This window comes from Amia ocellicauda, chromosome 14 (assembly GCF_036373705.1).
Source record: "Amia ocellicauda isolate fAmiCal2 chromosome 14, fAmiCal2.hap1, whole genome shotgun sequence".
Classification (NCBI taxonomy): Eukaryota; Metazoa; Chordata; class Actinopteri; order Amiiformes; family Amiidae; genus Amia; species Amia ocellicauda.
The window spans coordinates 33,960,441-34,032,529 of NC_089863.1; the positions used below are offsets into that span (position 1 = coordinate 33,960,441).

The 72,089-nt window shown below is 42.2% G+C and overlaps 1 protein-coding gene across 1 annotated transcript; it reads left to right on the top strand.

Annotated features, from left to right (window-relative positions):
- Positions 1 to 26,711: 26,711 nt before the first annotated feature.
- LOC136767385 (zinc finger BED domain-containing protein 4) lies at positions 26,712 to 29,997 on the top strand. The gene is given in 4 exon segments (XM_077248931.1): positions 26,712 to 26,915; positions 26,917 to 27,955; positions 27,958 to 28,081; positions 29,853 to 29,997. Coding segments are annotated over 4 exon segments (1,512 nt in total).
- The last annotated feature ends 42,092 nt before the right edge of the window (positions 29,998 to 72,089 follow it).

The window sequence follows — 72,089 nt, forward strand, 5'->3', positions numbered from 1 at the left end:
CATCGGCTGCAGGTTTGCTCTGTCAGTGTGTGTGGGATTCTGGTAGGGTCTACACTTCTTTGTGGGTTTTGTTGACCTTGAGCATAATCTGCACAGTTGGTCCAATTGGTTTGCTCTCTGATCAGTTTTCACTCTTTCTCCCATGGTACAGATGGACTTTTCTTTCAATATTTTTTGTTAAGAATTATTTTTCTGTTAACATGATAGAGCCTTTCAAGTTTCTCAAAGCCTTTGAGGCTGTCAATGTCGAGTTAACTCACTACACCCGGCCTACTTATGGGAGATGATCTGCCAAGCTGCCAGTGTGGGACCCTCACAAGTTCTTTGTAGCGTGCTTTTGTCTTCTGCCAGCAATGGTATAATGATAGCTGGTGAATCCCCATCAATATATTGATTAATTTTAACTTTTGTTTTATTCATGAACATTTAAAAATCTATTTAATCATCTTCACGCCACAGTGATCTGCTGTTGCACATGGTGGTCTTTTATGAGCAGTATACAAATAAGTGTTGCATGGCATTTCACTAAAAAAATCACCACCATAATTAGATCAAATTCTGTGTTTGCATTAGTATATGGACCTGGCTGGGCTGTATAAGGGTGAACTACAGGTTGTAGACCTTTCTGTAAGGCTGTTGCTCATTACTTTCTCTCACTCTCTATGTACTTCTTCCTCTACCGCTTACTGTGCCTGTACCTCTACCTCTCACTCTCCCTCTCCCTCTGACATGAAGATCTAGCAAGAGTGTATGGTCCTCAACTGAACATTCACTGTCACCGCTACTCTCACTCTGATATGAGGCATCTGAATCTGACACCTGTGGACAATAATTGACATTGCTATGTGCACTTCCTGTAAGTTCAACTGGTTTCAGATTGATCTACATCATGTTATTTTTCATAATGTATCCACAAAGAGGCACTGTTGTAATTTTATGTACAGAATTGAATGCTGAATTCATTATATTTATATATTACACATAATAAATACTAAAAATTGGGAAAATATATAAATGTTCTTAAATGTTAATATTATTTGGTGCAAAATATGTCTTTGCCACTTACTGTATATTCCTAGGCTACACTGAATTCTGATTCCAATCTGAATATTGAATACTACAATATTGTTAATACAAAACGGACATATTAATAGCTGAATAGACCAATTAAACGTTTAGGAAGAACTTGTTCTTGTGATTTAAATATATAAATAAATACATAAATATATATGAACATGTATTACACTAAGTAGTTTATACATTTTTACTAAAGACTAAAGCTGCTTAACCAAAACCACACTAGGCACCAAAACAATAAACCTGTGCCATACACTTGAGGCAACCAGGTTATTAACTACAAGCACCCAGCCCATGTAAGACATATGAGGAAGCAGCCACAGCTATCGCTGCAACTTGGCTTTAATCTTCTGCACCAGCCCTTCCCAATTCTTCTGAGTGGTGTCATCATCACCCAAATAGACTCCCAAGTACTAGAACCCTCCCCCTGTCCCACTGCAGTCCTGCTGGCAGGTTTGGCATAGCATAGCCCCTCCAGTCGCCCACCAGCCAGCACTGCATTACTTTTTGCCCAGTTGATTTTTGCACTGGAGAGCCTCTCAAACTTTCTCTGGCAGGCCTCAAACTGCTCTGTATTCCCAGCTTCAACCACAAGTACTGCTATGTCATCAGCATATGCAGTGACCTTGAAAGACATATCCGGACACTGAGAAAAAGTCACCCCTGTCGGCACTCTCCATAATTCATTCACCAGGGGCTCTATAGCCAAGGAGTACAGCATGCCAGAGAGAGGACCGCCTTGCCAAATGCCCTGCTGTACCAAAAAAGGGGCACTTAAAATGCCATTTATCTTCAGTACTCCAAAAATGTCACCATAAAGCAGCTCAATAAAGCCAACACTAAACCCAAAGGCATTGAGGACCTTCCACAAATATGAGTCCTCAAGGAAATGCTGGGAATCCCCTGTCCCCTCCATGGCCTCAGCCATGAACAAGTCCCTGTAGAACCCCACTTACTCTGTGGCCTCTTTTTCTCTAGCCCGGAAAAAATTATGAGTGGGAGCATCCATCTCCGCACAACTCTGAAACTGTGCTGTCACCAGGGCTCCCTGCACTTTAATTCCAAACAGATCTGACAACCCCATCCTTCTCTGTGATTTTCATCCAAGTATACTGTCTGGTGTTGTGTTTCCAAACATCAGCCAATTGAAAATCCTTAAAAGCTCTTTACTGGACTGAGGATGAGGTTCTAAATGATTCCTATCCTTCAGAGGATCCTCAGGTGTGCACTCCAAAAGCAGTGCTTCCAACACTTCGAGGAAATTACTAAAGATAATGTCTCCTGTTCACTCTATCTATGTGGGTCTCCTGTAAGAAAGTAACACTGAGGCCTTTCTGAATGATATAAGAGAGAACCGTGGCTCTTTAAAGCATTCCTACTGCGTTTTCAACCCTTTACGCAGTTTGCTGGAGATATTCTTTAAGCGAACAAACTCCTGTGTACAGCTGCATTGCTTTTCACAGAATGTACCGAGCTCATGGTTGGCTCCCCTCCAGGCAGTATAGTTGTTACAGCAGCAAAGAGATCAGAAAGTTCTTGATCGGTGCTGCTGGCTTTTGTTTTTCCTCTGGTGGGGGGCTCTCGCCATCCCTCAGGGGAGGGGGGGGGTTGGACTAACAACAGCCCTCCAGTGGTGATGGCTCATCAGACCTTGTGGTGTGCATGCCCCGTTATCCCTCCGTGGTGGGGTGCTTCTGAGGTGGGTTGTGCCTCATCGGGCTTCCACGGTGGGGGTACCCTTTATTGAACTACAGATCACAGATGACGATCGGTTCATTTGTATATTGCCTTGCTGATATCTCGAGGACTGCAGCCCTTTCAAATAGTTCAATGCATCTGCAATACCACACATTGGAGCACTATAACATGTATCAAGCACTTTGAAACAGTGAACCTTTTGTTGGTATAATAGCTTCAAATGGTTCAATGCTTTTGAAAGCTTAGTCTCCCCCATTACTACATTTCAGCCCTGCAAGGAGATCCCATGCTCAGTTCTATTGCAGATTAGCCGAGCACGTGTCATTAGCTGTGTCTTTGGTATCCTGCTGCAGTATCTCCCTGCATCCCGCTTCCTCCTCACTCATCCTAGTCTGTCATGTGGTCCATCTATTTGTGATCAGAGGTTGAATCTACTTTATTGTGCTCCAGCCCTCTCTTTATAGAGCTAGAAACTTTCTCATTTAGTGTCAGGGAACAGGTGTGTAAAACAGGTAGACCGTGAGGCAGGTGATGCCCTAATTGGTACAGGTGCAGGTACTCAGGTGATTTTGCCCAAAATGAAAATACACACACGAGCAATAAAATAATTAGTGAAACACACAGTAAAAGAAAATACTCACCATGAAAATAATAATAATAATTAAAAAAACGCAACAATCGAATAAGCCAAAAAATAGAAAAGGGATAAATAGCAATTAAGCAATAAAGTGAAGCAAGTAAGCAATAACTGATTAAGTGAGCCTTGTCACCACTGTGACACTAACCCCCTACAAAACAAAACAAATACTCTGTCCACTACAAAGTATTTACCAAATGTAATTGGGGATGGAGTGGGAGGAGTTCAATGATTTTCAATAATGCCTCAGCATGTGGAATTCCTTGAAGCATGGAATTTTAAAAATATTTATTTTTTGCTCAAAATGTTTTTCCGGTATGTGGACATGTTGAAGGCTCTGTCTTGAGGAATTAGATTATTTTGCATTAGTATCAGCCTATTATTGTTAGAAGTACATTAAAAAAAAAAAAACTACAATAAATAAATAAATAAATAATAAAGGTAGCATCCCTGTTTCTTATTTTGGAGAAGTATTACAAATCAACCCAAACCTAATTATGATGAAAGCAGTTTGCTTTTAAAATTCATATATGACCAATTTCTTGTATGGCATGGTTGACAAGTGAATTTTATCCATAACAGGTTTCTTATACTGTAGTAATATGTTTTTTTCTCCCGTGGTCACTTCTAGCCAACAGAGAGCACATCATACAAAGGAATATTTGGGGAAGGAGCTAGATGAATGAAGTACTCTGGCTGTGGAGTTAAATATGTCGAAAGGGCTATGTATATTATTTCAGTTCACTGTCTACACCCATTAAAATTAATTTCCATGATTTTAACTATTTTAGATTAAGAAAGTGTCATGGTTGCAACAACAGTCATAAATATACTTGTTGCACACCAGTTGCACACAAGGTCTATAGTGAAATATACCAAACAAGCGATAACACTTTATAGTATGGTATCATTAACAGATGTTTAGTAAATAGATAAAATATATTAATAAATATAAAACAGGTAGGAACCATTAATAATTCAATGTATACATTATCAATACACTTTATAATATATGATTGATCATTTACCTTATTTTTTAATAGTGATTTGGGAGCTGCCAAAATACATTTGTTTAGATTTGTCCAATTTAACCCTAAATATAGTGGGTGCACAACATCAGCATTCTTCATTGGCCATCAAAATCTCCATACTTATATTTCAATAGAACATTTGCAGAATGAAAAAAACAGTCCAACACACACAAGCTACACAACCAGCAGGAGTGAAGAGATTCTGCAGGGATGTGTGGTGGAATGTGCCTTCTGTAAAATGTATTAACTTATTAAAAGGAAATGATTATTAAATCCTAAGGAGGATTCCCAAAGTAATGACTGGTTGAATTATGAGACATTATGAGGATACAACTGCAGTGTCTGCTAAATCAACCACTAGTTCAGGTATACAACTGAAGTATAATAACATCTGGAGGTTATTGTATAATACATTATTAAAATGTTATGTCATTTAATTATGCTGGATACCTTTAATTAGGTATCACTGTTAAAAACAATGCATTAACTGTTCTGATAATATCTGTGTAACAACTGGAATAAGGGAGGGCTTTTCTATATGAATCTATAAAAGCTATTTTATAAAGTCATGAGCTATTTCATCATTTCCTCAGTAGACACCCACAGACTGCATACAACACTAAACATTCATCAGCTGCTTTCCAGTCTGAAGAGAAAATGTGCCCAATAATTTTCATCTGTATGCTGGTATTTTACTTTGGTAAATATTTATTTAAAGTATTTTATAATTTCTTATAACATATCAGCTAATCTTCATATTCCATTTAAATGGTGATATTATCTTCTATAGTTTTATCAAAAACACTTGAATTTACAGTAAAATGTATATTTCCTGCAAATATTTTCTATTTGCTTTCAGGGCTGAATCTTGGAGAGGATGTGAACCCATGGAAGCTTGTTCAAACATCTGAGGAGACCCATGAGACCAGAATCTACTGTAATTATTCTCTGTCAAACAGTGCATACACTGAATATCTATACTGGTACCAGCAAAAAGCACCGAGCAATCCAAGATATATTCTCCAACGGTACAAAACAGGCAGTACAACCAGCTTTCAAAGATCTGAAGAATTTGATGGACGATTTACAGGATATTTGAATACTTCATTAAAGATCACTTATTTGTCAATCTCAAACACACAGCTGACTGACTCTGCAGTTTACTACTGTGCCTTGAGTACCACAGTGATGCAAAACAGAGTGCAGCTGCTCGCAATAAACTCTGTAATGTAAAATATCATGTCACAGATTCAGGCAGATATTACACTACATATTTTAGCAAAATGGAGCAAATATACCTTACTGAAGGTGGTCTGAAAATATGTCATCTGTACAGTATGTACAAACTGTTGTTTGTAATTAAAATGTTACTGTTCTAGTAGAAGTACTAGTTATATTAATATTTATAATAATCATAATATTCTATGAATAACTAAAAACAATCCCATTGTACATTCAATTACATCAGGAATTATATTAATAATTAACATAACTGTATAAACAATGACTATGTCTAGTAATAGATGCTTCAAAACAAATTACTGAGATTTACATCTCCTTTTTATACACCAACTGAAGAAATGATCCTAAAAACCTCTATGTGTTATTGTAGACACTACACTATGATATTCTTCTGACAGTAATGCTTCCTCTTGAATAACTTAAGTTCAATGTGGTGCAGCACAAGGACAGGTGGAAAATGACTCCAAAAAACATGAAAATTCTCCAAAAGCCCTGGGCGATGAATCAGCAGTCAGGAATATGTGACACGCAGCTCTCCCATGATTGACCCAGCTACAACATAATGGAAAGGAAGCTGTAACACTTCTGTGTTGGGGAATTTAAGGTGGTTGAAATTAGAGAGAGTGAGTGAGAAAGAGTTTTTTAGATTTACACAAACTGATCAAAACTGAATTCAATTGAACCCAAGGAAATATGAAGACAATCAACAAATGCAAAAACAACCTGACATGAACACCAGACAGAACAAAAAACATAGCAACTTATCTCAAATTAAGGAAGAGCTCTCCCTCACAGTCTCAGAAAATATGTAAGGTCCTTATCAAGTAAATAAAACCTGTAGTTTATCAACATTCTGGCATTAATAAAATGTTTGAAGAGCATCACAATATTCTGCCACACCTTGATATTAAGTTTTGCTTTCCTGGTAAATGGCCATTTAAGCCTGCCCCAGGGTGAAATCTGCCAGCTGCTGTCTCCCACGCAGCTCCTTCCCACCCTGAACACCATATATAAAAACAGAATAGTTGAAAACCATTTAAAGACCATTACAAACTCTACTTACCACACGCAAGATAGGCTTCAGTTGTGTGCAATAAAACAATGATACACAGTCTGCCTCTCCTCACAACATGGACACCTGTCTGAGTGTGCAGCGTTAATAAGCAAGGTTGACAGCAATGATGGCATGGAGCACTCTCTACTGCAGATCCGCAGCTCTCTTATTCAGCAGTGGCTGATACACACTGTGCCATACTGGCTGTGAGGCCCTCAGCACACTGTGGTAGAACCCTGGCAGGTTGCCTGCTGCCAGCCCACTGGTGTCCATCAAGAACAATGTCTTGTCCACCTGAAGCATCCCTACCTGACGGAGCAGGTCACCAGGACAGGAGGCTCGGCCTGTACAGCAGCTTTTGCAGGAATTGCAGATGGAAAGCAGCCATTCTGCTCTCCACATCCACCAGCCCTTTCCCCCACTCATCCCGGGGGAAAGGTACAGCACCCCCTGTCATAGACATTAAAACCCAGTCCAGAAGTAGTCCAACAGCTCACTCTGCAGGATAGATAGTAGCCCTGCCGTAGAGATCTTCACGGGTCCACCTGATCGTGGCCGTGGCACTGAACGAGCAGTCGTTATTATAGTTCAAAAGGGCAAACAGTGGAAGTTGTTGTATTATGCGATACAAAAAACTGCAAAGCTGCAAAGTCGCATTTGTCATCCGTCACCGTGACAGCAAGTGGGCTTTTGAACTGAAATAATGAGTGGATTATACTGGCGCTTTCAATCATCAAGAGGAGCAACATGGATTTTATTTTACCAGCTTTCCTGGCAAGGAGGATGGACTATGCGCGTCACGGTCCGGTACAGGAGAGAAGCTACTAACGTTACATTAGGTAAGACACAAAGTTTTATTTTCACAACTTGTAAATTAACTTGTTAATCGCAATTAGCTGTGGGATCTGTGCCGATCGGGTTCAATCGGGTCTGTGTGTCCCGGCTGGGTCCGGGTCCAGATTTCAAATAATAGACGGGTCCAAGTCGGGTCCAGGTAGCACATTTACGGGCATTTCTCAGTTCTGCACGGGTCCGGGTCCAAACATTCAAATAATAGACAGGTCTGGGTCGGTTCCGGATAGCACATTTTCGGGTCTGTTCGGGTTTGAGCACACATTTTTGGACTTGTGAAGACCTCTACCCTGCCGGTGGCTCCAGGCAGGCCAGCCAGCCGAAAATTTGACGAGTGTGCAGGTGCGCTGTACTGCAGGGCTCTACTCTCAGAAGTACTGCACCTTGTGATATCCAGCAAAACTTTGTACTTTTATTGCCTCTTAGCTGACAGTAAATTACTAATATAGCATAGTTTTCAAAACAAATGAAAATTGCGTTGAGTGATATTAAAATTATGTATTTTGTGGTGATCACTGTTCAGATTCAGATGATGATAATCACATTACAATAAAAGCATATCACAATGCCATGTCCACAGCTGGGATTCAATCAGAACTTCCTACACACGCAATAGAATAGTAACCACTATGATGTACAGTTTTTTAGTTTGCTGTATAGCCGGTGGGTCAGATTGTTTATTTAATCCACCGCGCTATATACACATAAGTGGACGATTAATAAAATATTAGCATTTACCTGTTATTCACATAAGCAAACACATCAGCATTGATCCACCAGCTAATATATAAGGATAAGGGCATCTGCCAATAAATTGATAAATTATTATTATTATTATTATTAATAATAATAATAATAATAATAATAATAACTACACAGCTGTTATCAATGGCGGGTTTGGTTTTTATGCATTAATTTTTTCTTCTACTCATATTTGCAACTACTACAATCAGATAAAGTTTTAGATTTCCAGTACGGATTTCCAGTACAGCCAGATTGCTTTTGAAGTGTTTATATCCAGTGCATAAGCTGGCTCTGGCCCTGCTTCCTCTCCAGGTTGATACAATTCTGGGTAGGGGCATCACTTGAATATCACCATGTCCCCCTGTGCCAGCAGGTCAACCAGAGCGGCCTTTTTGTCTATGACTGCATCAATCAGCTCCCTTTTTCTAGAGGAGTCCAGAACGCGCTGGATCTCCACAATCTCAGTCTCCAGCAAACATGCAAATGATGCCCCGCCCCTCTGGTGCCGGTGAGCCTCTCACAGCAGTGGGTGGGTCTTCAGTAACCTGTGTAATGGGAGTTGCGTTTCTGTGCATCATCAGGGCATCAAATTGTCTGATTGTGTTTCCGTGATGCGGTCATTGGAGCTAGTGGTCACTGATCCACTGATTGGACAGTGGCTCCCAGTAAAAATGAATAAAAAACAATCACCGAACTACAGATGTGGTGGAGAGGTCAGGGCAGGGCTTAAATACAGTGAGAGGGCCAGCGGAGCATTGGCCTAGGGTGTGTAGTCTAAACTTGCAGAGAATAGTTTCCCCCTTTAAGACACTGGCCCACGATCACACCAGCACATTGGATTGAAATAACACACAGTCCTGGTCATCAGTGGTCCACTTACTGAACCAGCGCACTGTGAGAGATACCAGATCCCAGGATGTGTAAATGAGGCCTTCCTATCAGCCATGAGACCTCAGAATATCATCTCCGGATTCAGGTCCACAGGGAGTTTCCCATACAATAGAGATATTTTCTCTGATGCAGACTTGGAGCCAACTATGCTGTCTGACAGGCCGAACCCAGAGCTACCGTCTGCTGCTGAAGCAGATCCACCAGCTCCTGAAACACTGCCATATTCAAGCCCCTCAAGCTTTGGATGTGCTTCACCCAGGGATGCAGATGAGCAGCCCAGCTGCAGTGGATACACACCTCCTGCTGACATCATTCCACTGCCTACAAGTCAGCATCCCAGGGTGCAAAAGAAACGCAATCATGTAAAAAACAGAATACTAACAGAAACACCTGAAAAGCAAGCCATGGAAAAAGCTCATGAAGAAAAGAAAATGAAAGAGCAGAACAAAAAGGAACGTGCCAACAAAAAGCAAGAAAAGTCCAAGACAAGAAAAAGGAAGGTATTTGTTTACAGCAGCTCTGAGGAGAGTGATGTTACAATCCCACTTACTGACACTTCAGAGTCTGAGAGCTCTGAAGATGACAGAGGTGAGCCAGAGACCTCAGCCCTCTCAGTTGTAGTGGTCAACTTCGCGACCAAGTGCAAGAACTACCATTACATTGGCTTGATTGAAACTCTGGAGGGTGATGAAGTGGGGGCAAGATTCCTCCGAAAAATCAGTGGGACTACTAGAACTGAGAAACCAACCTTTGCATTTAAGGAACATGATGAAGGATACTTCCCACGGAGTGATATCCTAAAAAGCTACCTCAACCTCAAAAACCAGGAGGAACTGCAAGGAGGGAGCAACACTTCATATTTCCCTGCAACCTAGAGGCATGGAATGTTGAATAATTACTATAATTTTCTACGTTTCACTGTTGTTAATTTTTGTTCAACTCCGATCCCTGCATACAATTTTTCGATAGTCATGTGCTTGTAGCTCTAGTTTTTGTTTACAGATATTCAGAACATTATGTGACATGTTGGTGTTTATGTTATGTTATGTTTATAGGCTAAAAAGTTCACTATTGTAGCGTAAGAAGTGAATTTATAGTATCACCTTATCACGATTCCTGGAATCTTGTAGAACTCAATTTCCGTAATAATTGGACGCAGACACCAATTCCAAAGATATAAATTGTCAAATTTATTAAAAACAAAGACTAAATGTAGCACTATACTAATTATACAAAAGGGAAAAACTAATTAAAATTCAACTCTAGATCAACAAATCAAAGACAAATCACTTCCGTGACCAAATCAAAGACCATGGGATCGCATATGATAACACACAAATCGTAAAAAACAAATGGTTATAAACACATTGACTACAATACCAGTTAGTAAGACGAGGGTGAGTCTCTCATTAGTATTGTTAGTCGGACATCAAATAAATACGCAGGTTAGTATTTATGTCTGGTTATTCTTGTTATATATATATCAGTCTCATTTACGTTTAGGTGCCGAGAAAGATCCTATCATTACTTGTTACCACAATTTCCCTTAACTGATTATTATTCAATTATTAAGGATAGGCAGGGCCACCAATAATCTAATGTCTATTAACGTGTGTTAATTTCAGACTAAAACAGTTAAACAGGAATGAGAAGATATTTCTCGGCATTGACAGGTTTTATTTCTAAAATTGTCAACAAAACAGTTTAATGCAACACACATTTATATTTAAGCAAAACTAAATGATATTACACATTCTAGAGTTATGAATCACAGATTAACATTTCTAATTGATTTCTCAAATGTCATGAATGATTAACTCCAAACTGTTAAACTTATCTGAACTTCGTCGCAGAGAGGCCTCTCTGTCTTTGGGCTCAGATAACAGCACGCGGCACGAGGTCTGTGTGGTTTGGAACAAAGGCAGTCCGGTTCGGCTTTGTCCAAGAACTTCCACTCAGTCGATGCACCTGGAAGTTGGGGTTTCGCGAAACAGAGTCTTTTCCAAACAGATTTTCCACTGGTTTGAAGGCTCCAAGGTTGTGCACAAAATCTTCTTTGTAAGCAGGGTTTCCACCGTAGTTACTTGAAGACAAAGTCTTTGAGGAAAGCAGGGCCCTGTTTGGTTCCAAGGGTCAAGTTTCTTAAGACTCAAATAGCTATTTAAATGACTTAACACTTGCGTATTCAGTCGACTTAGTCAATTGTCCAGCTGTAAAAATCCACTGATCAGATGGGTACAGGTAGGCATGCGCAGTCTGTAAAGTTCCTTATTTAATAAAGTCCTTTAAAAGAATTCTTCGTACGGCTCAATCTCCTTCTCCCAGTTTAACTCTTCTGTTGCCGGCAAAGACTTAGATGGTTCCGGTTCAGGCAACAGAGCTACAGGTTGAGCTGTGGCAGCAAGTTACTGGTTCAGGTGAGAGAGAGAGAGAGAAAGAGGCCATGCGCTGTTCTTTATACGTCTGTCAGATCAATAGGTGATTGGTTCTTGAGTTTGTGAGATTGGATTTCGGTTTCAGCCCCCAGTGTCCTATTGGAAGGGGGCTTGATTTATGACTGATGTCAATCCATGCCATCTTTTGGAAATGCCGGTTGGCCCGGGTTCGTAGCTCTGTGTCGGGATTTCGGTTCTTGTCCATTTCAAAGAGTTTTTATTAACTACAGGCCCCCTTCCCCAGACATCTCACAACAGGGAATCCAAGCTATTTGGCCTATTCTCAGTGCCATCCTCCCAAAACTGTCACTTTGATGTAAACCAGTCCCAGGCTGATGAGTTAAGGAAATCTGATAACTTTGGGGGGGAGAGGTCTTCTTTAGATCAGTGCTTCAGCTCAGAGCTAAAATGTTCTTATCAAAATACACCCAACATAACGCTACACTATTATGCCAAATATACAGTTGAGAGTCTACACAAAGTGGATATTCCTCAAAATAATAAAAGTTTCATTCATTTTAAGACTTCTATGTCTATTTCGTAATCCTAGAGACTTGGGAAACCATCTTCAGGTTTCAGAACTGTAGACAAATTAGTTATAATATTTATTTCATGAACACCAATAATATCAGCAGAATGGGGGATTGAATTATTAATAATTATATTTAGAGTTATACTTTAAAATCTGGTTACTACAATAGTTAGTAATAGTTAGTACACCTAACTGTTTTCTCAGATGGTTCAACTTACCCTCTTAGCTGTATCAACTTACCCCTAACATGAGGCAAGTTGAGCCACAAGACGACTTTTTTTTGGGACCCCATATTTTGTTGTCTATTTGAGTTAGGCACACTGCTAAGGTTTCAATTGATGGCACACTTCCTGAAATTGTGGTGTATGCATTAGTTTTATTCCTGTCTCATATTCCCTTGGCTATAGGTTGACTTAAGTTAAAAACGTCTCATCTTACCCCACTCTCCCCTACACCTCCTAATGATTGTTGTTGAATCTGCTATAGCGAATACAGTGTGTATCTTTCTACTGAAGAAAATCAATGTTTTTGGGCTAAGTCTTCTGTGATTCCAACCAGGAACAGAAGGTAAGAACCCAAGCGCAGATCAGAACAGGGCAGTCTTTAAGAGTACCACTCGCAACCTGGTCTGGACACCCACCACATCTGAAGACCCTCTTCACCACGGCACCCATCATAAAACACACAGACCCCTCGCTGCCCTTTGTTGTGGAGGTGGACGCTTCAGAATCTGGAGTTGGGGCATTGTTCTCACAACGCCAAGGCCAACCTCAGAAACTCTTTCCATGTGCTTTTTTTCTCCAGAAAATTGTTCCCCGCCGAGAGGACATTATGACATCAGGAACCGAGAATTGCTGGCCATCAAACTGGCGTTCGAGGAGTGGCGTCACTGGCTGGAGGGCGCTCACCACCCCTTCCTTGTTCTCACAGACCACTGCAACCTGGAGTACATACGATCTGCTAATCCTGCTTCATCCCATTGAAAGGACTTCCCACCACCCTGGAGACAGCAGAGTTCCCTTTCAATCACTTGTTTCTCACATACGGCATTCCAGAGGACCACGGTCCTCAGTTCACCTCGTAGGTGCAGACAGCCTTCTTCAAATCCCTGCAGGTGAACATCAGCCTTAATTCAGGTTGCCATCCGCAATCCAATGGCGAGACTGAGAGACTCAATCAAGAAATCTGCAGGTTCTTGGGGTCATACTGCAAATGGATTGGAGTTGCTATTTGCCATGGGCTGAATCTGCACAGAAATCCCTCACCAGCTCCTCTACTGGTCTCATGCCCTACCAGTGCGTACTTCGGTACCAGCCTCCTCTCTTCCCTGGGTCAGCCGAGTCGCTTCATATTCCAGCTGTGACGGACTTGTTTAACAAGAGTGAGGATGTCTGGCAAGCTGCACATGTCTGTCTCCAACAGGTGGTGCACCATCAAAAGCTGAAAGCGGATCATTGGCGTCACAAGGCTCCTACTATCTTCCTGGAGAGGAAGTTTGGCTCTCCACTAAGACATCCATCTCCGTCTCTCCTGTCACAAACTCAGCCCACAGTTCATCGTCCCCTTCAAAATCCTCGGTCAAATCAACCCCGGTGCCCACCGCTTACAGCTGCCTTCCTCATCGCATTTCCCCAACTTTTCATGTCTCCCTGCTCAAACCTGTGGCGCCCGGTCCTAATCCCACCTCTGACCCATTGACAGATCCTCAACCATCCTCCTCATCGGCTCCTCCTCCTTTACTGATCGATGATAGTTCTGTGTATATGGTTCAGAATCTCCTTGCCTCCCATCGTCACCAGACTGGTCTGCAATACCTCATGGATTGGGAAGGCTATGATCCCGAGGAATGGTCATGGGTTCCTGCTTCCAATGTCCCGGACCCGTCCCTGATCAGTGATTTTTCACTGAGCTTACCCCTTGGCTCTGGCACCCTGACCATAGGGTCGTCCGCATCACCATCTTTCTGTCGCGTCTGGTGCCGCGCATGAGGGGCGGGTTCTGTCACGGTTTTCCCCTGCACTTCTCCAACTCACCACCAGAGGTCATCATCACCAGAGTTCTAACCATGTCATTCCACATTCCTCAAACCTCAGCGCACTCTCTCTCTCATCTCCCTCAGCTCCCATTCGCTTACCACAGCCCAGCACCTATTACCTTCCAGCTTCTGCCCTGTATATAAAACCCTTGGTCACTTCACTTGCTAAGTCTAGTCTTCTCTTGAGTTGTTATTCTCAGTGTTCCCTCTTGCTTAGTGATTGCCTGTTACTTGACCTTCTTATATACCTTGACCTACGATTCCCGGATTCTAAATACCAGCCTGTTCGCCTCATCATTGACCCTTGCATGCGTTATCGACCTCACCTTGGGATCCTCCTGGATATTGCTTCTGCCAGAATTGATCATCGCCTGTCCCCGGACTCCCTTATCTCTGCACCTGGGTTCCTCATACCTGACTCAATATGTAATTACAAAGTATTGGTGTGGTAGAATATTAACAGTTGGTTTGTGTGCAGGTATTGTAGGTATAAAATTCATACTTTTGAAATTTAACACTGAAATGTTGGTAGACATTTCCTATAGTATGCTATTTTGATAACAGTATGAGCTATGAAGGCCATATTGAACTTTGGATTTCTTTTTGCATGAAGGGAAAAAAAATATTAAAGATATAATTATCCAGAAGACATTTTATATTTCTTGCATACAGACAAATACATTAACTAATACTAAAATTGTCCTTAGGGACAAAAGCTTCCAGATGGAGTGAACTCCCACCCTATACAGTTTGGACAACACATTGTGTGGTGTTTGTTTGTAAGATAGATACAGTAGGAATACTATATCAGTTTTATATTACTATTCAGCCACAGGGTTTCTTGAAGTAATATGAAAATCCTATGCACATGTGTTTATTGTGGTCTGTGAAAAATGCACCTACATTGTACAAGACTTAATTTAAATACCTACATTAATTGTTATGTTCTCTTTTTTTTAATTAGCAGATTGCCCCTTACCCGGGGCAACTTAAAAAAAAAATGTATTTTACAGTAAGACTAAAGCAGATAAAATTCACAACTTCAGTACTAAGAAGTGCAACTTTAACTATGTATATAAAGTTTGATAACCTATAGTAAGAGTACTTATGTGAAGGGCCTGATATTATCGGCCGATATTTGCCTTTTACAGAAATATTGGTATCGGCACATATTCCACCGATAATGCACCAATAAAGATTTGTGTTTCATGGACGCATCCTATATTTTTGTTCATCAAGTGCTGATGCTGCAGCCCTCGCTCATTGATTGGTTGTTGTAAGTCTACCTCGTTTTGGGTTTGTTGCAACCCTATCATGCAGCATGTACATTCAAGCAGAACGGAAAAGCAGAGGATCCAGGGTGCTGAAGAGACTACTGACTTTACGGTAAATTGCTTATCAGTTCGTGAATTGCAATGTTGAAAAGTTAACAATTATAAATAAAATTATAACTGAGAGTCATGAAAGAAGGCAAATTGGTAGTTTAACCCTTTGAGTAGATGTTGTAAAAAATGCCCCACAGTATCAATTGTTATTAGTACATTAAGAAAGTTTACAAACTAGAGGAGGCCATTCGACCCATCGAACAATGAGACTGTTATTTATTTTCCAAATTACCATAAAATCCATCGTTAGACTTCAAACAAAAAATAAATGCATGTTTATGTGGTTTTACAGTAGCTATTATGTGTATTTACCACCATTTAGTTTTTTTAAACTGTTTTAATTTTCTACTGGTAGCTAAAGTGATTCTCATGCACAGCGGCGCCAAGGACACTATAAACCATTAAAAATGTTTTTCTAAAACCCTCTAACCTAATAGAACATTTTTGAAAGCTGTGCTGCATTTGAGTATCCATGGATTTCGTTAGTGTTTATTCTCGTCAAGACTGAAGATTACCGTATATTATGGCTTTGAAGCACATTTCTATTGACAAGTAAATTAAACCACTTTTCAAAATTAACATTAGGAACTAAAATAAAGAAATTAAGGCATTAAAGGCTAAAATAAAGAAATCAAGTATTTGCTGAAGACTGATGTTTGTTGACTGGACATCACATTTTCCACTCAAATACTGCCTTATAAGTATTATACATCCCTGGATAAGGACGTCTGCTAAGAAATAAATACTATACATGCATGCGTGTAACCTGACTCCTGTATTCTTGTCCCTGTTTCAGAAAGCAGGTTTAGTGAAAACTCAGAGTTAGTTGACTCAGAGTTGAAGAAAACTCTGGGTTGTCGGTTTCACAAAGCCAGTTCAGCTTAACTCTGAGTCACTTACTATGGCAACATACTCTGTGAAGCTGACCTGCTCGCTGGCAGGTTTTCTTCAACTAACCCGGAGTTTCTCCTCCTCTCTAGCTGCAGCCTGCAGACTGAAGGATGTGTCAGACATGACGTGTCCTTTTCTTGAAGAGCCAGTTGATATTGATTCACAAATACTCTGCAGAAATCTCTGCTGGGAGAAGGTGATCAGACCCCGCCTGGATGTTTCATCATTCCCTGATGATTATCTGTTTGAGAATTACCGTTTTTCTGCACAATTGATCATTTATCTGAACAATATTCTCAGCCCTCATATAGTTCATATGACACATCGTGGACATGCTCTCAGTTCGGAAAAGATTATTTGTGTTGCACGTTTTTTTTGCCAACAGGAGTTTTCTATATAACAACTTCTATAATAACAGCTGAGCATATTCCCAAGGCCACCATCTGTCGGGCTGTCAGAAATGCACTGAAACGTTTACTGTACACGTTTGTGGTGTTCCCAAGTCACAGACCCACAAGACTCGTCAAAGAAGAATTCCACAGAATTGTAGATATCAGTCTAAGCAATAATTAATGTATTAAGTATGAAGCTTTGAGACTTGTAGCACTAATCAGTTAATTTGATGTATTTTAGGGTTTCCAGGTATGATTGGCTGCATAGATGGCACTATCACAGCTCCTTCAGTAAATGAAGGAGATTATGTGAATAGAAAGTCTTTCCACAGCATTAATGTGCAGGTAGGCCTAATAATAGCCTTTAGCATTCCAGATGAAAGATACTTCACAACACAGCTACTGCAGGTAATTACTGTTCTGCACTGTGAAGATCATATGTGATGCAGCCACATCATCAGCAACGTGGAAGCAAAGTGGCCTGGGTCTGTGCATGATTCGCGAATATTTTGTGAGTGTACACTGAGCGCTAGATTTGCCCATGTATCCTCGTATTATCATAGGAGAGTTCGATGGTTACCTGCTCGGTGACAGAGGGTACCCCTTCCAGCCCTATTTGCTGACCCCTTACCCTGATCCTGAGCCCGGCTCGCACCAACGTTAGAATTTGGCTCACTGCAGGACACAAGCCAAGGTAGAGATGACCATTGGCATGCTCAAGGCCCGGTTCCAATGCCTTTGTAGGCTCAGGGTCACCCCAGAAAGGGCATGTGACATTATTGTGGCATGTGTGATTCTCCACAACGTTGCCACAATTAGAGGAGAACAATGTCCTACTCAACCAGTGAACGATCCTGATAACGATCCTGACCACCCCGCAGACGCACGAGATGGAAGAGCTGTCAGAGACACAATATGCTACCATCATTTCTGATTGCCCCCTCACCTCCCCAGTGTCAAATAAAGACAATATGCCTTTCTTTTTATGAAGTCTTCTTTATTTCCTGCAAGTACAAATGCAGTACAGTAGTTAATATTTTTTATGATGTTCAAACAAGTAAAATCATCCACCTGTGTGCACCTCACCACCTTTAACTGATGTTCCAGCAGTTGTATTTCTATTCTTGTCTTTTGCTTCTGCAGCCTTGTGTGGTCCATTTCTAAATAACATTTTTCATTTTTGTTTTCCTCTAAGTACACCTTGTACAGCTGTTTCACAGGGAGCTATAGGAACACAAAAATATGACACTGAAGTGCCAGGTCTACTTAGTTTCATTGTAAGTCATGGGCCAATGCTGACTAACATCTTACTGAAGTAAGTTGTGCTGTGGAGGTGGATGGACCCTCTTCCCCATTGTAATTTCCAGCATTGCTCTGTTAGAGAAAAAGAAGGTGAAGTTTTATTATGGAAAAACACTATCATTAATTGTTAGATGTTATTTTTAAGGTGTGAAATTCAATAGTCTTCTCTGTATCTTCCCTCTCTGTGGCAGCTGACAAGGTGTCTTCATCATCCTCCTGTAATGAAAATTGAAAAAATGTGTGTTCTACTCTAACCCATTATGAAAAATCTGTGGAGTATTAAGAGTACTTACAACTGCATGGAGGTCTGTTATGGCAGAAGGCTCCACCAGACAGATTACACCATCAGTAACTGGTAGAAGATTTAGAAGATTAGACAGTTAAATTATAACTTTACCCAGAAAAGTGCTCCACCTAATTTGAATTTTGTTTTTACAACAGTGTGCAGACCACATCTACATTTTTCAAATATATAACTCAGTCACCTCAGTCACGTAACAGCAGTCACTTACAAAGAATTGCACCGCTAAAAGAAAATTAGTGTGCCTAGTTGTGTCTAAGATAACTAACCTCTTATATAGGCCCTTGTTTCCTGGGGGGTGGTTGGGTCAGATGAGCTTCATCTAGAGATGCCTTCAGCAATACGTCGCCCACTGTTTTGACTGAGGGCCATCTCTTCAGCCTCTGTGAGTGATGGTGGTGGTGGACCCCCACCTGTTTTTAGTCCCTCAGCCTTTTTCTATTGGCTATAATGGAGGTCAAATTTGAACATGTCCAGTAAGCACACATTTGGTGACTTGTATGTATAAAGGCAATTAGGTGTTACTTTCAAATAGACAATATTAAATACTGGCAGTGTTGGGATGGCTGAAAAAATTGTAAAAATGTATGAATGTAGCCACTGAATGCTGTTTAATTAGGTAGCGTGGGCTAAACAACATCACAATTGCTTGTAATGAAATTATACCTTACCTGTTTGAAGTATATTTTTATATTTCATCTCCAGTTGCTGCAAAGTACGTTTTGTGCCTGTTGGGTTGCACCTGCATAAATATTAAACACACGCACACACACACACACACACACACACACACACACATACATACATACACACACATATATATATATATATAAATGTTGAATAAGTGGAACACTCGAGATAAAACAACCCCAGTTATCTGAAAAAGGAAGCACTGCCCAAGGGGGAGGGGTTTCTGCGCACTTCCATAGGAACCTGATCAAAACATCACTCTATCAAAGCTGCCATTGGCCCCTGCGCTCGTCACTCAGAACAGGTCCCTTCCCACTTCCTCTTCTATAAAATGTGACATCGTCCTCTTTTGCTGGGAGCTAGGACTCCCGCGCGATCTTGAAACCCTTGGGAAGTGCTTCCTTTTTCAGTTAGCCGGGGTTGCATATGCAACCTATTGTTATCTTTCAAGTCGGAAGCACTGCCCAAGGGGGAGGGGTTACTGTATAACAAAACCGTTGCAAAGGAGGAGGCAGTGAGCTGATAAGGGAGCCTGCCCTGAGGTGCACCGCTAGAGGACAGTAACCTCAGGGGTCCCGTAGGGCCACACCTGAGCCATCCAGGAGCGAGGACTGTAGTCATGCTCTACCGGGAAATCAACTCAACTCTTACGCCCTCCGCTTACAAGAGCAAGGCCGGCTGCTCTACTAGTGCAGCTAGGAGCGAGGCCGTAATCTACTTGCACAATGTCTGGCGAGGGCAATCAAGCACTTGTGTGTCCTCCATGCAATATCATGGCAGTGGACCCCTGATCCAATAGGAGCGGGGCCACAGACCCAATGAGAAAAATACAATATAATACATAGTTGGCTAGTCAACAGAGTAGCCGAGCTGAACAATACACAATACATACAGTGAGGGAAAAAAGTATTTGATCCCCTGCTGATTTTGTACGTTTGCCCACCGACAAAGAAATGATCAGTCTATAATTTTAATGGTAGGTGTATTTTAACACTGAGAGACTGAATAACAACAAAAAAATCCAGAAAAACGCATTTCAAAAAAGTTATACATTGATTTGCATGTTAATGAGGGAAATAAGTATTTGATCCCCTATCAATCAGCAAGATTTCTGGCTCCCAGGTGTCTTTTATACAGGTAACGAGCTGAGATTAGGAGCACTCTCTTAAAGGGAGTGCTCCTAATCTCAGCTCGTTACCTGTATAAAAGACACCTGTCCACAGAAGCAATCAATCAATCAGATTCCAAACTCTCCACCATGGCCAAGAGCAAAGAGCTGTCCAAGGATGTCAGGGACAAGATTGTAGACCTACACAAGGCTGGAATGGGCTACAAGACCATCACCAAGCAGCTTGGTGAGAAGGTGACAACAGTTGGTGCGATTATTCGCAAATGGAAGAAACACAAAATAACTGTCAGTCTCCCTCGGTCTGGGACTCCATGCAAGATCTCACCTCGTGGAGTTTCAATGATCATGAGAACGGTGAGGAATCAGCCCAGAACTGCACAGGAGGATCTTGTTAATGATCTCAAGGCAGCTGGGACCATAGTCACCAAGAAAACAATTGGTAACACACTACGCCGTGAAGGACTGAAATCCTGCAGCGCCCGCAAGGTCCCCCTGCTCAAGAAAGCACATGTACAGGCCCGTCTGAAGTTCCCCAATGAACATCTGAATGATTCAGAGTAGAACTGGGTGAGAGTGTTGTGGTCAGATGAGACCAAAATCGAGCTCTTTGGCATCAACTCAACTCGCTGTGTTTGGAGGAGGAGGAATGACCCCAAGAACACCATCCCCACCGTCAAACATGGAGGTGGAAACATTATGTTTTGGGGATGTTTTTCTGCTAAGGGGACAGGACAACTGCACCGCATCAAAGGGACGATGGACGGGGCCATGTACCGTCAAATCTTGGGTGAGAACCTCCTTCCCTCAGCCAGGGCATTGAAAATGGGTCGTGGATGGGTATTCCAGCATGACAATGACCCAAAACACACAGCCAAGGCAACAAAGGAGTGGCTCAAGAAGAAGCACATTAAGGTCCTGGAGTGGCCTAGCCAGTCTCCAGACCTTAATCCCATAGAAAATCTGTGGAGGGAGCTGAAGGTTCGAGTTGCCAAACGTCAGCCTCGAAACCTTAATGACTTGGAGAGGATCTGCAAAGAGGAGTGGGACAAAATCCCTCCTGAGATGTGTGCAAACCTGGTGGCCAACTACAAGAAACATCTGACCTCTGTGATTGCCAACAAGGGTTTTGCCACCAAGTACTAAGTCGAAGGGGTCAAATACCCATGGAACACAGGAGCAGTTGACACCTGGTGGTTAGACTGGCTTAACACAAGGCAACATTAGCTCTACTGTGTTAACAACTATATACACAGCAGAACATGAGTGCCTGCTCACGTACTACCGCTGAGGGCAGCAGCAGCGGACTCTTACTCTATGGCACACAGACCAATGAACTATGTACACAGCGAGGCAGCGTAACTCAAGCGCCATCAGCTGGGAACAGCAGCAGTGAACTCCATTCTACAATTTTAGAATGGAGCCACAGTCCTGCTGTTTAACACATAATACATATATACACATATATACATCACGGGGTGCAGGAGCTGGCTCATGCGCCACACATGGAACACAGGAGCAGTTGACACCTGTCGAATAGCGCAGCTAACGCAGGGCAACTACAGCTCTTACCGTGTGAATAAATAAACTATAAACACAAACAGGGCACTGGAGAACTCAAGTGCCCTCCACTGGAGGACAACAGCAGCGGTCCCCTGCTCTATGGCATAATACAGCCAGACCTGACCTGCTGACCAATATACAGAGCGGGGTACAGGCCAACGCATGCACCACCGCAACACAAGTATAATGAACTAACTATATACAGGGTGGCCTCGTAAGGCAACATGCCTGTAGGCCGCATGACAAGCCCTGGGAACACATCGACAGGGCTGTCCGTACATCCAGGAGCAGCTCGCGTGGGTGCTTGACTGGAAGGTATAGTCCAGTGGAAGGGAAAAACACGGTTCACTAGCTCCCTCAGGATGCACTTACAGGGGCAGACTGGGAGAGGAAAGGCAGGAGCCAGAGCCCTTAGGCTACTGGGTCTCGACTGCAGCCAACACCGGCCCAAGCTGCAGCCGCACAAATGTCTGCCAAGGGGGTGCCTTTAAAAGGGCCCACAATGTGGCAATGCCTCGAGTCAAGTGGGCCATCAGATGTTCAGGCACCGGGGTCCCGGTGAACTCGTAGGCCATGGTAATAGTCCACAATCCAATGCGAGATGCACTGCTTTGAAAGCACCTGGCACTGTGTCCGCTCTCCATAAGACACAAACAATTGGTCTGAGTGCCGCTTGTCATTAGTGCGTTCCAAACAGCACCAGAGGTCCCACACAGGGCAAAGCAGGTGAAGCCGACTTTCCTGCTCAGAAGAGAAGGGAGGAGGATGAAAAGCCATCAACTCAATAGGCCTGTTGACATGAAATGGAGGGAGGAACACAGGGTTAGGCCGTAGTGTGACCCTGGAGCCATCTCCCGCAAAACGGACGGCGTGTAGAGGTGATTGCCAGCAACGCAGTCTTAAGTGACACCAGCTTCAGCTCAGCTGAGTTCAGTGGCTCAAATGGGGCTTGGGAAAGTGCATCCAAGTGCCCTGCACCTGGGACAACAAATCTGCTCTCACTGGGTGCTGCCAAGGATCTCCGTGGAGGAGGGCAATCAGGTCTGCAAACCAGAATCTGCAAGGCCACCATGGGGCTATCAGCAGAACTGTCGCTCGTTCTCTCCTGACTTTCTCCAGGACCACCGGGAAAGGGGGAATGGTGGGAACACGTAAAGGAGACAGCGCGGCCACGTGTGGGCTAGTACGTCGATCCCTAGGGTTCCTGAGCGGTCTCGGACGGAGAACCATAGTGGGCAGTGTGTGGACTCTGCCGAGGTAAAGAGATCCACGTCCGCCCTACTGAACCAGCTCCACAGTTGTTGTACCACAAGCGGGTGGAGGGGCCATTCCGAGACCGGGGGCCTCCCCGTGTTGGACAGGCCTGGGAGGTGAACAGCTCTGACGGAGTGGAACCGTGGCTGCGCCCACAGAAGCAGACGGCGTGCCAGACAGTCTGCGCAACCGGAGACGTCCTTGCCTGTTGATATAGGCAACCACCGCTGTGTTGTCCATCCGTGCAAGCACATGTCTGTTCCGCAGGACTGGCAGGAAATGAGACAGGAAGGAGTACTGCTTGTAACTCCAAGATGTTGATATGGAGGGCCTGTGTTGGCTCCGTCCACCTGCCTCGGACTCCACGTCCATCGCAGACTGCTCCCCAACCCTGCTTGGAGGCGTCTGTCGTCATGACTGCTCGGTGGTAAACTGGCCCCAGGGGCACACCGAGGGTCAAATTGTGGGGGCTCCGCCAACAATGGAGTGCCTTCCAGCATGCCGGAGTGATTGTGACTCGGCGTGCTCGATCGCGGCGAGGGTGCATCCTGAGAGACCTGAACCACCACTGCAACGGCCTCAACTGGAGGAGGCCGAGGGGGAGGGTCTGTGATGCAGCCGCTAGAAGGCCCAGCAGCCTCTGGCAAAGGGACACCCTGACACGAGCTCTCAGTCGGAAGAGGGAGAGACACGTGTGTATTGAGACAACTCTCTCTGGCGCCAGCGTGGCAAGCATGGCAATGGAATCGAGGCGCAGTCCGAGGAACTGTGCCTGCTGAGTTGGCGTCAGGCAGTTCTTCTCTCGATTGACCCGAAGGCCCAATTCGGAGAGGCGGCCTAAAATCAGGTCCGTGTGTATCTGAACCTGCTCCCTCGAGTGAGAACAAACTAGCCAGTCATCTAGATAATTGAGGACATGGAAGAACAGCAAACTCGAACGCTCGGCCCTCGAAGGCGAAGTGGAGAAACTTCCTGTGTGCCTGTGCAGTGAGGATGTGGACAAAAAAACAACACAGCAAGCAGTCGGAATACACTCACCTAAGGGATTATTAGGAACACCATACTAATACTGTGTTTGACCCCCTTTCGCCTTCAGAACTGCCTTAATTCTACGTGGCATTGATTCAACAAGGTGCTGAAAGCATTCTTTAGAAATCTTGGCCCATATTGATAGGATAGCATCTTGCAGTTGATGGAGATTTGTGGGATGCACATCCAGGGCCACATCCCAAAGATGCTCTATTGGGTTGAGATCTGGTAACTGTGGGGGCCAGTTTAGTACAGTGAACTCATTGTCATGTTCAAGAAACCAATTTGAAATGATTCGACCTTTGTGACATGGTGCATTATACTGCTGGAAGTAGCCATCAGAGGATGGGTACATGGTGGTCATAAAGGGATGGACATGGTCAGAAACAATGCTCAGGTAGGCCGTGGCATTTAAACGATGCCCAATTGGCACTAAGGGGCCTAAAGTGTGCCAAGAAAACATCCCCCACACCATTACACCACCACCACCAGCCTGCACAGTGGTAACAAGGCATGATGGATCCATGTTCTCATTCTGTTTACGCCAAATTCTGACTCTACCATCTGAATGTCTCAACAGAAATCAAGACTCATCAGACCAGGCAACATTTTTCCAGTCTTCAACTGTCCAATTTTGGTGAGCTTGTGCAAATTGTAGCCTCTTTTTCCTATTTGTAGTGGAGATGAGTGGTACCCGGTGGGGTCTTCTGCTGTTGTAGCCCATCCGCCTCAAGGTTGTACGTGTTGTGGCTTCACAAATGCTTTGCTGCATACCTCGGTTGTAATGAGTGGTTATTTCAGTCAAAGTTGCTCTTCTATCAGCTTGAATCAGTCGGCCCATTCTCCTCTGACCTCTAGCATCAACAAGGCATTTTCGCCCACAGGACTGCCGCATACTGGATGTTTTTCCCTTTTCACACCATTCTTTGTAAACCCTGGAAATGGTTGTGCGTGAAAATCCCAGTAACTGAGCAGATTGTGAAATACTCAGACCGGCCCGTCTGGCACCAACAACCATGCCAAGCTCAAAATTGCTTAAATCACCTTTCTTTCCCATTCAGACATTCAGTTTGGAGTTCAGGAGATTGTCATGACCAGGACCACACCCCTAAATGCATTGAAGTAACTGCCATGTGATTGGTTGGTTAGATAATTGCATTAATGAGAAATTGAACAGGTGTTCCTAATAATCCTTTAGGTGAGTGTATATATAGCACTATATAAACATGACTGTAATGAAGATTGATGGGAGAGTGGGAGTTGTTATTTCTTGTACGTGATTCGCTAAACTAGAACTTAATAATGATCCCATTCGTGTAGCGCAGATTTCGCAGGTCTGTGCAGATCTGCGCGGCTCCACCAATGGGATCAGTGGAATTCTGCAGATCTGCGTATATCAGAGGAAATCTGTGCAACAAGAACGCAACAGAGAAGTTCTGCATGGAAATACGTAAATGAAAACACTAAGTGTATAATATGTGCAGTGCAATTAAACTACCACAAATCTAAGGCTGGTATGTTAACCCACCTAAAACCGTCACTTCTGTGATGCTAGCAATGACAGGAAAGGAAAGAGGAGCAACAAACACATTAATATTATTAAGATACACACACAGCCCTCTATTGATATTTATTTATTAATCACTAGAACTCGAGCGCACAGGTATGTCTATATGTTGAGTGTGATTTGGAAACGTGGAAATGTAAATCGTTTAGTAAATCAGTCTAATACATTTTGTATATCGCTGTTATGACCGGAAACATTTCCACAATGGCATTAAAGTTAAGCCATTTTCATTGCAGCTCAAATTGCTAAACTATTATTGAATTAATTTAATTATTAAAAAAAAAAAAACATTTTGGTCGGTCTGCTGTAATTGCAAAATATTCCTTTATAAACAAATTATCACAACCTTTATAGTTAATTTGAAATTGTGACAAAAAAGTTGTGACAATATCGGGAAAGAATAATAATACAAGATAAGTGAGAGTTGACAGGTTTGCTTATTGCTGTGGTTATACCATTTCTATGTGTCTTCTAATAGGAAGGTATTTTTACATAGACTCATGTTTAACAAAGTTGTATTAAAAAGTATTTTAAAATAAAGTTCAGAACTTTATGCAATTGCATTATTACAATGCATTATTTTGCAATAAATGTATGTCGCATTTTGAATGGGATGGAGTGGGGGCGACTATTCGAATATTCGTGGAAAACAGCTGTGGAATTATCGATAGTCAATATATTTGTCATGCACATCCCTACTTAAAACAGAATTATGACCGTCTGAAAGGGTTAAAGTAGTATTTATTAATTTTTTTGGTGCTGTGCGCAAGGTAATATATTTTCCATAAGTATAGTGTAGGATCAAGCAGACAATCTATTTGAAAAGACAAGAAATTGTGGTGCTTCTTGTGTAAATATATCTGACTATTTACTGCCTATTTATCTCTCTGTGTGTTTTTACAATCTACAATCACGATAGTTGACTTCCATACAGCTCTAAAAAATATTGTATTAATCTCTCTCTCTCATTTCTATTTTTACAGATGGCTGAGGCTAGCAACAAAAGCAAGGTGTGGGACTTTTTTACCAAAGACCCTTCTGGTGCAGTGGTTTGCAATATCTGCACAGTGAAAGTCAGCCAGGGATCAAACAAAGCTAGCCTAAAAAATATGAGTAATTTGTGGACACACCTGTGCGTGAAACATAAAGAAGAATATGATAAGACTCAAAAAGACAGCTACTTAGTCAACGCAACACACTCTTTTTCAAGTTTTTGACAGGACAGCAAAATGGTCCCCAACTGACCCAAGATCAAAAGAGATGGACAAGTTGATAATGGAGATGATCGCTACAAACATCCAACCATATGCCATGGTAGAGGGTACTGGATTTAAAAGGCTCATTTAAAAGGCAGAGCCCAGGTACACTTTGAGGAGTGAAATGTTTTTCCATACAGAGATGATGGGCCACCTTTACAACAAAGTTGTTGCAAAGGTAAAGCAACTTGCAGGAAGCAGCATTGCATTCACAACCGATTGTTGGTCAGGCTCAACTGAAGCCCTGATGAGCTTGACTGCTCATTTTATTAACCAGAATTGGAAGAGACTTCAAGTTGTCCTGAATGTAAAGGCCATGTCTGGGTCCCACACAGGAGAGTACATTGGGCAGATGTTCATGAACATGCTCGAAGAATGGCATATTGAAAAGGAACGTGTGTTGCTGGTGCTACGAGACAGTGGCACCAACATGGCTAAAGGGATGAGACTGCTGGAGATGCCCGACTTGAGCTGCAGTGCACACATTCTGCAACTCATCATTAATGATGGCCTTAGCTCTCAGAGAGTAGTGGGGGACATACTGGCAAAACTCAGGAGATGTGCCACACACTTTAAGCATTCAGTTGTTGCACAGCAATGACTCTCTGCCATTCAGGAGGAGGATGGTGTCCCTCAACACTCCATTATTCAAGCTGTGCCAACCAGTTGGAACTCAACACTGCACATGCTCCAGAGGATGCTGGAGCAGAAAAGAGCTCTCACTGTGTACTCCAGTGACCATGGGCATTTTACATGTCTAAGTGCAGAAGAGTGGGATGTAACCTCAAACATGGTGGACACCCTGACCTCAATCGAGGAGGTAACGCTTGAAATGAGCAAAGCGGACTCCTCTGCCTCATGCATTGTACTCTGTGTGTTAGTGCTGAAGCATCTGCTGGAGTCACAGGGACCCACCAGTAGAGGAATCCAGACCTTAAGGAAGACCATGCTGGAGAGCCTGGAGAAAAGGTTTCCAAGATGAAGGACTCAAAAGAGGTGGTCCTGGCATGCATACTTGACCCACGCTACAAAGAGCGCCCCCTGTCAAACGAGACCGTAAATGAAGCCAAAAACTGGATTAGGGAAGAAGCATTTATGTGTGAAATTGTTCATATAAAGTGTTCTATGTTCTAATTTATAAAACATGCAAGTTTTCCTTTATATTACATTCTAATTTATATTTATTTTTGCAATGTTTGATTTTGTGGTTATTTATGATAATTAATGTTAAGTTAATAAAGTTCTGTTTATTGTTCAAATGTAAAAATCCTGCCTTCAGTGCATATCTTTGAGAGCAAAATTTGAGGAATCCATGCTAGAAAATGTCTATATCGGTTATCGGATAATGTTGTTCCCTAATTATCGGTATCGGTATCGGACCCCAAAAACCTGTATCGGTCGGGCTCTACTCATAATGTTAATATTTTGAGCAAAGAACATGTGTTTGTACCAGTGTTCTTAGAAGTTCATCAGTGTGGGCTTCCAGTGCACAGTAATACATATTAATACATTTGTTGTATTCCAGAGGCACACCTAGAGATGATTCAAACTGCCAATCTACTTTCTGTCTGTCTGCAGTGGACAAAAATCGCTTGATTGCATTGTAACTATGTGTCCCATTAAAGAGTATATACTGAGGTGTTGTCCTAAAATCCTGACAATACCAGTCAAGGTGAATCTAAAGGTGTATTCCACTTTTGAAAGAACAGTCTAGATGATCTGTTTTTTCAAGAAAGCATTTGCATCACTGTAGATAATGGAAATTAGAAGTTTAGGAGTTCTGGGTTTTGGAATATTTGAATGAAGGTGCAAACAGTTTGTAAACTGGGTATTTTAATGGAATAGCAAATAATATTATAAAAGGGTTTGCAGTTATGTCTCTACACATTTACAGAAGTTTAATTAGCTGCTAAATTCCACTTTTCTCTTACTTTAACTAAAAGGGTCCCAAACCACATGCTCTGAAAATATACAACAAGCATGTTAAATATGACCTTATTAAAATTAAATCAAATTCAGGCTGTTCATTCAAATAATGTATATATTTGATGTGAAACACAACTAACTCCTACTGAAGTGAACTGGAATATTAATGAAGATAGATTTTAATTTTATTTTAGCCCCATTTGCCCTCAGCTTTAGAAATTACACTTCCAATTCCAAATCAGATGCAGTTGTTTTATACAATTTCCTACAAATATACTCAAATGTATAAATGTAACCTGAATGCTCAAATCTGGTTAGTGCGTTTTTCAGAGGAAATTGAAATTAGAGATGACAGATGACACCATGGCTCTCAAGGACCAGGATTACCAACACATGCTACACTCAATAACTAGATTCAACATTTGTTATTACTTAATTTTAATTTGTTATTATTTAATTTTAGCATTACTGAGGAAAGCAGAAATAGAGATGATGTGGAGAAATGGTTCTCAGTGTAGGTCTTGGTATTTCCCTGTGTCTGCTGTGAGCTCTTAGTTGCCCAATGAAATCCTTAATTGAACTAATAATTGGTTTATTTTTACCTTTTCAGTTGTTTTCAGCTCCGAAACTAACAACACAGTTGGACTGAAACCATCAGACACAGGGGTACACAAGAACCAGGGTTGTAAAGCACTGATGTGTAACAAGGCTCTCAAACTCAGGTTCTAGAGGGCCACAGTGTCTGTTGGTTTTCATTCCTGCCAAGTCCTCAGTGGCTAATTTGGTGTAATTATTTAATTAGATGGATACATTTAGTTTTTTTTTTTTCATGAACTGTAAAATACTTTGCAAACTTTTTTTTAACAATGTCAAATTCAGTAGATAAATAGACCAATACTTAAAGCTCTGACTTTCAGCTTTTGTCCATGGTGTTGATTCCAGAAATTTAAATGCCCCCGACCCTGATTACCGGTTATATAGGCTGAATTTGGCTGTGTTTGGAGACAAGAACGCAGAGCCAGCAGGAGACCATTGGCAGCAGACCAACATCAGAGATATAACACAACAAGTTCCTTCCCTGTGCTAGAGGCTCCATAGCATCACAGCACCATGGCCTCTCGCTGAACTCAATACTGAACAGGGGGTGGGGGGTCTAATGTCAGGCTGTCGTTCCCTCCGCCAAGCAGTTTCAGGTCAAAATACCTCCATTACTTCAATCACTATGTCTTCCACTGACTTCCATAGGGGGCTGCCTGAACTACTGAAGTAAACAATGCTGTATCTTACTTTTATTGGTAGAGATAAGTGTCCTTAAACTGGGAAATTAAAATAAAGATAAAGTAAGCATCACTCCACGTTACATTGTGTCTCTGTCAGCCCATGAAGCATTGTCATATGTTATTGTATCGATGTGTTTGTAATGGTGTTGTCCTATACGTCCAATATTTGGACACAGGAAATAAGAAATAAGTAACCATCACTTATTTATTCAAAAACAGGGAAACAGAAATAAGGAATAAGGAACCATTACTTTTTTTTTGGAAACTGTGGTTCAGAAATAAGAAATAAAGATCCATTACATATTTTGTTGAAAAACTGAAAACAGGAATATGCAATAAGTGTCCATTTCTTATGTCTAAACAGGGACAAATATAAAAATAAGTAATTTAATTATTAAATTAAATTAATTATTTTTTGAAAAAACTGAAATAAGGAATAAGGAATGAATAACCATTACTTAAAAAAAAAACACAAATCAGACATAAAAAAATAAGTACACATTTCTTATTTTGCAGAAAAACTGAAAACAGTAACAAGACATACGTATCCATTGTTAAGTTATCAAGAAACAATGTTTTTTTTTTAATGTAATCATTACTTATTTTTATAAATCAGAAATAAGTAATAAGTAACCTTTACTTATTTTGTGAAAAAATAAAGAATAAGGAATAAGGAACCATTACCTATTTTTGAAAAATAAGGAATAAGGAATCAACTTCACAGAGGTGGAGGAGACATGTTATGCTGATGTCGCTTCCAAGATGGGCAGGTGTTACGACAAATTCAGTGCCAGCTAGGATTCATGTTTAGTGGTGGATGTGCGCATGTGCCATCAGCAGTCCCCACGATCTGCCACCGGGAGCGCGTGATCACTCACTCATGGCGCAAAGCATGTCATTCCCAAAAAAGCATGTGATCTGCTGCAAACAGGAGAGAGTTTAGTGCTTCTGCACGGCGAATGGTTGTGTAATAATACATGCTGAATGGATTTCTTAAAGACAGCAGCAACAGCAACAACTACTATACAACATGTTTCTTGAGATGTGTATACAATAGCTATACTATAGGATGAGTAATATTGATTGTATAATAATTACAATTCTTATTGTAATAATAATAAATATAACAATGATAATGATTCTAAACATAACATTTATGGTGAAAAGAACTTAGATATTTGAATAGTCCTTTCTGCTCCAGGAAGTGATTGTGTGTTTAATTTCATTTGAATGTTGTTTGTCAGATTTTAATTACAATGGATTATACATATAATGTCTGCTAGAATTGCTGTTACCTTGTTATAAAACTAATATAAGGTGCTTCTGCCATTTTTAGATTCAAAACAGATTTCAAGTATTAGTCAACTTTTTGAAGCAGAGTGAAACAGGAAACAAACTCCCTTTTGAAGATGAAAGGTAAAACAGGGCATGTGACATTTTAAATGTGGTGATGAAACTTAAACATGCACATTAAAAGCAACACGCTACAGAAACACAGAACAGGAAAACTGAAACATCATTCAAATCTGTCCCACAAATAACCAAACCTCTCAATGGAGAGATCACTTTTCATCTTGATTGTTCTTGTCTTTACAGGTATATACACCCTACCATTTCTATTATTTTCTTTATTCTAAGAGAGATAAAGGGAGCTTGTAAGTGGTTCTGATGTATTAAGTTTAACATTCCTTTTTTTATTTCTTCCCATTTCTCAGCAATGGCAGCTGAAGACTCCATCATTTCTCAACAGACAGAGGTATTCAGAACAGAAGGGGAATCTGTGACTCTAAACTGCTCTTACTCCACAACCAGCCAAACTGTGAATCTCTACTGGTATCGGCAGTATTCACATCAGCCTCCACAATATATACTACGAAAGGGAGCCCGCTCATACAGTGCTGCTGCTCATACTGCAGACTTTGCTAAAGGTCGTTTCACTTCTACTACAGATCAAGAATCCACCAAAATCACCATTGCAAGTCTCATTTCAGGAGACACAGCTCTTTATTACTGTGCTCTGAGGGTAGCACATTATGACAAAGACTTGTAAAAGCTGTACAAAAACTTGCTTGTAAAAAACTGGCTGTACTCCAAGAGTGCTTGCAGATCCCAGCACAGATTATCAGTTATGAACATATGTGATACAGTTATTGTCTCTGTGGTTTATTATGACAAGTAAGATCCTATCTATATTTTATTGTATTTATATAATGTTATATTTATATATAAAAAGAATATACATTGTTATATAGGAGGAGAGCAATGTCTAAGGCTACTGCTATGTCTTCTAATGTTTGAATGTTTTGATGTATGGGTCTTAAAATAAATTAATACATAGTATAAAATATTGATATCTTAGCAAAGCACTAGTTTAAATTCCTGTCTGATGCTATGTGGTTTTACTTTTAGTGGTACAAAATCAAAAGGGGAAGACATTTTTAATTTGAGTGCTAGGCTTAGAGGGAGCAGAAAAGACCAAAACACCACCATCACCACCGTCGGTTGCAACTAGAATCCTGTTGCCAGTACCAATATTGAGGGCCAATACTCATTTGCAACTAATGAGGGAAAAAACACATGTATTTCTGAATTCTTTATAAAAACTGCACAAAAAATCCTTTGCATGCAAAATGTTAGCTGCTGTTAAATAAACGTTTTTCAAAAACTGTGGGTGTCAGTGTAAAACATGTTGAATGGAATTGTAAAGACAGTCTGTGTAAAGTTTATTTTACCTTTTCAAAGTGTAGGAGAAGCTGTCTTTGTGTGTGCTGGTTTTATTTTTTAAACCCAGCTCACTAAGCCTCTTATAGCGATTATTATAATTAATAAATACATAATATTATTGGTGTCTGTGGAGGATTCTCCGGATCCGACTCCAGATCCTATGGTGAGTGGTGTTTCCCCCTTCCTTGTGACATTTCAGTGGTGAGTCCATCTGTGTGTTTATTTAAGTCAGAAGCACTACGCAATTAGAACCTGAATTAAATGTCACTCTATCAAAGCTGCCATTGACCCCTGTGCCCATCACTCAAAACGGGTCCCTTCCTACTTCCTGTTTGTATTAAAGGTGACATCTGCACAAGGAACTTCCTCTTTTGCCTCTTTGCTTGGACTCGAGAACACGAGCTCTCTGTGTCTTTGGGTGTTTTGCAAATGAATTACAAACTCTGCATTTTTTGGTTGGCTGGCTGCACCTTTAGTGTAGTCCTCTGCCGTTTTTGCTACATCTGTCTTGTCTGTGTCTTGTGTGTCATATTAAGTCGTTTATAACTAATCCTGTTTCTGTTCCATCCGTGCACCGAAGGTCCGGCTGCACCTAGGTTCAGTTTTGGTTTCACAAGAACAGTTTTAAAAATAATATTTGTTAATATAGTGCCATATATTATCCTACTGCTTGCTGTTTTGGTTTTTGTCCACAGGACCTTTTTCCTTCACAGCGGGAGCGTTACCAGTGTCAGAAAAATGTCTGTCATAAGAGACCTCGGCCGTGAGAGGGGCTCCTCTGCTGGCTTGCACCCGCATTACAGCCTTCTGTCCGGCAACAAGGTTGCATTGGTGTTGGTGTTGCAGTGCCCCCATGTTCCCAGTAGCGTGGCCGAGTGGAGACACACTTACAGCAGTCCAGTCCCGCTTGGCGTTTTACTTGTTACGGCGGCGTCCCAGTTGCTTTCTGCCTCTCTCCAACAGCAGGCGCAATCAGCCACCGGCCCCGCTGTGGTGTGCCCGGCGGTCCAGTGTGTGGCTGTACAAGGTCTCGCTCTCTCAGCTTGCTGTGATCAAGCTCTACTATGCCTCATTGTCGGCATTTATTGCGGCCCTGGTAATAGGCCCCGCTTCGGCTGTTGGCCTACTACATTGCCTGGATACACCGTGTTCTGTCTGGGTTTTTTTCCGGTTGGTGTTGCGGTGCCCCCAAGTGGAGACACACTTACAGTGGCCCAGTCACGCTAGGTACTCTACTTGCCATCTCAGTTACTGTGTGCCTCTCTGAGAGCAGGGCGCAATCAGACAGAATGCCGCTGCCATGTTCGGAGATCCCTGAGTTACAGTAGGGGCTTGAGAAGTCTGAACCTACACCTCTCCCTGAGCTCATCTGTCTCCTCCTCCAGCCCCGCAGCCTCGGATGCAGCCATGCCCCCAGCGCCTGCTGTTCCAGCTGCACACGCCCCCTCACAGGCAATAGATTGACAAGGGAGAGTGACAGGGAGACCGATGGAGCAGCGCCCCCGGGCCGCCTCCTCCTCTTCTTCATTGTCGCTGGGCCCCTCCCCACTGCAGCTAAAATTGTCACTCAGTAAAGCCTTTTTCTCACAACTGTGTTTACACTTTCATTTAATACTACAATGCATTTATAACCTCAGTTTCCAGTAATCAGCCTTTCCAGGAGCCTTTTGCCATCTGCTCATTCTGCCAGTTGCTTCTGTCCTGGATCCTCGTGTACTGTCCTATTTCTCTTTAGCAATTTGTAATCCACAGTATAGGACATATTTCACACAAGCTGGATCTCCATTCTTCGCCCTCTGCCTTTCCCTCCTGCCCTGGTCTTTATGGGTTTCTGCTGCAGCTTCTCTGCCTGCTTGCTGCCTCTACGGATGTGTGCGCTCCTGAGAGAGGAGACTCCCAGGCTTTTATAGCCGATTCACTGGGTTAAGGGGACAGGTGAAGGTGATCGATTTGTATGACACAGGGTAATTCACGTGGGAATGTCAGCTGGCGGTGTGCGCCCGACAATTTACTAATAAACTCATCACCCGAATAATACTGTAATTAAATAAAAATAAACACAATCAAACCACCACACAACAACCAATAACTGCAGATAGTAAAGCAAAATAAAAATAATAAGTGAGTAAGTGCAACAGCAGTATAGATAAGATATATAAATCAATATAAATAAATTAGTGATTATGCTGTCACGCACCGCTTGTGACACTTCCTGTACATTTTACGGTGCCTGTACCTCTCTCTCCCTCTGACCTGGAGAGCTAGCAAGGATGTATGGCCCTCAACTGAACTCTCGCTGCCACTGTCACTGCTACTCTTACTCTGATATGTGGCATCTGAATCTGACCCCTGTGGACAATACTTTACACTATCAGCACTTCCTGCAAGTTCATTTGGTTTCAGATTGATCTACACCATAAGTTATTGTTCATAATGTATCCACAAAGAGGCACTGTTGTGTTATTTTATTTATAGAATTGAATCCATAAATGCTGAATTCATGAAGTATACACATGCAGGCAAATACTACAATTACTGTTTGGGGACAAAATATATACATATTGAGATTTCTTAAATGTTCATATTATTTGGTGCAAAATATGTCTTTGCCTGTTATATTCCTAGGATACACTGACTTCTTAATTAACGTAGAAGCAATCTATCTGATTCTGATCTAAATATTGAATCCTACAGAATCCTATAGACTCATCTGTTTTTATAATCCCTGCAGACCACTCGAGCACTAGAGGATTCACTGTAGCCCCTCTCAGCTCCCATTCCTCCACAGCTTGCTCCTTTTCCACCCTTATAGTGGAACAACCTATCCACATACATCAGGACTTCACAGACCCTTAACCACCTTCTGGCATCTTCTCAAGACACATCTGTTCAGACCAGTGGCATAGGTTTGGTTTCAGAATTGGGGGGATGAGTCCACTATGCCTATGGAGTCGGGGTCCCATTATTGGGGGGACTATTAAATGTTCTCTCAACATTGGGGCGATGCGTTTCCTCTGTCCCCCCTCCTAAACCTATGCCTATGGTTCATACAGTATTTGTAATCATGGGCTGTTCAGCATGCTCTTATGAATTTTAAACTATGCTCCCTCCCTCATATTCCTGATTACTTATGTATTCTTAAGATTTCTACAATATTACTGTATCAACTACTGTGCCTTCCCCACCCTTTAGCAACTACTGGGGACATAACTTGCTTATATTTGCACTTGTTATAGGAAGTATGTGTATTGTATTCTGCAATATTTATTGTAAAAACTGTGAGCTGCCCTGGGTAGTCCCTGCTTATAGGGTGACTTATAGTTTTCACAATAAACATTTTGTGCTCAGAAATAAATTGTATTAAATAATAATATTATTGATAATGTATTATTATTACTACTAATACTCCTACTAATACGGTGCATCATGGCAAGTGGTAGTAGTAATAATTGTAGTAGTAACAGTAGTAGTGAGAAATGATATGATGTACATATTATGTGTACCCTGTGTAGAATGCAAAGCACTTTTGCTCCTCCCATTGCATACATATACACTTATATGTCTTCAGACAAAAATATCACATTAGCTGGTGCCACAAATCAGACCAAATGAATCTTAAATCATTACTTTGCTTATATTTAATATGTAAGTACATTTCTTCAATTTTCTTCTCCTCCTTCTTCTTCTTCTTCTTCTTCTTCTTCTTCTTCTTCTTCTTCTTCTTCAATTAGATTCAATATCTATTTTTGTTATTGTTTGTTTTCTATTTCAGGTAATTTCTCTGACTCTCAGGTATTTCAGGATCAAAGCATTGCCATCTCTGAGGGTGGCAACACAGAACTGTTATGCAGTCAAAATATTACCACTGACGACCCATTGTTTTGGTATATACAGCGACCGAATCAATCACCGCAGATTCTAGTTCATTCGTATAATAAAAAAGTTGTAATTGCACGTTTCACAATGGAGATACACGACAAAGGAAGGAAAACAACACTTGCAATACAGAAGGTTGATTTGAGAGACAGTGCTTCTTACATCTGTGCAGTGAGGCCCACAGCTGTTCAATACCAATGCAGGCTGAACAAAAACCTTAGAAAGGACCCAACTCTGGTACTATAGAGAATAACAAAGTTTAATTAAATTAAATATTGATGTAGGACAGTGCCCTGTTTAAATGTAAATTCCTTTTCTGCCTATCTATTGAGGGAGTAAATTTCTCCTTATCAACATAAAATAAATGAATAGTGATATCTGTAGAATAACTGCAGTGTGTGTATGTATCATGTCCTCACCATGAACTTCCCCAGATCACCACCAGAGTTTCCTATGTTTTAGTTTTGTTTCCTCTGGCTTTTCTGCTCACTTGTCACTTGTTCAATTATGATAAGTGATATCTGCATCCTGGTCAATGAGCACACCTTTCCTCTGTTGCCCTAGCTCATTAGTGCTGTGCATATACAGCTCTTTGTTTCTCCTGCTCATTACAACGTCTTTGAGTCTTTTCTCTTTGAGTTACAGTCCAAGCATTTATTCCTTCTGTGATTTTACCTGTGTATCTTGACCTGTGCCTGCCCCTCGTTTACCAACTCCTGGATAATCTACATTGCCCTGTTTTCCTGGTTTTGACTATCTGCTTGTTTTACTAACATTGATTCCTGGATTGCCTTCATTGCTCTGCTTGCTGGCTAAAGATTTCCAAGTTGCTGCTCTGTGAATCATATATCATACAAGTCATTGTTTTCTTTTTTACTTTGATGGGTAGAGATTTGATACAGAATTAAAATCAGCTGTATTTTGAAGGCAGCTTATAAAATCACCATCAAATGTATGACACCTGTGTCTCGGGGGCTCAGGAACAGGGGACCCAAGTGCAGTGCTGGATTGCAGGATGGTCCGACAGGCGGATCAGGGCAATGGAGGCTAAGCAGAGACATGGTCATGGTTACGGACGATGGTCGAGGGAACACGGCTTGGAGGAACAGGGCTCGGAGTCGCAGGAAGAGCTGACGAAACTTTGCCCTAACTGAGGGAAGTGAGGGGATTATAAAGGGGAGCAGGAACCAGGCTTGGGAGGTGCAGTGCGAATGGAAACAGAGGATGGAAGCAAGAGTGCACATGGTTCACCGGAATGTTAATAGACTGATTGATGAGAGCAGAGAGAAGGCAGGGAAATGGCGGCCCCTAGTAGGGATAGAGGGGGAGCGCTAGGGGACCATGACAGTACCCCCCCCTCCATGCTCAGCGCAGCCGAACGGGGCCGGACACTGCAGGGACAGCTACGGGACCGAGGAGCAGGCACAGAGGTAGGGGCAAAACAATTGTCCGGAGGTCGGGGAGGCGGCCACAGGACAGGGACTGGGTCAGGAGGTCTGGGAGGTGGCCACAGGACAGGGACCGGAGGTGGTGCTGGAGGCTCTAGAAAGGTCTCTTTAGTGTCCTAAGTTGTTATAACTGTGATCTTAATTGCCTACCGTCTGTAAGCTGTTAGCGTCTAAACGACCATTCCACAAGTGCATGTTCATTAATTGTTTATGGTTCATTGAAGCATGGAAAACATTGTTTAAATCCTTTACAATACAGATCTGTAAAGTTATTTGGATTTTTACAAAATTATCTTTAAAATACAGTGTCCTGAAAAAGGGATGTTTCTTTTTTTGCTGAGTTTATATATATATATATATGTGTGTGTGTGTGTGTGTGTGTGTGTGCGTGTGTGTGAAGCCCGGTGAAATAGGGGCATCCATGAGGCGAGTTCTGTCCGCCTCAGGGACCCACCGTGCCTGTGACAGCCAAAGCTGGTGGCACACTGCCACAATGGCTGCCAGGGATCGCTCAGTTGTCCTTGCCCCCTGGCGCATCACAGTGACGAGCTGGTCAGCTGCGGCCTGGGACATGTCCTCCTGCCAGGTGGCCCATCCACTGTCTTCCTCCTGGGATGGGGCAGACAGACTCGGCGTGAGCCAGCGGTGGAGCGTCATGGTGTGGGGGGGCAGCGACTGTTGTGCTGCTTGCGCTGCCTGCGCGGCCAGGAGAGCGCAGATTTGGTCCATCCTGCTATTGAGAGCAAGGATGGCCTCATTGCGCTCCCTGTCCGCTGAGCCTGACCTCCTTTGCCGAAGGCGTGGCGGGGAGGAGGCCAGCGAAGACTCAGAAGAGGGGGAGGGAGCCCGTGGGTGTCGTGGTGGTGCGCACCACGGGTACTGCAGGCAGGAGGGGCACAGCAGCGGAAGCAGGAGGAGATGCAAGCGCGGGGTGCGCGGCTGTCTCCGTCACTGCAGTCCTGTCTGCCTCAGGGACCCGCCATGCCTGGGACAGGCAAAGCTGGCGGCACGCCGCCACAATGGCTGCCAGGGATCGCCCAGTTGCCCTTGCCCCCTGGCGCATCACAGTGACGAGCTGGTCAGCCACGGCTGCTATCTCAGAGATAGGGGGCGGGGTTGGTGATGCGCCATCATGCTCCGAGGGCTCCGCCAACTGGGCCAAGTACAGGACCTTGGAGAGCTTGGGCTCTCCGTGACGCGACACTGCCTGTTGGGGCAGGCCAGGTCGCGTGGCTCTGCGGACAGCGGAGGTAGGGAGACAAGTGCGGCTATGGTGGAATTTCCACGCGTGAAGCCCGCTTCTGCTGCGCCCGGGGGTCCTGGCATAAACCTCCCCTCTCCTGGCTAGGGCGGGAGGTGTTGCCGGGTGGTCCCAGGTAGCCCTCAGTTCATTGAGGATGTCAGGCAGCAGCGGGAGGCTCCATGTGGGCGACTGCACGCGCTGACCCCTCTCAAACCTGGAGCGCGGTGGGGCAGGATCAGAGGGCCAGGGGAGCTGGAGAGTCTCCACGGCCCTCTGGATGACTGCCCAGAACTCCCTGTCCTGTCCTGTGGGAGCAGGAGGTGTGTCCACACTCAAAGGAGGAGGGGTGGGAGCAACCAGCTGCTCCTCCATGAGCTCCGCCTCAAGCTCTGAGTCCTCGTGAGGGAGGAGGCCACCGAAGACTCAGAAGAGGGGGAGGGAGCCCGTGGGTGTAATGGCGGCGCGCACCACGGGCACTGCAGGCAGGAGGGGCGCAGCAGTGGAAGCAGGAAGAGACGCAAGCGCAGGGCGTGCGGCTGTCTTCATCACTGCAGCCCTGGAGGAGACGGAGGGGCTCGGGGAGAGGCGGAGATCCAGCGCCCCCGATGCCTCCCCGTCACTCGCCGGAGTGGGGGAACTTCGGGCCCAGCAGCAATCGCGGCGGCACCCGGTGAAACTTATAGGATTTCTGCTTTCTGTATGTTATTTCACATATCTTATTGTCTCTGCACCGAGAATGCGCTATGTCATGGTGTCCTAGAATACAGTTGTTCCAAACTGTAAGACATAATTATACTACCACACCCTATTATAACCCTTAATCACACTATTTCTGTTATTATTTTATTTCCTTTAATCACCACCAATCACCCCACAGCCCCTTTGCTTCCCCAAGTCTCAGGTTCTTTGCCTGTCTGTCTCCTCCGACCTTCCTATCTTGACTGCTCTCCCATTTCCACTTTTAGCCTGGAGCATCTCTTGAGCCCAGGTAACAGAAGCTGCTGGCCAGTCATGGTGCGTCATCCAGTGGTGTAGTCTAAGTGATACGCAGGTATATGCCGTATACCCACTAGGAAAGCTCAAGGATTTCTGTATACCCACTTAAAAAAGCGCGAAGATACGAAACAACATCGTTTTGTGACAGAACTTTCACACGTTCATTCATAATTCACCCCGTCTGTGTTGCAAAGCGCTGACTTTTGGACCATTGAGGCTTCCGTGGCATGTGACCTGGCTCTGACGTCACTTACCAAGGAACAACAATGCAGTTGCTTGGCAGTCATTCTCGGCGCAAGTTTGAAATTAACTAATGTGAATCACTAAAGGAGATATGAAATGAAAGCAAACTCAAACTCCACTCTTTCAATGTTTTCGTAAGCCTGCCCCTGAAGCTACTGCGGCTTCGGGTGACACTGCAGCTGCAACAGATGACACGAAAGTTAACGTTACAGAAAATGAGCCAGATTAGGCTGATGCTATCCTACACAGTACAGAGAACGCGCCTGATGCTATCGTAACGTTACCTGAAAAGTAGCATATACGTTATCATTAACGAAACTATCTCTAAGCAGGGGATTGTTGGTATATTGAATTGTATCTATAACTAGCTAACTTCACTAAGGTTGGTGTGCTGGATCAATGAATGTGGGAGAAGGAGAGAGACAACTTAGATACTGTGTGTGTCTGTGTACAGTAGTAAACAGAATACAATGTTTATATCACCTTGTTTCAGATGATGAGAGAGATGAGAACTCCTGGCCACCCCTGTGGACTGAAAGTCAGGCTAGGGAATTTAAAAACAGACATCCTTGGTTAGAGTGGAGGGACAGAAAGTTAGGTAGATATCAGCACACATGCAAAGCTGATGTAAAAACAATTGAAATTCATAAAGTCAATGACTATGCAAATTCAAGTTAATCCATGGTCGTCTTAAATGTGCCTTAATTTAAAACATTTACACCATTAAATTACTATACGATAATGTTAGTTATCAATAGTTGTCAGATAATTAGCTATTGAAAGAGAGGAACATTTTCTCCTTCCTCCTGCTTTTCATGCATTTGTTAGCCATGGTGTGAAGCTAATTTGTTAATTAACCTTGTTTTTTTTTGTTTTTTTAAGCTTATTTGTCTTGTAGCAGTTCCTGGATGCTTTCTCATGCATTTAAGCTGATACGGTACATAGCCTAAGTTTGACAATGGTTTTGGAAGATTAGTGTGCTCAAGAAGATGTGGACCACTTTTTGTGTCCTCATAATTCAGTTCATAATATTCTGTAATGTATGGGCTCAAATTAGCGCCATAAGTATCGCATTAAAAAAAAAAATCGCATTCCAAAAAAAAATTATTGTAAACAAAAAAAAAATGATGTTAAATTAAAAAAATGTCACTCAAACCTGCTGGACCAATGGAGACCCAGGATCAATGCCTCACTGTAAATCCCGCCCTCACGACAAAACAGTGCCAAAACTCGTAAACGAGAAAAAATAAATCAAAAGCAAAGAAACTGGCGGCGAAAGCAAAAATTGCAGCATCGCAAGCAAAGACAGGGACTGCAGGCGAGTTTTGCTATTGGTTTTTTGTTTTGCATTTCAATACATTTTTTTTGTTTACAATTCTAAAAAATGTGCATTCGATTTTTTTATTTTTGATCTCAATATCAATTTTTTCTGTTTTTTTATTTTGTTTAATTTTTTTTTTATTTTGAATGCGATACTTATGGCGCTAATTTGAGCCCATGAATGAGTGTTGGTGAGTGTTAATACCGCTACTCAGTCAGTCAGTCAGTCTCCCCAGCTGTAAATGTCATTGGCTGTTAAAGTCTTGTGTTGTTTATAATAAATTGACATGTTGATAACACAGCAGTCTTTCAGAATGCTCTCAATTACATGTAGATGTATACTGTATGCATTAGTGAGTGTGGTGGTGCTTATGGGGTGTCGCTCTGGGACAGGTGAGTATGAGGTTGGGAAGGAAAAATCACAGTATACTCACTACAAAAACCTAGACTACACCACTGGCGTCATCCTATTAGGTGCAGTTGTGTGGCGTTAAGCAATTTGGCTCAAATAAGCAGACTGTGATTAATCAGTGAAATAACAATAAAGCAATCAATAAAATGCACACTTTAATAGTGATAATGAATGGAGACAAGCAATACTGATAATAACTAAAAACACACTAATCAAGAAAAAAAATATATATAACACAATATAACAATATAAATAATAAAGAGCCATGTCACCTCATGTGACAAATATATTTAGGAAAAGTCAAAAACAGACAACCGCAAATCACTTCCGCAGTCATTTAAATTTTCAAAATGCAACCTGTCAAATCGATGGCCTTGGCAGTTCTAGTGTTAATGAATATATAATCTCTTATCATCACTTTTTTTGTGTCTTTGTTTTTCGTGCAAATGAGAGAATCATTAACATAACAGTACATTTAACGTGACATTATTTAACATATTATAGAAAGCAACCTGTTTAATGTCATGCATATCACAACATAAAGATGTGTGTCACACAATTAATACATCATTTGAATATTGCAGTACTGTAAAATGCATGAATCACATTTCATCACACATTAAGTTTGATAATTATAATGCTATCATTATATTAAAAGAAACAATCACAATGTATCATACTGCAGCAGAGGGACTCATGGTTAGTGACATTACACAGATACCCCTCATTTGCTTTTCTCACACACCACTCACAGCAGCCTGATTGCAGTCTGCCACTGACAGTCCAGCAGACAGATAAAAAGTGCAAGAAGCAGGCAAACGAGAGTCATACAGAAAAGGGACAATCAGGTGCGTGCTCAACCACTTTTTTCACTCAATCGTTGTTACCTCCAGCATACCACATGCAATACGGTATCGTTTGAAAGTCTCAAACCACCATTTTATTAAGCCTCCCCCCTCCAAGTCCAACATGAAGTCCCACAGAATCGTCAATTGCCCTGCTGTTACAATACAATAAGTAAAAGCTTGTTAATTTTGCACGCTGCGTCAGTAGTCCTTTCCATATTGTTTTTTTTTTTTTGTTTGCAATTGCACACTACCATTACCAGTGTACCTTTTTTTTTTTAACTGATATTTGCATAAATATATCTACTCCTTGTACATTTTGTACAATAAATAAGACTGGTAGTAGATGAATATACTGTGTGAGGCACTGCTATTTTAAAACAAACATGAAATAAATTAGTATCAAATGTACACATCAGAGGCATCATTTATATTGAGAAATATTGTTTTTGAGAATTTACAGCTTGCTATAAAGGGGTCCCAGTGTCCAAATTTTTAAATTTAAATTGTGGCTATTTCTCCATTTAATACAGGAGATAATAGTAACCAATTACATTGGGACAGACTTACTGTTTTTACCAGATTCCTCCTGGACCTGAAATGCAGCACAACAGCTTTGAACAGTCATCATAACATTAAAACATAAATATTCAGAGAATGTTGGTGCTGCTCAATTACTTGGGGGATGGGGCTGTCTTGCAACACAAACTGTCAATCAGCTCAGAGAGCATGCCATAGGTTCACCATGACTATCCAAAAAAAAAAAAAAAGAAAAAAAATGCGAAATGACAGTGAGCTCCCCCAGGCACCAGAGGGCATAGCATTCAAAGGAATAATTAGAAGGAAGAAGTGTCAACATATAAATTCCATTCAAAACCAGTTAAACATCATAATAACAATAATGTAGCAATTTTTTACATTACATGCCCATGGATAAGAAGCTCAAATAACATAATTTCTGCAAACACTCAAGCTTCTCTTTTTTCAGTATACTGCTTTCTCAACTATACTTACAAGAACTGTGACACAGATGGAAGGCAAAAGGAAACAGGCTGTGATAGGTGCCTGCCAGGGTGGATAGTCAAAAGTTCACACAGAATGGACTGGGCACACATGACAACAAATACACCCCACAACGTTCACCCCAATTATTTACAATTCCCCCGGTCTCCCATGTGTCCACTAAGGTCAGCCAATTTACTGGAGGCTGTTCCCAACATGCCCTGAACCCTGCTGTGAACTTCTTGTTGTAGCATCCCTGCTGGACAGTGGTTTCACTGGAAAATGGCCTGGGATGTTTAATTAAAATCCAGGACTGTCCTGTTAAAACTGGGACATATGGTCACCCTAGTCTTACAACCTTTCATGGTTGCATGTATTTGTCATGGCAATGTACTGCAGTCCGATACAGTTCTCAGTGAAAATTCAGCTAATATCCATTCTGGTCTGGACTGAGGTCTGCATTCAGGAATTGCAGGATGCTATGACTGCACGGATTGGGACATTTTAAGACTTTTGCACCGATTTAAATGATCTGGTTGATATAGTAACAGGTTATTTAACTTTCTGTGAAAATATGGTGATCCCCGTAAAACTTCTATAATCTTTCCCAACAATAAACCCTGGATTAATACATCTCTTAAAATTGTTCTTATCAGAAGAATATTACTTTTTAATCGGGGGACAATATTCAGGTCAGGTGAGTCAGGTGAGTCAGGTGGTCCAAAGAGTGTTAATCTTAGTGGTGAAACTCAAAGATACAAAGACAAAGTAGAGAGTGAATTGAGTAAAGGTAATTCATGGTAAAAGGCCTTGGAGGGGATTAAGTCCATGGTAGGAATGCAGGATATTAGGCGGAATGTGTTGTGTGCTGTTAAAGAGGATATGAATCTGGCAGAGGAACTAAATACATTTTACTCAAGGTTTAATAGTTTAGATTGTATGTAAAAACTCTCTGTATATAGGAACAGAGTCTCAGATTGTAAGATTAAAGTGGACAACTTGTATGCATTATAACATTAGAAACTTCCAAGTTTTCCATAATTTACCATGGAATTTATCCATTTACTTATGGTACTTACTATAGTACCTTAATATTTCTATATGGTAAATTACAGTACAATACTTACTACAAATAAACATAGTTGTAAGCTCTATTAAATTATTACTATGGTTTACTGTAATACACATGGGCTAAGGCCAAGTTACATGAAACTATTGAGGAAAACTTTGTCTGTACTGAAATATCACATCAATTAGTGAAATATCAAAAAGCACATTCAAAATGTATAATCAATGGTGGCCAAATTTACCCAAGATGTGTTTTGTAACTTGGTTAGTGCATTTGAAATAGTGTTTTATTTAAAAATATAGTCGATGCCTATACTGCTGGGTTTAAACATGTGGGTGTGGGTGTTCTTTCGCTGTAAGGGAAGTGATTAACAAAAAAAAGGTGTGAACTTGCATATTATAAGTTATCATGGCACCTCTATTAAGAATAAACAAATAGCTGAAAACATGCAACAAAGCAGATTACACTTGTTTGTGTCCACTATTACAATAGTCAACAGTTTCATAGGTATTTACATTGTTTATTTGTTTAACTATGTGATAACTTTATATCACTTTAACGTCAATGTTATTCTTAATATATATTTTAATGTTGTCTGCATTTTTGATTACTAATACTATTTTTCTCTTTTCAGCATATACATATGGACAGTATGTGAATCAGTCTGGAAGCCTGATCAGAGTACAACAAGAGGAAAATATAGTTTTACTCTGTTCTTATAATGATGCTCCTGTATCTTTCACAATGTTCTGATACAGGCAAACTCTCAGAAAAGCCCCACATTGTATATTCAATGAGCTGCTTGGTGGTGAAAGTGTCCCAAAAGAGTTCCAAAATCGGATTTCTGCAGATCATGACAAGAAGGGGAAAACATTTAATCTTCAAATTAGTTCTGTGCATCTAGCACATCTACTTTTGTGCACTGCAGCCCACAGCAAGAGAAACTGAACTGAGTACCATACAATAACCTCAATGCTCTACCTCTATTATATGATATATAAAAAAGTTATTTGCTGTATAAATATATTAAGTTGACATTAAAAAAAAAACATATATCAACTGAGTAATATCCAGAACCATATTTAATTGTAAATATAACACATATACATTGATTGGAAGTAGCTTGCATATTTTGCAGCTCAGAATGACTATAAGCCTAAGATTGCTGTTTTCCTTGTGGGGCCCAAAAATTACATTACTATCTAGTTTGTCATATCTGCACCTCACTCTTCCCCAGTTTGCTACCAGAGGTCGTCATCTCTCACATTCTAGCCCTGTCTCTGACATTCCATTCCCAAGCACCATGTGCATTTAGCAAACTTGTAGTCGAGTCACCATGGTTCAAGTCTGAATCTAAGTCCGAGTCACCATGATCCGGGTTCGAGTCCTAGTCTGAGTCACCGTGGTCTGAGTCTGAGTCCCGTCTCAGTGGAGTGAGCTGTGCGGAAGCCGGATTGCAGAGGATCAAGGAGTGATTGTTGGGACAGAAAGTCAGAGAGCTGACGGTGGACCGGCTGCTCGAGAGTCTTTGATAGGAAGGGGAGTAGGGAGACAGGGCGGTAGTTCTGAGGAGAGGTGGTGTCAAGGGTTGGTTTCTTGAGCAGTGGGATGACAGCAGCTTGTTTAAATGCAGAGGGGAAACAGCCAGAGAGGAGTGAGGAGTTGAGGAGGGGAGGAGATGAAGGGGAGTAGCTCAGGAGCGGTCACTTGGAGGAGCCGAGAAGGGAGAGGGTCCCTTTGTTGCTCATAATCCTTGCAAAGTCTTGCTTGCCTAGTTGTGACATTACTGAGTGATTTCCTGCTTTCTGACCTCTTGTGTTTCTGAACTTTGACTTTCTCTCATTTACCACCTTTTGGATTATCTACCTACCTGTTCCCTTGACCTCTTGCTTGGTTTTCCCTTAATGGTCTTTTTGCCGGCTCTTGACTATTCTTTTGTTTCATCAACCTGTCTACCGCTTTAAACAGAAACTATTTAATAAAATCCCAAGCTAACAAATATGATAGTCATAATAATACATACAAAATGAAATAAACTTCCAACCATAATTAATTTTAATAAAAATAAATCCCCCCCAAACAAAAATCATGTTCATTTAGAACAAGCTTCAGTTTTTTTTTTTTTTAAGAAACAATATGATAATTTCTGCTGTCCAGTTCCCATAGTTTATTATTATTATTATTATTATTATTATTATTATTATTATTATTATTATTTATTTATTTATTTATTAGCAGTGGCCAACATTTGTTTGTTTGTCGAATCACAGTAGAGCTTGTGTTTCACTGCTTGAGCAGGAGGCCGTTACTCCTGTGTGTGGTGGAGGATGTATGAGTTGATCTCTTGCCGCCCTACTTTGTAAATAGTTCTTTAGTAATGATGCAGTCAAGCTGTTATTATTTCTATCCTTACTGTTCTAGTTGAGGGCACCATGTTTTACAAGTTGCCACAGAGAGAGACAGAAGAGTACAGGTGAGAGGTAGCCATCTTGTTGTTTGACTAGTTTCAGACCAGTCTTAGCATTGCTCATTTTGTTTTCAGTTTGCCTTAATTGACGTTAGCATTGTCTGTAGTTTGCCTAAATTGAAATCAATTCAGTTCAGCTGCTGAGTTGGTGAAAGTAAACGGGTTGGAGAAGGGAGATTTTGTCTAGGACTAGCAGGAATTCTGTTGCAGGAGGAGCCAGGTGGGGCCAGTTAGGTGTGAATTGGGGGTAGGTAGACAAAAGCTACTTAAAGCAGCTGTTGAGAAAGAGCTGTGCTGTTTCTCGCTGACAAGTTAGGCAGTTGACTAGCAGCAGGAACCAAGAGTAAAAAAAACAAAAAACATAAAATAAAAATAAAACAAGTAACATTTAGAAGCATGTGGCCACTACAGAGCACCATGGTGCCCACTCCCCCCCTGAAGAAGGAGGTAGTTATAGTAGGAGACTCAATTCTTAGAGGTGTAGATCACACAGTGTATTCTAGTGACAAGGAGACCCTCATGGTATCTTGCCTGCCTGGTGCTCAGGTTGCAGATCTCCCTGAACTAGTAGACGGGCTACTGGCCAAAGCCGGGGGGAATCCACTGGTCATGGTCCACATTGGAACCAATGACATAGGAAAAGGTAGGACAGAGGTTCTGCAAGACAAATTTTAAGAGTTAGGAACAAAACTTAAGAGCAGAACCTCCACGGTAGTTTTCTCTGAAATACTTCCGGTACCACGTGCCATGCCAGGGAGACAGGCAGAGATTAGAAAGTTTAACACGTGGTTAAAAGCTTGGTGTAGGGAAGAGGGGTTTAGGTTTATGGAGCATTGTTCTTTCTTCTGGGATAGATGGGACCTGTACAAACTTGACAGTCTACATCTAAACAGAAGGGGGGCTAATGCATTGGGAGAGCGTATATGCAGTGAAATTGAGAATCATTTTAACTAGGAACCAGGGGGGCAGGGAGCTCTGACAATGGGAGATGTTCCACTAAGGAAAGAAAACCAAGGGAAACTGCTAGTAGGAAAGTCCTGAAATGTTTGTACCTCAATGCCAGGAGTATAAGGAACAAGATGTTAGACTTGGAAGCCACAGTGCTGGCGTGTGACTATGATGTTGTAGGAGTGACAGAAACATGGCTTACAGAAAATGATGGGGATGAATACAAGTTGGAAGGATACACACAGTTTAAGAGAGACAGGCAAAATCAAAGAGGGGGTGGGGTAGCATTATATGTGAAAAATGACATTGAGGCAGAAGAACTTGTATTAGATCCCAGTAACGGAACAGAATCTTTGTGGGTGAAACTTTCGAACAAGAGATCTGGAGGATTAGCGGTAGGAGTATGTTACAGGCCACCAAACTCAGATATTCAGAAAGATGCTGCATTGTACAGTGTAATCAGGACTGCATGTAGCAAGGATGTGGCTGTTATAATGAGGGATTTCAATTTCCCAAACTTAGACTGGGAAAGCCCAGTGGGGGCTACAGAAGCAGAAATAGAAATGGTTGAGATGGTAAATGACTGCTTTCTAACTCAATTTGTCAGGGAACCAACCAGAGAGAGCACATGTATTGACTTGATCTTTTCAAATGACCAAGATAGAGTCAGGGGGACAGTAGTTAGAGAACCAATGGCAAATTGTGATCACAATATGGTTAGCTTTGAGGCATTCTTTCAAAAAACAAGGTCCAAGTCTAAAACAATGGTCTACAATTTTAGAAAAGCAAACCTTGAAGGTATGAGACGGCACTTAGAAGAGGTAGACTGGAACACATTGGATACAGAGTCAGTTGAAAATGGATGGGTATATTTTAAGAATATACTACTTGAGGCTCAGGAGCAATTTGTACCAAAACTTAGCAAATTGAGGACCAAAAAACACTGGCCAAAATGGTTTAATAGAGGTATGCAAAAAAAATATCAAGAGAACGAAAATGTTGTATAGTGCATACAAAAGGGATGATGATGAAACAAAATACATAGAATATGTTGAGCTGCAAAGAGATCTAAAGAAAGGGATCAGGAAAGCAAAGAGGGAAATAGAAAGAAACATAGCTCTTGGAGCTAAAACCAATGCAAAGAGCTTTTTTCAATATTACAACAGCAAGCGGTCAATAAAGGAGGAAGTGAAACAGATAAAGGGCAAAAATGGAGGTATCTTGGAAAACGAACAAGATGTGGCAAATGTTCTAAATGAGTATTTCATAGAGGTTTTTACAAAAGAAAAAACAGATGACATGCCACAGGTTGACAATCAGTCCAGTCAAACCCTAAAAGAGATCAGGATAAATGAGGAGGAGGTACTAAAGGGACTAGCAGAATTAAAAACAAACAAATCACCTGGGCCAGATGGGATATTTCCAACAGTACGTAAATAAATGAGGGAAATTATTTATAGGCGCTAACTCAAATATTCCAAATGACACTTAGAACAGGGGATGTGCCAACTGACTGGAAGACAGCAAATGTCATACCAATCCACAAGAAAGGGGACAAAACTGAGCCAGGAAATTAAAGACCAATCAGTCTCACCTGCATCACCTGTAAAATGTTGGAAAAAATGATTAGACAGAAAATAGAGGAGCATCTTAATGAAAACCATATTCTTGGAGATAGTCAACATGGGTTTAGACGAGGCAGATCATGTATTACTAATTCATTAGAATTTTTTGAACATGCAACTGCAGCTGTAGATCACGTGAAAGCATATGATATGATATACTTAAATTTCCAAAAAGCTTTTGATAAGGTTCCACACCAAAGACTGATCCTCAAATTGGAAGCTGTAGGCATTCAGGGTAATGTAAGTAGATGGATTATGAATTGGTTGATGTATAGTAAGCAGAGGGTGTCGATTAGAGGAGTTGCTTCTAACTGGAGTGAGGTTGTTAGTGGAGTTCCACAGGGATCAGTACTAGGGCCTTTGCTTTTTCTAATCTATATTAATGATCTGGATTCTGGGATAGTTAGCAAACTTGTCAAATTTGCAGATTATACTAAAATAGGAGGCTCAGCAGATACAATCTTGGTAGCACAGGCTATTCAGAGGGACTTAGATAATATTCAGTTGTGGGCGACACCTGGCAGATGAAATTCAATGTGGAAGGTAATACATGCAGGTAACAAAAATGTCCACTATAATTACACTATGGGAGGTACAGATCTAGATGAAGTAACACATGGGAAAGACCTAGGAGTCTATGTGGACTCCTCACTTTCTCCATCCAAGCAATGTGGGGAAGCAATAAAAAAGGCAAACAGAATGCTAGGGTATATTGTCAAAAGTGTAGAATTTAAAACAAGGACAGTAATGTTAAGACTGTACAATGCACTAGTTAGACCTCATCTGGAATACTGTGTACAGTTCTGGGCACCACACTTCAAGAAGGATATTGCTGCTTTAGAGGCAGTTCAGAGGAGAGCAACCAGACTTATTCCAGGTCTGAAGGGAAAGTCCTACTCGGAGAGACTGAGGGAACTGAACCTTTTCACCCTGGAACAGAGGAGACTATGTGGGGACTTGATCCAAGTCTTCAAAATCATGAAAGGCATCGACCACATCAAACCAAGAGGAGCTTTTCCAGATCAGCAGGGACACACATACCCGGGGAAACAAATGGAAATTGGGCTTCAAGGCATTAAAAACAGAAGACACTTTTTTACACAGAGAGTAGTCACAATCTGGAATAAACTACCCAGCAATGTGGTAGAAGCTGAAAGTTTGGGAACATTTAAAAATAGACTGGATAGGATCCTTGGATCACTCAGATATTAATGAACACCAAACGAGCACGATGGGTCGAATGGCCTCCTCTCGTTTGTAAAGTTTCTTATGTTCTTCTTATGTTCTTATGTTTGGTTGCCCCACTATTTATATACACTATTTATGTCATACAATAAGAGCAGTGGTGGCCTCGCTCCTACTGGCCCTGCTCCTGTGTCAATGGAGGGCACAAGAGTTGGTTCCTTGTTGCCTCGCTGGTATGCTTGTGCAGTACACTAGAGCTGTGGTGACCCTGCTTCTGACTGTGCTGGTTGAGCAGGAGATCCCTGCTCCTGGATTAAGCTGAGGACACAAAATGTAACTGTTTATTGTCTCACTTTATATTCAGCACAGTAGAGCTGTGTTATCTCCATTCCTAGCTGTGTTGGTTGAGCAGGAGGTCTTGCTCCTGTGTTAACCTGAGTAGTCCAAGATCATTTTCATGTTGTCTCCTTTATGATATCCAGTACAGTAGAGCTGTGTGGCCCTGCTTCAAGCCATGCTGGTTGACCCAGAGGTCCTGCTCCTGTGTTCAGCGGCAGGCACAAGCGTCGGCCTCTTGTGACCTATTATGTATATTCTCCATCACAGTGGAGCTGTGTTGGCCGCATTCCTAGTTGTGCTGGTTGAGCAGGAGGAGCCTGCTCTTGTGTTAGGCTGAGAGTGCAAGATTTGGCCTCTTGCTGTCTCACTGTGTAATTATTTGTATTAACCCTGTAGAGCTTGGTGGAGCACTCCTTGTTGTCCTTGTTGAGCAAGAAGGGTCCTGCACCTGTATTCGGGGCAGGCTTCCATACCAATTTGCTGCCCTCTTCCCTTGCAACGGTTTGGGTATACTGTAACCCCTCCCCCTATGGACAGTACTTCCGACTCGAAAGATAACCCCTGGTTATCAGAAAAAGGAAGTATTGCCCAAAGGTTGCAAGGTTGCTCAGGAGCTCGGTCTCCCAGCCAAGAGGACGTTCCTGTATGCATGTGCGTTATATAGTATGGCAAGCCAAATTATCATTTTTAGATATCTGCAAATCATTTAGAGAGATCTTAATAAGGTGCTTTTTATAGATATCTCTAAATGTTAATTTGTCAAACCAAATCTGACAAACTGTCATTAACATTGACTTAAAATTACACATAAATCATTTAGAGATATCTGCAAATCATTTAGAGATATCTTCAAATGCCTTCCTGTTAATTTAGACATATCTGCAAATCATTTAGAGATATCTTCAAATGACTTCCTGTGGGTTAATGACAATTCGTCGTCCCCATCAGTATATATTCTCCACTTGAGCATTTGTAACCATGAGTGCATTCACTTATTGTAGATCCATAGAACACACATATGTGTATATATAGTAGTATTATTATTATTATTATTATTATTATTATTATTATTATTATTATTATTATTAAAATATATAATTTCCTGGAACTAAACAGTATCAGAGTAAAAAAATAACAATTGGAAGGCGATTAATAAGGATTTTAAATTATCCTAATTACAATTGCGTTTCAATAACACTGTTGAGGGAACATGAACTAGTTGCAAATCAGACAGCAAGGCAAATCCATTCATTAATATCCAGTTAGAGTGGATCATTATTCGAATTCAGCCAAAATTAATGTAAGGAATCAATAATAATAATAATAATAAGAAGAAGAAGAAGAAGAAGAAGAAGAAGAAGAAGAAGAAGAAGAAGAAGAAGAAGGCACTGAATATGCACTGAATTGAACGCTTAAGTGAAAGAATAACAAATTAATAAATTACATTTTTCAGGACTGACCCTCCATATGTAAGCACTGTATTTTCAATAGCCTTCTAATTGTTGTTTTTACTCTGATACCGTTTAATTCCAGGAAATTATATATTTAAAAAAAATAACAATAATGTACACATAAGAAGAATATATATACTAATCAAGAATTGAACCCAGATCACTCCCTCTGTAGTGCTATTCCCTTACCACTGTGCCAACTGATACATAGTGTGTGTGTGAAACCTATTTTAAGTTGCGTGCGGCTGTATTGTTTCAAATAAATGTATCGAGTAAAAACATTAATTATAATAAATAATACAATATATGTGTGTGTGTGTGTGTGTGTATATATATACTACTATATTATATTTTGGACGTCGCCCTGGATAAGGGCATCTGCTAAGAAATAATAATAATAATAATAATAATAATAATATATACACATATGTGTGTTCTATGGGTCTACAATAAGTGAATGCACTCATGGTTATCTTTCAAGTTGGAAGCACTGCCCAAGGGGGAGGGGTTTCTGCGCACTTCCGCGGGAACCCGATCGAAACGTCACTCTATCAAAGCTGCCATTGGCCCCTGCGCTCGTCACTCAGAACAGGTCTCTTCCCACTTCCTGTTCTATAAAACGTGACGTCAGCACAGGTTTGTCCTCTTTAGCCTCTTCGCTTGACTCAGGAACGTAAGCTCTCTGTGTCTGTGTTTGTAATAAACATTCAAACTGCGTATTTCGGCTGGCTGGCTCACTTCATAGTGTTATTCACCACCGTTTTCGCTACACATCGTCTCTGTCTTGTGTGTGTTTAGTTATTATTGATAGCTAATCCCGATTCTGTCCCCTCCGCGCACCGGAGGTCCGGCTGCGCTTTCGGTTTCAGTTTCGTTCACAAGAAGAGCCTTTTAAAAATAATAGTCGTGGTTATATAGTGCTATATATATATGCTTGCTGTGTTGGTTTTTTGTCCACAGGGCTTTTTCCTCCACAGCAGGAGCGCTAGCAGCGGCAGTAAAATCCAGCTGCCCAGCCGGAGCCGCGGTGTGTCGTAAGAGATGTCGCCCGCGTGAGGTGCACCTCCGCCGGCTTGCGCCCGCACTACAGCCCGCAGCTGCGGCTGTAGGAGATCTTGCTCTCTCGGTTCGCCGAGAACGAGCACTGCTAGCCCTCCCGGTCCGTGCGTGCGTGCCTCGGTTTTAGATCCTGCTACGGCTGGTGGTCTACTACCCTCGGCCCCGCGGACCCCGGACTCCGCGTCACACACGGCACACACGGTGTGGTTAAGCCTAAGGGCCTACGCGGCGCTTGTATTCCAGCACCTGGTGTTGGCTATACACAGTGTTCAGTCCGGCAACAGTCCTCACGAGGACTCAGAGCTTGAAGCAGAGCTCATGGAGGAGGAGCTGGTCGCTTCCACCCCTCCTCCTCCGTTGAGCGTGGATGCCCCTCCTGCTCCCACGGGACAGGACAGGGAGTTCTGGGCAGTTATTCAGAGGGCTGTGGAGTCTCTTCAGCTCCCCTGGCCCTCTGATCCTGCCCCGCCGCGCTCCAGGTTTGAGAGGGGTCAGCGCTCGCAGCGACCCACACGAGCCCTCCCGCTGCTGCCTGACCTCCTTGATGAGCTGAGGGCCACCTGGGATTATCTGGCAACAGCCCCCGCCCTAGCCAGGAGAGGGGAGCCTTATGCCAGGACCCAGGGCGCGGCAGAAGCGGGCTTGGTGGATTTTCCCCGGGTTAATTCCACCATAGCTGCACTCGTCTCCTTACCTCCGCTGTCTGCGGAGCCACGCGACCTGACCTGCCCCAACAGGCAGTGACGCGTCACGGAGACGCTGCTCTGGAGGGCGTATGAGGCTGGAGCCCAAGCGGCTCGCCTCCGAAATATGGAGAGCCTGCTGGCCTTGTACGTGGCCCAGCTGGCAGAACCCTCGGAGCAACATGGCGCATCACCCACCCCGCCCCCTATCTCGGAGATAGCGGCGGCAGCGGATCAGCTGGTCACAGTGATGCGCCAGGGGGCAAGGGCGACAGGGCGATCCTTGGCAGCCATTGTGGCGGCGCGCCCCCAGCTTTGGCTGTCTCAGGCACGGCGGGTCCCTGAGGCGGACAGGACTCGCCTCATGGACGCCCCTATTTCGCCGGACTTTACTTTTGGCCCCTCTGTGGAGGAGATGCTCTCGCGCACCCTCCAGGAGAGGGAGCAGTCCCTGCAGCTGGCCCGAGTGTACCCGGTGGCACCTCAGGCTCAGCAACGCAGGCCGTCTGCGGCAGCTCGCCGGCGGGGAGGCCCCCCGACCGCGGCTCCCAGGCCACAGCCCAGGCCACAGGCCGGATCACAACCCAGGTCACAGCCCCGCCCACCTGCCGATCTCCGCCAGCGTCTCACTGGCAGGCAGGCGCCCCCCCAGGTTCGCTGCCCTGGCCCCCGGCGGCCCAGGGCAGCTTGTGGTAGGAGGGGACCCGGCCCGACCCCGCCTCCTCCACCACCCAAGCCCCGTCCCTGAGGCGTTTCAGCAGCCTCTGGCCCACCTTTACACCCCCCAGCAACTCTCCAATTTGCAACACTGCACCCAAGACTCTTGGGTGCTCCAAATTATAACAGTTGGCTACTCCCTGCAATTTCAGACACGTCCACCCCCCTTCCAGGGCGTGGTGTGGACGCGACTGAGGGACCCGATGCAGTGTGTGGCGCTTCGCGTCTAAATCGCCGCTCTCCTGGAGAAGCGAGTTCTTTGGACTGCACCTCGATTCCGTTGCCATGCTCGCCACGCTGGCACCAGAGAGAGTTGCCTCAATACACACGTGTCTCTCCCTCTTCCGACTGAGAGCTCGTGTCAGGGTGTCCCTTTGCCAGAGGCTGCTGGGTCTCCTAGCGGCTGCATCACAGACCCTCCCCCTCGGCCTCCTCCAGTTGAGGCCGTTGCAGTGGTGGTTCAGGTCTCTCAGGATGCACCCTCGCCGCAATCGAGCACGCCGAATCACAGTCACTCCGGCGTGCTGGAAGGCGCTCCGTTGGTGGCGGAGCCCTCACAATTTGACCCTCGGTGTGCCCCTGGGCCCAGTTTACCACCGAGCAGTCATGACGACAGACTCCTCCAAGCAGGGATGGGGAGCAGTCTGCGACGGACGTGGAGTCCGAGGCAGGTGGACGGAGCTAGCACGGGCCCTCCATATCAACATCCTGGAGTTACAAGCAGTACTCCTTGGACTGTCTCATTTCCTGCCAGTCCTGCGGGACAGACACATGCTGGTCTGGACAAACAACACAGCGGTGGTTGCCTATATCAACAGGCAAGGAGGTCTCCGGTCGCGCAGACTGTACTGTCTAGCACGCAGTCTGCTTCTGTTCCGCTCCATCAGAGCAGTTCACCTCCCAGGCCTGTCCAACATGGTAGCGGACCTCCTCTCTCGGGGAGGCCCCCCGGTCTCAGAATGGCGCCTCCATCCGCTTGTTGTACAACAACTGTGGAGCCGATTCGGCAGGGCGGACGTGGATCTCTTTGCCTCGGCAGAGTCCACACACTGCCCACTATGGTTCTTCGTCCAAGACCGCTCAGGAACCCTAGGGATCGACGCGCTAGCTCACAAGTGGCCACGCTGTCTCCTTTACGCGTTCCCATCGTTCCCCCTTCTCCCAGTGGTCCTGGAGAAGGTCAGGAGAGAACGAGCGACAGTTCTGCCAGTTCCCGCGGTGGCCTCGCAGATTCTGGTTCGCAGACCTGATCGCCCTCCTCCACGGAGAGCCTTGGCAACTCCCAGTTAGAGCGGACTTATTGTCCCAGGTGCAGGGCACGCTTTGGCACCCCAATCCGGGCCTTCTCCAGTTCTGGGTCTGGCCCCTGAGCAGGAGCGATTGATTGCCTGGGGTCTGTCGGACGCGGTAGTTGCCACTATTCAGTCGGCGAGAGCTCCCTCTACGAGGTCGCAGTATTCCTACCGCTGGCGGAAGTTTAGCACCTGGTGCCAAGACGGCAGTCAAGACGCAATTATTTGCCCCATCGGGATCATATTGAAATTTCTACAAGAGCTGTTGGACCAGTGCAAGTCCCCGTCCACGCTCAAAGTGTATCTGGCGGCCATCTCGACATGTCATGTTCGGATTTATGGCGAACCTCCTGGGTCTCATTTTCTGGCTGTGCAGTTTCTGAAGGGAGCTCGACGATTACGGCCTCCTCGAACCCTTTCACTGCCTGCATGGTGCCTTGATGTAGTGCTGGACGCACTTTCCCAAGCCCCATTTGAGCCACTGAACTCAGCTGAGCTGAAGTTGGTGTCATTTAAGACTGCGTTTTTGCTGGTAATCACCTTCTGCAAAGCGCGTGAGCGAGTTACACGCCCTGTCCGTACACCCATCGTGTGTCCGTTTTGCGGGAGATGGCTCCAGGGTCACGCTACGGCCTAACCCTGAGTTCCTCCCGAAAGTGCTGTCTCCATTTCATGTCAACAGGCCTATTGAGTTGATGGCTTTTCATCCTCCTCCCTTCGCTTCAGAGCAAGAGAGTCGGCTTCACCTGCTCTGCCCTGTGCGGGCCCTCACGTGCTATTTGGAACGCACTAAGGATATTCGGCGCTCAGACCAACTGTTTGTGTCTTATGGAGCACGGACACAGGGCCAGGCGCTTTCAAAGCAGCACCTCTCGCATTGGATTGTGGACACCATTACCATGGCCTACGAGTCTACCGGGACCCCGGTGCCTGATCACCTGGTGGCCCACTCGACTCGAGGCGTTGCCACATCGTGGGCCCTTTTTCAAGGTGCCCCCTTGGCAGACATTTGTGTGGCTGCAGCTTGGGCCTCGCCGTTTACATTTGCCCGGTTTTATAGGTTGGATGTTACGGGACCGGTCCCTTCCATTGGGAACCTGGTTTTGGCTGTAGTCGAGCCCCAGTAGCCTGCAGGCTCTGGCTTCTGCCTTCTCCCAGTCTGCCCCTGTAAGTGCATCCTGAGGGAGCTAGTGAACCGTGTCTTTCCCTTCCACTGGACTACGCCTTCCAGTCGAGCACCCACGCGAGCTGCTCCTGGATGTACAGACAGCCCTGTTCATGTGTCCCGGGGCTTGTCGTGCGGCCTACAGGCATGTTGCCTTAAGAGGCCGCCCTGTATATAGTTCATTAATTGTAATTGTGTTGCGGTGGTGCATGCGTTTGGCCTGTACCCCGCTCTGTGTATTGGTCAGCAGGTCTGTGGCCCGCTTTGGCTGTATTATGCAATAGAGCAGGGGACCGCTGCTGTTGTCCTCCAGCGGAGGGCACTTGAGTTCTCCAGTTCCCCGCTGTGTACATAGTTCATTTATTCGCACGGTAGAGCTAATGTTGCCTTGCCTTAGCCGGTCTAACCAGCAGGCGTCAACTGCTCCTGTGTTCCATGGGCGGCGTATGACTTCGTTCCTGCGCTCCGTGGTGTATATAGTTCATTGTACAAAATCAAAATTGTCAGCACAATGGAGCTCTTCCACTCTGTACTGTTTAGTTGAGTTGGATGCTCTTGTGCTGTGCACTGACAGCATGAAGGTCTTGCTGTCACGCAATATATATGTATTGTGTATTGTTTAGCTCGGCTACTCTGTTGACTAGCCAGCTATGTATTATATTGTATTTTTCTCATTGGGTCTGTGGCCCCGGTCCTATTGGATCAGGGGTCCACTGCCATGATATTGCGCGGAGGACGCACAAGTGCTTGATTGCCCGCGCTAGACATTGTGCAAGTAGATTACGGCCTCGCTCCTAGCTGCACTAGTAGAGCAGCCGGCCTTGCTCTTGTAAGTGGAGGGCGTAAGAGTTAACCTCTGTAGCCCCGCTTTGTATATGCTGATTGCAGACAGTTTCCGGTAGAGCGTGACTACTGTCCTCGATCCTGGGCGGCTCAGGTGCGGCTCTACGGGGCCCCTGAGGTTACTGTCTGGAGTTGTGTTGCCGAGATCCCCTAGCGGTGCACCTCGGGGTAGGCTCCCTTATCAGCTCGCTGCCTCCTCCATTGCGATGGTTTTGTTATACAGTAACCCCTCCCCCTTGGGCAGTGCTTCCGACTTGAAAGATAACGATAGGTTGCATATGCAACCCTGGTTATCTGAAAAAGGAAGCACTGCCCAAGGGTTGCAAGGTCGCGCGGGAGTCCTGCCATTGCCATTGCGAGCAGCAGAGCAGCCTGATCAGCTTGTCAAAAATGCCTTTTTACTGTGGTGGTGATAATAAACATTTAAACTAACATGCTTTAAGTGTTTTATATCTATGGATTTTATTGTAGGCAAGTCAAGTGTTGATTTGGTTGTCACTTTAAAAAACAAAAACATTAACAAACAAAAAATGCTCCGAATTTTTTTCTAAATTAACTTAATAAAGAAATGAAAATAAATATAACTAGTTTGCCATTAAAAACAAAACTGAACTTTTTTAATGGCTGCAACAGTAGTATAGGCTGTGTAATGGGAAAAAAAAAAAAAACACAGGCTCCAGTCGGACTCGGGCCGAGATTTGTGATCAGCTGTCGGACAAGGGCCGGGCTGGGGCCTGAGCATCTCGGGCCAGGGCTGGGCTGGGGCCTAGATTTGAGGCCCGTGCAGGGCTTTATTCCAGAGATTTGAGACTGGGACAAAGACCCTAAGCATACTACTAAAGCAACACTCGAGTGGTTTAAGGGGAAACATTTAAATGTCTTGGAATGGCCTAGTCAAAGCCCAGACCTCAATCCAGTTGAGAATCTGTGGTATGACTTAAAGATTGCTGTACACCAGCGGAATCCATCCAACTTAAAGGAGCTGGAGCAGTTTTGCTTTGAAGAATGGGCAAAAATCCCAGTGGCTAGATGTGCCAAGCTTATAGAGACATACCCCAAGAGACTTGCAGCTGTAATTGCTGCAAAAGGTGGCTCTACAAAGTATTGACTTTGGTGGGGTGAATAGTTATGCACGCTCAAGTTTTCTTTTTTTTTTGTCTGATTTCTTGTTTGTTTCACAATACAAAATAATTTGCATTTTCAAAGTGGTAGGCATGTTGTGTAAATCAAATCAAAAGATACAAACCCCCCAAAATCAATTTTAATTCAAGGTTGTAAGGCAACAAAATAGGACAAATGCCAATGGGGGTGACTATAACAAGGCACTATTGGTAGATTTTGTTTACATGATCACAGTTATAATATGTGGCTTCCATTGTACTATTAATGTGCTAGCAACACAGATTACTATTAACGTTGAATATGATATAAATCATGTTTTTTACTACGTTCTGGCTACGATGGATTTTGAAGCAATATTAAAAGCTATTTCAAACAACTGTTACAGTTCCTTTGAAGCAACATTACAAATTTGCGCTTCCCAACAGAGAAGTTTCCATTGTACTTCAACACTAATATACCCATGGTGCTACAGAAAAAAGTACAACAATTACAAAGAATACAACTACCAGATTTTTTGTTTATAGTGAATACAAACTTTCACCTCAGTAGACTTAATTAGAAATTAAAATATACCTTTTCCAATAGGTGAACACATCTGTTGAAGACATGCTTGGGGGTGAGGTTGTGTTCCCAGGTACACAATTACAAGACAAAATGTATGAGACTGTGAGGGCAAATACACAAACAGCAGTGAACAAAACAAAGCCTCAAAAAGTAAGTTTTACAGGAGCCAGCAGAGGAAAGGTGGAGAAATGGATGAGGACCTTCTGGGCCCTTTCATGATTACTGCTGTGCAGGACAAAAGTGCAGATTTGCTTGATGAAAAAGGAAAGGTCATTCAGAGAATCAGCTTGGTTTACTTGGTGCCCTATATAGAAGAAAAACTGCATCTCTGGCCCCAGACGTAGAAAGTATAGGATCTCCGAGCCCTGAAGTAGACAGTCAAGGACCTCCGGCCCCAGAAGTAGAAAGTCAAGTATCTCCTGCCCCTGATGTAGAAAGTATAGGATCTCCGAGCCCTGAAGTAGACAGTCAAGGATCTCTGGCCCCAGATGTAGATAGTCATTAATTTTTAGAAATGTGAGTTGCATAATTTTTACGCTCCATGGGTAAGGTTTTTGACAACACAAACCATTCACATATAATATGAGAACAAACAAACTTTAGTAAAACACAGTACTCTGCAAGTATACTGTGTGACATGTCTCAAATATGTTGAAGAACCTTGGTCTGGAAAGCCAGGTCTTGCTGTCCAAAATTGGTCCATATAAATCATTTTATTGGGACATAGAGCACCTTGCCCATGATAGAGATCTTGAGAGTGAGGTATGCTACAAACAGAATTAATGTTATGAAATGTAAATTATTTATTCAAGTATGTAGAATGTATTATATTACATTAACATGTTTTTATTGATTTTACCTGTCACCTTCTATGTTGAAACATTAATTACTTTGAATAAAATAAGTTTAAATACAAATGTTCTACTTTCTAGTCAACATTAAACATATTTTATATGGTATTTAGGTATCAATACTTTTTGTTTTCTCCAGCATTCAAAGATGAATCCAGGCATGTAAGACACATTTTAAAAGGTCAAAAATACACCACCATGTACATGTTTATCCTTTTTAAGGTAATAAATGCATATATCTGATTTCAATTTCCTCAAAAAAACACACTAATCAGATTTGAGCATTCAGGTTACATTTATACATTTGAGTATATTTGTAGGAAATTGTATAAAACAACTGCATCTGATTTGGAATTGGAAGTATAATTTCTAAAGCTGAGGCCAAATGGGGCTAAATTAAAATTTAAATCTATCTTCATTAATATTCCAGTTCAACTTCAGTAGGAGTTAGTTGTGTTTCACATCAAATATATAGATTATTTGAATGAACAGCCTGAATTTGATTTAATTTTAATAAGGTCATATTTAACATGCTTGTTGTATATTTTCAGAGCAAGTGGTTTGGGACCATTTTAGTTAAAGTAAGAGAAAAGTGGAATTTAGCAGCTGAAGTTAATCTTTTGTAAATGTGTAGAGACATAACTGCAAACCCTTTTATAATATTATTTGCTATTCCATTAAAATACCCAGTTTACAAACTGTTTGCACCTTCATTCAAATATTCCAAAACCCAGAACTCCTAAACGTCTAATTTCCATTATCTACAGTGATGCAAATGCTTTCTTGAAAAAACAGATAATCTAGACTGTTCTTTCAAAAGTGGAATACACCTTTAGGTTCACCTCGACTGGTATTGTCAGGATTGTAGGACAACACCTCAGTTTATACTATTTAATGGGACACATAGTTACAATGCAATCAAGTGATTTTTGTCCACTGCAGACAGACAAAGTAGATTGGCAGTTTGAATCATCTCTAGGTGTGCCTCTGGAATACAACAAATGTACTGTATTAATATGTATTTCTGTGCACTGGAAGCCCACACTGATTAACTACTAAGAACACTGGTACAAACGCATGTTATTTGCTCAAAATATTAACATTATGAGTAATATTGATTGTACAATAATGACAATTCTTATTGTAATAATAATACATATAACAATGATAATGATTCTAAACATAACATTTATGGTGAAAAGAACTTAGATATTTGAATAGTCCTTTCTGCTCCAGGAAATGATCGTGTGTTTAGTTTCATTTGAATGCTGTTTGTCAGATTTTATTTACAATGGATTATACAGATAATGTCTGCTACAATTGCTGTGATCTTGTTATAAAACTAATATAAGGTGCTTCTGCCATTTTTAGATTCAAAACACATTTCAAGTATTACAGTCAACATTTTGAGCAGAGTGAAACAGGAAACAAACTCCCCTTTGAAGATGAAAGGTAAAACAGGGCATGTGACTTTAAACATGCACATTAAAAGCAACACGCTACAGAAACACAGAACAGGAAAACTGAAACATCATTCAAATCTGTCCCACAAATAACCAAACCTCTCAATGGAGAGATCACTTTTCATCTTGATTGTTCTTGTCTTTACAGGTATATACACCCTACCATTTCTATTATTTTCTTTATTCTAAGAGAGATAAAGGGAGCTTGTAAGTGGTTCTAATGTATTAAGTTTAACATTCCTTTTTTTATTTCTTCCCATTTCTCAGCAATGGCAGCTGAAGACTCCATCATTTCTCAACAGACAGAGGTATTCAGAACAGAAGGGGAATCTGTGACTCTAAACTGCTCTTACTCCACAACCAGCCAAACTGTGTATCTCTACTGGTATCGGCAGTATTCACATCAGCCTCCACAATATATACTGCGAAAGGGAGCCCGTTCATACAGTGCTGCTGCTCATACTGCAGACTTTGCTAAAGGTCGTTTCACTTCTACTACAGATCAAGAATCCACCAAACTCACCATTTCAAATCTCATTCCAGGAGACACAGCTCTTTATTACTGTGCTCTCAGGGTAGCACATTATGACAAAGACATGTAAAAGCTGTACCGAAACTTGCTTGTCAAAAACTGGCTGTACTCCAAGAGTGCTTGAAGATCCCAGCACAGATTATCAGTTATGCACATATGTGATGAAGTTGGTGTCTCTGTGGTTAGTTTATTTTGACAAGTAAGATCCTGCCCGTATTTTATTTATGCGTTTGAGGGAGGAGCTGACATAAAAGGAAGCCCACAGAACAAACATATAATGATAGTTTTAGAGAAAGAGAAAATACATTGTTTTATTCGAGGAGAGCAATATCAAAGGATACTGCTATGTGTTCTGATGTTTGAATGTCTTGATATACGGGTCTAAAAATAAGAATGAAATTAATAAATATAGCTGTAAAATATTAATATCTTAGCAAATAACTAGTTGTAATTCCTGGCTGGTGCAGTGGGGCCAAGATGGACCACAAAAGACCAAAACACCACCATCAGAATAGCAGAGCTATACAAAAACGTGTCTAGAATCCTGTTGCCAGTATCAATATTCAGATCCAATACTCATTTGCAATTAATGAGGGAAAATATATACATATATATTTCTGAATTATTTATATAAACTTCTAAAAACATCCTTTGTGTGCAAAATAAGTTAGCTTTGCTTTTAAACAAACATTTTTAAAATGTGAGTATCAGTGTCAGGAAAGACAAAGACAAAGTGAGTGTGAAACACTCTCTTATGCCTTTTCAAAGTGCAGGAGAAGCTGTCTTTGTGTGTTCTGGTTCTGTTTTTTAAACCCCACCTCATTAAGCCTCTAATAACGATTAAAGTTATATATACAGTATATATTATATTATATGTGGTTACTTGGGTTTCAGTAAGCTGAGGTACTGGGCTCGATACCATTCTGACTCCAGTGATCGGCTGCAGGTTTGCTCTGTCAATGTCCACATCTCTGTGGGTTTTGTTGACCTTGAGCATGGAGCATGGAGACCTAGCAAGAGTGTATGCTCCTCAACTGAACTCTCACTGTCACTGCTACTCTCACTCTGATATGAGGCATCTGAATCTGACACCTGTGGACAACAATGCTGCTGACAGCACTTCCTATAAGTTCAACTGGTTTCAGATTGATCTACATCATGTTACTTTTCATAATGTATCCACAAAGAGGCACTGTTGTCATATTTTATGTACAGAATTGAATGCATAAATGCTGAATTCATTAAGTATACACACATAATAAATACTAAAGTTAATGTGTAGGGAAAATATATAAGAATACATAAGAACATAAGAACGTTTACAAACGAGAGGAGGCCATTCGACCCATCGTGCTCGTTTGGTGTCCATTAATAACTGAGTGATCCAAGGATATAAGAACATAGAAATGTTCTTAAATGTTAATATTATTTGGTGCAAAATATGTCTTTGCCTCTTATATTCCTAGGCTACACTGAATTCTGATCAGAATATTGAATACTGCAGAATTGTTAATAAAAATAGATAGATAGATGGATGAATAGATACATACATACCAATTAAACTGTAATGTTTGTGAACCCAGGTGAAGGGTGAGAAAGGCTAGTCAAACATGCAAGAGGTCAAGGGCCAGTTAACTGGGCAATGTAGACAGAGACAGGAATCATGGTTGTTAATACAATACAATACAATACAAAAAATTGATTTTGAGTTTTAAAAAAAATCGACAGCAAAATGTATAGAATTGTAAACAAAATACATCGAAAGCAAAAAAAAAACTTGAAAGCAAATAATGTTAAATCGAGAGCAAAACTTGTCTGCAGTCCCTGTCTTTTCTTGTGATGCTGCCATCTTTGCTTTCACCGCCAGTTTCTTTGCTTTCGATTATTATTATTTTTGTTTACAAGTTCTGGCACTGTTTTGACAGACAGCCCACCCTGCTCACTGATTAGGTTAGGAAGAACCATCACTGAAACCTACTGGACCAATGGAGACCCATGATCCACGCCTCCCTGTAAATCCCGCCCTCACGCCAAAACAGCGCCAAAACTCGTAAACGAAAATAAATAAATCGAAAGCAAAGAAACTGTTGGCGAAAGCAAAGATTGCAGCATCGCAAGCAAAGACAGGGACTGCAGGCGAGTTTTGCTCTCGATTTAAAGTTATTTGCTTTCAAGTTTTTTTTTTGCTTTCGATTACATTTTTTTGTTTACAATTCTATACATTTTGCTTTCGATTTTTTTTAAAACTCAAAATCAATTTTTTGTTTTGTTTGTTTATTTACAATATTTAGATTTTTGAATTCGTTACTTATGGCGTTAATTTGAGCCCATACATGACACCTACTCATGGAGATCAGGACTTCACAGACCCTAACCACCTACTGGCGTCTGCTCAAGACACATTTGTTCAGTCAGTATACAGTCAGGACAAACTTGTATATGACAGCCAAATATTGTGGGTTGTTCAGCACTCTTGCCCTTATGCATTTTCTTTTTAAACTATGCTCCCTCATACTCCTGATTACTTATGTATTTGTAAGCACTTTTATAATTTGACTGTAACAACTCCTGTGCCTACCCTACCCTTTAACACCTACCTCTCTTATATTTGTATTTTTTTAATGATTCTATTTACTGCATTTTGTAATGTTTTGTGTGAAAACTGTCGCCCCATGGGATTTCACAATAAACATTTTGAAGCTAATAAATACGTAATAATAAATTAATAAATACTATTTCTACTACAGCTACTAGGGTGCATCAGGGCAAGTGGTAGTAGTAGAATGGTAACAGTAGTAGTAGTGAGAAATTATATGATGTACATATTATGTGTAGCCTGTGTAAAATGCAAAGCACTTTTGCTCCTCCCTTTGCATACATATTCACTTATAAGTCTTCAGACAAAAGTATCACATTAGCTGGTGCCACAAATCAGACAAAATGAGACTACAAGCATTATTTTGCTTATATTTAATATGTAAGTACATTACTTCATTTCTCTTTCTTTCTTCTTCTTCAATTTAATTAATGTTTTTGTTATTTATTTTCTATTTCAGGTCATTTCTCTGACTCTCAAGTATTTCAGGATCAAAGCATTGCCATCCTTGAGGGTGGCGACACAGAACTGTTATGCAGTCAAAATATTACCACTGATGACCCATTGTTTTGGTATATACAGCGACCAAATCAATCACCGCAGATCTTAGTTTATTCCAATAATCAAAAAGATTTAAGTGCACGTTTCACAATGGAGATAAGTGACAAAGGAAGGAAAACAACACTTGCAATACAGCAGGTTGATTTGAGAGACAGTGCTTCCTACATCTGTGCAGTGAGGCCCACAGCTGTTCAATACCAATGCAGGCTGATCAAAAACCTTAGAAAGGACCCAACTCTGGTACTGTAGAGAATAACAAAGAGAATAACAAAGTTTAATTAAATTAAATATTGATGTAGGACAGTACCCTGTTTAAATGTCTAAAATATTTTATTTGTATGATAGTTGCAGCAAGATTGTGTAACCCATGTATGAATTTCAGCTTTGCATATTTTTCCTGATAAGCCTGGTACAGTATTTTTGGTTAGCTGATTTTTAGAAATACAATTTGGTCCAAGGCCATTGAGAGAACAGAAGACAAAGGAGAAGTGCGTTATTTATTTTATTATTATTATTATTATTATTATTATTATTATTATTATTATTATTATTATTATTATTATTATTATTAATGCTTTGTTATAGCTGAATAAACGATTTATCTATTATTCTAATTAAATGTTACCCTGAATATTCCTTTCCCACCTATCTATTGACAGAGTAAATTACTCCCTTTCAACATGAAATAAATGTATAGTGATATCTGTAGAATAACTGCAGTGTGTGTATGTGTCATGTCCTCACCATGAACTTCCCCAGATCACCACCAGAGTTTCCCGTGTTTTAGTTTTGTTTCCTCTGGCTTTTCTGCTCACTTGCCCCTTGTTCAATTATGATAAGTGATATCTGCATCCTGGTCAATTAGCACACCTGTCCTCTGTTGCCCTAGCAACCTTTAGAATTTGAAATTAATAAATAATATTTTTTAGTTTTTCTCTCTTTCACTTAACAGTGGTATGAGCAGCAGCATTAGAATGATATTAATTCAAATGCAACACAAGTACTGACAGTAGACTGCTGTTATGGAGGACTAGGCACAGGACGGGATAACCCAGGTGCGGAGAGGCAGAGAAGAGTCGAAACAGGTGAGGGTCAAGAGCCGGCAAACAGGATCCAAGAGAACAGGCAGATGAGTGCTTAAATAAAATGATGGGGATGAATACAAGTTGAAAAGATACACACAGTTTAGGAGAGACAGGAAAAATCTAAGAGTTGGTGGGGTGCTAGGGTTGCTAGGGCAACAAGGCAACAGAGGACAGGTGTGCTAATAGACCAGGAAGCAGATATAACTTAATTGAATATAATTGAATATAATTGGCAAGTTTTCAAACCGGTCCTGGAGTAGCCCCTGCCCTGCTGATTTTTGTTCCAACCTAGCTCATTAGTGCTGTGTATACAGCTCTGGAAAAAATTAAGAGACCATTTAACATTGATTTCTGAACTTGGAGTGGTCTCTAATTTATTTCCAGAGCTGTATGTACCTGTTTTATCTCCTGCTCATTATGAAGTCTTGTTTTCTCATTGAGTTACAGTCCAAGCGTTTATTCCTTCTATGAGGTTACCTGTGTATTTTGACCTGTGCATGACCCTTGTTTACTGACTCCTGGATTATCTACATTGCCCTGTTTGCCTGGTTTTGACTATTTGCCTGTTTGACTATCTGCCTGTGAGGGTCAAGAGCCGGCAAACAGGATCCAAGGGAACAGGCAGAAGAGTGCTTAAAGAGGTGGTGGGGTAGCATTATATGTCAAAAATGACATTGAGGCAGTAACAAAACAGAATCTTTGTGGGTTAAGCTTTTGAACAAGAGATCCATAGGATTAGTGGTAGGAGTGTGTTACAGACCACCCAACTCAGATATTCAGCAAGATGTTTCATTGTACAATGTAATCAGGACTGCATGTAGCAAGGATGTGGCTGTTATAATGGGGGATTTCAATTTCCCAAACATAGACTGGGAAAGCCCAGTTTGGACTACAGAAGCAAAAATAGAAATGGTTGAAATGGTAAATGACTGCTTTCTGACTCAATTTGTCAGAGAACCAACCAGGGTGAGAGTATGCATTGACTTGATATTTTCAAATGACCAAGATAGAGTCAGAGGGACACTAGTTAGAGAACCAATGGCAAACTGTGATCACAACATGGTTAGCTTTGAGACATTCTTTCAAAAAACAAGGACCAAGTCTAAAACAATGGTCTACAATTTTAGAAAAGCAAACCTTGAAGGTATGAAGCGGCACTTAGAAGAGGTAGACAGGAGCACACTGGATACAGATTCAGTTGAAAATGGATGGGTATATTTTAAGAATATACTACTTGAGGCTCAGAAGCAATTTGTACCAAAACTTAGCAAATTGAGGACCAAAAAACACTGGCCAAACTGGTTTAATAGAGGTATGCAAAAAAAATATCAAGAGAACGAAAATGTTGTATAGCGCATACAAAAGGGATGGAGATTCGAAGAATATGTTGAACTGCAAAGAGATCTTAAGAAAGGGATCAGGAAAGTAAAGAGGGAAATAGAAACATATTGGAGCTAAAACTAATGCAAAGAGCATTTTTCAATACTACAACAGCAAGAGGTCAATAAAAGATGATGTGAAACAGATAAAGGGCAAAAATTGAAGTATCTTGGAAAATTAAGAAGATGGGCAAATGTTCTAAATGAGTATTTCACAGAGGTTTTTACAAAAGAAAAGACAGATAACATGCCACAGGTTGACAATAAGTCCAGTCAAACCCTAAGAGAGATCAGGATAAATGAGGAGGAGGTACTTAAGGGACTAGCAGAATTAAAAACAAACAAATCACCTGGGCCAGATGGGATATTTCCAACAGTACTTAAAGAAACAAGTGAAATTATTTATAGGTCGCTAACTAAAATATTCCAAATGACACTTGGAACAGGGGATGTACCAACTGACTGGAAGACAGCAAATGTCATACCAATCCACAAGAAAGGGGACAAAACTGAGCCAGGAAATTACAGACCAATCAGTCTCACCTGCATCACTTGTAAAATGTTGGAAAAAATGATTAGACAGAAAATAGAGGCGCATCTTAATGAAAACCATATTCTTGGAGATAGTCAACATGGGTTTAGACGAGGCAGATCATGTCTTACTAATTTATTAGAATTATTTGAACATGCAACTGCAGCTGTAGATCAGCTCACTCCACTGAGACTGCTTTCCTGGCAGTCACTGACACTCTCATTTGTGCTCGGGCGGCCTCCCTGTCCTCAGTCCTCCTCCTCCTTTATCTCTACTCAGCATTTGACACCGTCGATCACTCCATCCTCCTCTCCTGCCTCACTGACCTTGGAATCACTGGAACTGCTCTCACCTGGATCTCCTCCAACCTCAAAAACCAGACCTATCAAGTGACATGGCGAGGTTCCTCATCCACCCCTCAACCTTACCTTACAGGCGTACCCCAAGGCTCCGTCCTGGGCCTCCTGTTCTCTCTCTACACTCGCTCCCTGGGCCCCCTCATCGCATCCCATGGTTTACACTTCTATGCAGATGATGCCCAGATCTTCCTGTCTTTTCCCTCTTCTGACCCTCTCATCCCCTCACGCATCTCTTCCTGTTTGTCTGCTATCTCTGCCTGGATGCACTCGCACCACCTCAACTCAACCTCTCCAAATCGGATGTCCTCTTTTTCCCCCCTCTTGCTCACCTTCTTCTGATCTTTCCATCTCAATCCCCTTGGAATCTATGACACTATCTAATTCTTCTTCCGCAAAGAACGTAGGAGTCACCATCGATCCTGCACTCTCCTACACTCAGCACATCACCACGCTGACACATACCTGCAGATTCTTCCTGAGCAACATACGCTGAATCCGACCCTTCCTCACCAACTACTCGACTCAGCTGCTCGTCCAGTCACTGGTCCTCTCCCGCCTGGACTACTGCAACTCCCTCCTGGCCGGCCTGCCTGCCGCTACCTGCCACTCCAGCTCATCGAGAACTCTCGTCTGGTATTCTCTCTGCCCCGATTCATACACGCTAACTCCACTGCTCCGCTCCCTCCACTGGCTCCCGATACCGTCACGCATTCAGTTCAAGACATTGAACCTCACCTACCGCTGTCTCGACCACACTGCACCAAGCTACCTTCAGTCACTCGTCTCTCCATACATCCCCTCCAGACCACTGCGGTCTTCTGGTGCCAGAAGACTAACTCTGCCTCCTCTCCACTCCCCTTCCTCCAGAGCCCGCTCCTTCTCATCCCTGGCCCCTAAATGGTGGAAGGACCTTCCCACTGAAGTCAAAACAGCAGAGTCCTTGACCTTCTTCCAGCTCTTACTCAAAACATGTATTTCAGACAGTACTTGTAATTTAGTCATTTACTCTCCTGTAAGATAGCAATTTACAACATTTTATCATACCATATCATATCATATCATACTTGCCTTGTGTTACTAGTACTCATATTGTTATTTTGATTTCCCCTATGCTCCCTTTCCCTTTGCCCTTGACTGTGACCTAATATATTGTCTGCTCTCAGCTCTTACAATCCAGAATGTAAAATATATTGTATACACTTTGTAAAATTTCAAAAATGTGTAAAATGTTTTATGCCTTGAACTGCACTGTATTTTTGCACTTTTTGTACTTTGTATTGTGCTTATATTTTGTAAGTCGCCCTGGATAAGGGCGTCTGCTAAGAAATAATAATAATAATAATAATAATAATAATAATAATAATAATAATAATAATAATAATAATACATTCCTTAATTGCTCCTTATTAAAAGTTGAATTGTTGAATTATTTTAAAACGCCAATGTAATCACTGCTATAGTTATTTAGATGACCAATCAGACACTGATTGTAAAATGTCAAGCCCCTTGAGGGTATGTCCCAGAAGGGAAATATAAGCTTTATACTTCCTTGAAAAGTTTGAGAAACAGCTTATAATTGCTTAATAATTTTTCCCATGCATGTAATAAATTCTGATTAGAACAGCCGACTCCAAATCTTTCTTCCAACACAGGTGATAGCAAGATTACTCCCTTGGTTGTTGAACAACTACATGATGTCAATGAGCCACCACAAACTTTATCACAGTCTTCTTCTTTGTCTTCTGTTTTGTATATGGCCTTGGATGAAAATGTTTTTCTAAAATCAGCTACACAGAAACTGTACTGAACCTTGCCTACCCAGAGCCAATAACGGACTGTCCATCTGGAGAACCGGGATTCCCGGTTGGCCGGTCTACCTGTGAGCCATTGGCCCGTGGCCCAA